Genomic DNA, 71,874 nt, shown 5'->3' on the forward strand with positions numbered 1-71,874 from the left:
ATCCAATTTTGTTGGACTCCATATGAGTAGATCTACATAGTTAACATATAATGTGGTATGCTTTAGTATAAAGGTTTTGCTGTACCTTTAGATTAATTGGAAAATCTAATTTTGTCTGTAATTAATTGGAATTTATCTATAACTAAGTTATACATGGTCCAATGAGTACGAAATTTTTACTATAGTTCAAGCATATAATAATTAGCCTACTATAAAAATTTCACCATAATTGGACCACAGAAGCTGCAGCTATGAATTGTTCCAATTAATTACAGACAAAATTAAATTTTCCAATTAATCTAAAACTACAGCAAAAATTTTATACTAAAACATATAATATTATATGTTCATTGTGTAGATCTACTCACGTGGAGTCCAACAAAATTAGATTTTTTATTTTATAATTTTTTTGTGATTTACTATGATTTTTTAAAGATTCAGCGAAAATAAATAAATAAAAGGAAAAGGTGAAACCACCGTTACTGCAGCAAACTATCGTTACTGTAGCAAAACCACCGTCGAAAACCGCCCGGGGGGTAAAATAGACGGTTTTGAAAAGTTCAGGGGATAAAATAGATGGTTTTATAGTTTAGGGAGTGAAGTAGACCATGGTTGATAGGTGGGGGAGTTAAGTAGACTTTTTTCTTAAAAAATCCAGTAATCCAAAAGAGCTCTAAAATTTATATGCATACTAGGTTTAGCGATGTTTCGGGACCTTTTGTTCATCAGGGAACAGGAAGAAAGAGCGGCGACGTCGGTGGTTGTTTAGTATCCCGATGAAAGAGGATTGCAGTGCGGAAGCGTTGTTTTTCAAGGCCTAATTTTGTCGGGGTCACAACAGGGAATACTCAATGACGACAAACCCCGTTCGCGTGCCCTTAAACCCGACTTGATCCACTTCTTTTTTTCATCCGGAGCAGTGTTTTCTCTCACAAATTCCTACAGCATTCTTCCAAACCATCCAAATTCCTCCAAACGAACAGGCCCAAATTCAGTTCTGAAGTTGTGTTGAGAGTAGTTGTATGTAATATGCACTAAACTGACCACTGACTCTGTTTTATGCATGTACTTTAAGGGCTTGGGCTCCTTAAGCCGCAAAGTTGCTAACCGACAAGGTAAGCATAGACGGTCTGCTGAGTTTAGAAGAGTTTTGCCGTTTTTTTATACTACTACATCATAAAAGTACGTGTACCTACTTAACGAAAAGAAAAGCCAGTTCTTGATAGCCAGTGTCAAAAGACGACGGAGTGGTCCGGTCCACTTGACCAGCGTTACGTCACGCGCATGGGGGCGCACGAGATCAGCAGACTAGCCACGCTGAACCGAAAACACGTTCAGGTGACAGAACACGGCCGGGTAACCGAAAACTTGCCGTTAATGCTGCCAGCCCAGCCACCACACCGGCCGTGCTCGTTTCTTCACGGCCAAGCCAGCCACAGCCAGCCCACGTCCTTCTCCGCCGTCTGGAAGCCTCCCTCTAAGGATGGCAACGGGGATATACCCGTCGAGTATCGTCAGAACGTTGTCTTTCCCGCTACGAAGAATTTATCCCGTCCCCATCCCGTTAACTGTCTCGGGTATAGATTCTTATCCATCCCCGTACTCGTCGGGTATCGGTCGGGTAACAAATACCCAACGGGTGCTGCATACTCGATAAACAAGGACACTTGGGGTCGCAACTTTGCAATCGGAGACGTTTCTTCTTGATCCGGGTACAAGTGTCGGAGTCTCGGAGATGCCAAAGAAAAGGAGCGAGGTTGCGAGGAGGACGAGCAAAGGTGGCAGAGAGACCGAACTGAGGAAGCGAGGGGCACGAGCGCTCGCGAGGTAGGCGTGCTTGTGCTACTAGCGGAGATAGTGAGAAAAAATTGAACTAGGGTTCCTAGAACACACAAACTATATATATGATTGTTCAGATTTAGACCAAAATACGTCTGTTGAGCTTCTTTGGACCTAATACTCGCATGACAGCTCAAATAGTCGGGTTCCCTAATGGGTAACGGGGACGGATAAACAGGGAACGTTTCCGTACCCGCTATACCCATCGAGGATGGATTCTTGCCCATTTAAATACCCACGGATAAAGATATGATCCCATTCCCGCCTCCTAATGGATCAAATATCCGTCAGGTATCGGGGTCCCGTTGCCATCTTTACTCCTTCCTGTGGTCCAGCCCCCGCCGCCCTTCTTTTATAATTCATCTTTTCCAGTATATTTTTTTAATCAGAACAGTATTTCAACGAATGAGCCAGAAACAATATTTTTCAGTGAAGCGAAGGGGCAGAAACGCACGCAGATCCGGGCCAGCCGCGTCCCGATCCGCCATGTCAGCCTCTGTGGCGATGCGAGCGACCTAGCGCTCCACCCCTTTCGTTGCATGCAGACCCTACCCCTCCACAATCCTGTTGCCGACAGCTGGGCCCACATCCCCTGGGGCCCAGAGGCTCAGTGATCGCAAGAAGGAGACGCTCGCTCCCCACGAGCCGGCCTAGTGGGTGGAGATGGAGAAGGCGTTGGTGGATCCACGCACGCGACGGCACCCTTGCAGCAGCGCCTCATCACTCGCGTCCTGCTCTTTTCCTCCTCTCCATTCCTTCTCGTGCACAGAAATTCCTTCCTCTGGCCTTTCGAAAGGGAAAAAAAAAGGCGACGGCAAGGAATCCCCCGATTAGGAAAGATTCTCCGCTCCCCGGCCTCAAACCCCCCAGCGCCCACCACTCGATTCGCCTACGCTTGGTGCTGGGAGCTGCCGAGGTCGGGATTGGTGCTGGAATTCGGTGCTCCGAGCTGTTCCTCCCTCAATTCGACCTCCCTCGCGCGATTCGGTTCCATTCGCTTCGGTTCGTTCCAATCGGGGTTTGCTGCTTCCGCCGCCTGCCACCGGTGCGCTCCGAGCTGCTCAAGCTGGGCCTGCGCGCCGGATACCCTCTCAGCTGCTCGATCTGATTCGGTCCCCAACACCAGCCCCCCTCCGCCGCTGCCGCTGCCGCTGCCCTCCCCGCTGACCCCGGCGCCATTTCGACCCGCGCGGCCGGATCCTTGGATGATTCCGATCGATCCGGGACCAAGAGACGCAAGGCTTCATCACCTCACCCGGGCCCCGGCGGTGGATCCATGGCCGGGGAGAAGGCGCCGCGCGCGTTCTCCATCGAGGAGCTCCCGGGCCACCTCATCGGGGAGGTCCTGACCTCGGGCGGCCTCGCGGCCGCCGACCTCGCCAGGCTCGAGGCCACCTGCCGCGCGCTCAGGCCGCTCGCCGAGTACGCCGCGTCCAAGCTCTGCGCCGCGCGGGCCGCGCTCGTGGCCTTGGGCCCCGCCGCCCGCGGGGAGCTGCTGGAGAGGTGCGGGGGAAGCTGGAAGAAGGTGCTCAGGTTCCTGCAGTCCGTCGAGCAGTCGTCAGGCACGGTCGAGACCTCATCGGGCAGCGTGAGCATGCTTTCCTTTCACTTCACTCTATGAGGCCTAATGAAAATTCCAATCTTCATATCTTGTATGTACGGCCATGAGATTATCTTGTGTTTTAGAAATAAATATTTACCTCACACTCTGGACTCTACCCACTTTGGAATACTATAATTACCACGACATGTTTACTGCATGGCTTATATGTGCTAAAGCTTTAAAAGAAGCTAATAATTTGAAGCTGATAAGAACACCCTTGTGTGGCTTAAATGGGATATTGAGCACATGTTAGTCATTATAAACAAATCTAAGACATTCTTTTCTAGGCAAATATAGATCAAATTTTCTTGTTTCGGAGTTGGAGGGGATTTTACAACTTATCTCAGATTGATTAACATGTTAATGTTCCTGTATTGACATGCTGATATGCATTTTCCTGTGTCAAACAATGCTAACTTCGTAATATACTGCACAATTACAATCTGAAACCGTTCGGAAGTGATTGTCTGTGATGTTGAAATCCTGGTAAATTGAGTTGCTATTGTGCTACAAATGTCCTAATTACTTTAAATATAAATTATGCCTTAATTTCTTACATTGTGATGCGATTATAACTTCTCATAGTAATGATAGTTGCCATATAATTCCTGCTAGTGGATTTTTTGTTCTGGACAGTGCATGGTGGCGTTTTGGACATACTATTTATCTTAATTATACTGAGTCTTGTGGCTTATTCAATATCGTTACAAGACTACAAGTTTACTAGTATTCGAGTTCACTACTAATTGTCACATTATATATTTTTTCCAGAAAGAAATAATAATATCAAATCAGAAAAATCTAGTTGTCTTCTTGTATTTGGACACAGGTTTCCCTGATGTTGGATGGCATTGAAACCGCTACAATTTTTTTGTTGTTTCCAAATTGTTTCCTTATACATGTGAACCTCCTGTATGTTTCCAGATGCAAGTAGCCACAGGAAGATATCACACACTTTTGGTCCATGACTCTTCTGTCTATTCTTGTGGGTCCAGCTTGTGTGGTGTGCTAGGTCATGGCCCAGATACTACACAGTGTGCGGCATTCAGTCGGGTTTCCTTCCCATCACTTTCTCGTGTTATAAACATCTCTGCTTCACACAACCATGCTGCTTTTGTTACGGAGTCTGGGGAGGTAATTGATGATCTCCTTAATTGAAGCCAGTTATGCCTATTGCTGTATTACTACTTTTCCTTGCCTTGGTGTTCTGAAGGGTTTTGTCTAAATAGGTTTTCACCTGTGGTGATAATTCATCATTATGCTGTGGTCATGGTGAAGTGGGGAGAACTATATTTCGACCAATGCAAGTAGAAGCGCTTAAAGGGATTCCCTGCAAGCAGGTGGGACCACAGATCTTTCTCATCCTTTTATGTTGTGTCTCTAATGATACTCCTGTACTTATTCTTAAGTCGATCACTTAAAATTTTCTAAATTGTAATATGTCCCGCCGCTTTCTTGTAATTTTTCTGTGAAATTGTAACTTAGTTCTGAAGATGCCCATTGATTTCTGGAGTATTGTATTTGCACATGTGTATTTCATCTCCATTTCTCTATTTCTTGTTGAAATCACGTTCTGTAGTTAATCAGTATGACTCACATGTTGAAGATTTTATCAATAAATGCCCCACATCGTGATGTTTTCTTTATATGTCAGTACTAAAAAATTGACTTGCTCCATGTTAATGATCCCTTCCCTGCTTAATCATGTGCATGTGCACATATCTTTGGGAACTATCTTACAGCTCAGGTCCTGAGGGCAAACCACCTAATTCTGTTTGTTTTTCTTTTTGGGACAAGTGATTCCTATCTTTTGATCGTTGCTGCTACTTCATTTTCATACTTCTATTACATATTAAATCAGCTCTCTATTGAACAATGAACACACTCATTCACCATTTTACATGTATCTATATGTTATTGGGAGAAGCTTTCTGAGGCTATTTATTTCTACACTTATCTATATTGCATTTTTCTATACTGTTTAGTCACTAGGCTGCCTAGATTTTGTTCTGAGCCATTAAGATCTTTCATTTTGCCTCTGTAATTCAGTATTCGTGATCTGATGCTATCACAGGTTGCTACTGGTCTAAGTTTTACTGTGATTCTTACAAGGGATGGACAAGTATATACTTGTGGAAGTAATACACATGGCCAACTTGGTCATGGTGACACCATAGACAGGGCCACTCCAAAGCTTATTGAATTGTTTGAAGGCCCCACTCAGGTGGTGCAGATTGCAGCCGGTGCAAGCTACACTTTTGCTGTAACAGATGATGGGACAGTTCATTCCTTTGGGTCTTGCACTAATTTCTGCCTTGGACATGGGGATCAGCATGACGAACTTCTTCCTCGTGCAATCCAATCATTTAAGAGGAGGAACATTCATGTAGTCCGTGTTTCTGCTGGAGATGAGCATGCTGTGGCTCTTGATGCACTAGGATACGTAAGTCTATATTGTCCTGTTCACATTCACATATATATATATATATATTGTTAATAATTGTTCTCCAGGCATAAGTATAAAGTCTGAATCTGAACTTTACAGGTTTATACTTGGGGCAGAGGATATTGTGGAGCCTTAGGTCATGGTGATGAAAATGATAAAACTAGCCCAGAAGTGATCGGCAGCTTGAAGGGCCAAGTTGCTGTGCAGGTCTGTTGCACATATTGGCAAGGAAGATATTTAGCAAGCACTTTGGAATATAGTTAAATAAAATTGGCATTGCAAATTATTTGTTTTTTAGAAGTTTATCAATTCTTCTATGCAGCAATATGAGATACTAATTTCTTGGTCTAATTAAAGTGCCCTTGCTATTCACACATGTGTTATCAGTTCCATGTCTGAAACCTTTTCTTAATTTTTTTTAGGTATGTGCAAGGAAGAGAAAGACGTTTGTTCTCACGGACGAGGGCTCAGTTGTTGCATTTGGATGGATGGGCTTTGGGAGTTTAGGGTTTCCTGACCGAGGATCATCAGACAAAGTAATGAGGCCCCGTGTTCTTGAGAGCCTGCAGGATCACTACGTCTCCCAAATAAGCACTGGACTGTATCACACTGTTGCAGTGACAAATAAGGGCATTGTATTCGGATTTGGGGACAATGAGCGAGCACAACTTGGGCAGGAGTACATTCGTGGGTGCTTAAAACCTACTGAGATAATGTTCCAAAAGAGCATGGAAGACATACCAATTGCGGCGCCTAGTGGTTGACTTCAAGGCCAAGAGCCCAAGACCACCATTTTGGACACTGTTGCCTGCATATATTGTATTTATATTGAAATTCTTCTTGGCAAGTGTATTTTACACTTTATGATTTGTGAGTAATTTGGGTGAACGGGGGAAGACGGAAGAGCAAAGTTGGAGGATAGTGTTGTGTAGCCAAAGAAGCATATAGTTTAGTAACGTGTGATGTATCGAATAATTCAACCCACCATTTTTCTTCTGTATAAAATTTATCGGTGTGTTTGTATTTTTTTTTGCCCCTCCATGTTTTCTTGGTTTTGTCCTAACAACTGTTGAGTAAATAGCATTTGCTCCCCTGGAACTTGTTATATTATTGCCTAAGTTTGCTAGTCTCTATCACCTTGATTATCGTCAAATCATCATCACTGTTTTCAATTATGCATATCATTTTATGTGCACCTCTTAGCTGACAAATGGTGCCATACTGTTGGAAATTGCTTGCGTTGGCAGCCGAAATTAAAGATATGTTATTATGCACTGTCTTATCTATCAAATGATATGCACGTCCTGTACATGCTGCAAGACTATTCTGGATGCGTAACTGTTGCATGAGAATGAGTTTTTTTACTAATAAGGTCGCATGAGAATGAGTTGGCATGACATTTGTTTGTCTGAATAGGCATGGCGTTTCGGTATAGTTGTCACAGAAGGACGTGGTTTGCTCAAACTGTGGAAGCGTTACGACTTCATGATCATGTGCAACCAGACCTAAAGATTTTTTTTAAAGAAAACAGGAGGAACACCGATACCATTACCATGCATGCCTCCATGGCATACAAGATATGTTATATTGGGTCTAATCTTCTTTCACATCTAGGATTCTATTTCTATCTTTATTTCTAATAAAGCTTGTATTCGATTCAGTTATCCCTAACCATACGTATCTTTACTTGTAACGCCATCTATTGGCCTATTTGCTCCAAGAGGGAAATGCACCTTTTTACATAGTCTCCCCTAAATCATGCTTTGACCCACCCCCGTTGAGCGAAGGCTTTTTTACTTGTAACCATACAATATATGCTTTTTACATATATTTGATGACAACGCGAAGGCTTCCCGGATGCTTGCTGATGGCCTCCTTGAGCGCAGCCTTCAGGCTTGTCTTGTCCCACCTCCGTTGCTCCTCCACTCGTGCACTCTTAAGGTCGGCGCAAAGCAACATCCAGGAAATGTAGCCCTCGCGCTCGTAAACATGTACCTTAAACTCCACGAGGCTACCAAGATGCTGGATGCCGTCAAGCACACCATCGGCTTGCCGCGCCCCTTTCGCGTAGCAATCTATAACCAGGCTCCGAAGCCTCGGCATGGTTCCCGCCTCGAACACAAGGCAAGGCTCCTCCCATCGGAACCACAACTCCCGGAGATTTGGGAACGCCACGCGGTGGAAAACCACGAAGCCTTCTCGGGGGACATGCTCCTTGACGTGAAGCTTGAGGTGCACCAGCAAGGTGAGCCTGGCGAGAACGACAATGCCATCGCTTGGCAGCGACCGGACCTCGATCTCCAAGCTGCTGAGGTTATGAAGGTGGGTGATCCAATCAGCTGGGATGGTGGAGAAGAGGCATTCCAGCACATGTAGACGGCGGAGATGGCGCGGAGGCGGCGACCAACGAGCCAAGACGTCTTCTTCGACGAGGGATCTGCGGATGACTATGGACCGAAGGCAGACGAGTTTGCAGAGGGAAGAGAGTAGAACTTCACTAGTGTCTCCCACACCATATGAACCCAACAGCTTTAGCTCCCTGAGATTAGTCAGCTCGCCGAGCTCCTTCATTCTCCCCACATCTCTGAGTTCTATTTCGAACTCACTTAATGTACGGAGGTTTGTCAAATGGCCGATCCCACCAGCTGCCAGCTTCACAACAGCCGGAAGATTCAGATGCCACAACGTCGAGGGTAACATCTGAGCATCCAGAACGAAATAACCATCTTCTCTGGCCACCTCCAGTGTCTTCAGTTGTTCTAGCTTGCGCAGTTGTGTTAGCAGTTTCTTATTACTGCCAATTCCGTTGGTTCTCAGATATCTCAGTTGGAACAAACTGTGTATACAGGACATGTCGTACCGCCTATCCATGGAACCATTGATATCAAGATTTAAAACTCGCAGAAGTCGAAATTTTGTCAGAGAAGGCAGCCATTGGGCAGGCCCGCAGAAGTTAAATGACCTAGCCTGGGTCAGAGCCATGTTCTCCAGAACGCCATTTCTTTCTGATGAGTGCTTGACATGAAGGGATAGCCGACGAACATCCAAAGGGCCTTTTGTGCTTTGTTGGTCATTAACTATAGTGACGAAGTTTTGGTCTGTGCACTTGATTATGATATAGTCAAGCAATAGATCATGCACTCGACAAGAAAATACTTCCCCGCAGTCATCGAACTCAGCTATTTGAATCATATTTCTGTTAATTAGTTCATTGAAGTAACTCTCTGCAATCTCCTCTTGGATGTCACCATGCTTTTCAGTAACAAAACCCTCAGCTATCCATCGCCTCAACAAATCATCCTTAACTATTTTGCAATCTTCTGGGAAAATTCCAAGATATAGCATGCATGTCTTGAGTTCTAGAGATAAATCATTGTAGCCAAGATTAAACACATGTCTCAGCCATTCAAAAGCCGGGCTTCTTTCCATCTGGAAACGAAAGGAATGCACTATCTTCTCCCAGATTTCCGTCGAACCAACATCCTGATGATTCGCCAAAATGCTGCCTATGGTAAGTATTGCTAGTGGCAACCCTCCACATTTCTTTAAAATTTCATTGGAAACACATTTTAGATGCTGCGGACAACCATCTTCTGAATGAAAAATCCTTTTGTGAAATAATATTCTTGAGTCAACATCATTAAGAGGTTCCATCCTGTAGACATACCCATGGAAGCTAGAACTGCATGACTTAGCTGTATCTTCAATACGTGTAGTTGTTATAACCCTACTACCACAATTATTCTCCACAAAACAGCTCTTGATAGTGTTCCATGCTCCTATTGTCCACATATCATCAATAACAATAAGGTACCTGCCAGGAAAAAAAATGAAATTCATCACACATATATTGCATAAAAATACAGCTCACAATTATCTAACAGTAAATGTTAATAAGAGCTTGATTAAACATTTGAAAGCAGCTAAAATCCCCAAATCAACAAATTTATACTACATTTAATTGGCTCGATTAGACAAAAGGGAAAAGTTTAAGTGCAATTTTGCCAACACATTATGGTTTAGAGAGAAATAAATACTGAATGCATAAATCTTCCCACAAGCAGAAATGTACAAAATCAAATGTATAATCTGTATCAAGACAGCATATTGTGCTAGTTCAATATGGACTGTGTACAGGTAAGTCCAAGAAATTTGAAAATTGTGCAAGCAGGTAACCAAACTTGGCTATTTCGGTCCATTTCTAGTCGATCCATCGCCATAATTTTTATTTTGAGCAACATTAACGCGCCATGGGGCTGGGGGCGCACATCAGGTATCAGGTATTAACGGTACAAATATGATTTTGTCATTTTAGTAGTAAAAAGAAATACAATGTGGTCATATAAATTACCATACTTTTTATTGCATTGGTTGTCTATTTTTAATATAATCCAGAGGCTCACAAACATGCACACAAAGTCTACCCTTATGACTATGATCATCCCCGAAAGACAAAGCCAATAAAAGTGCCTCTATGTCAATGGGCATGCCTAATACTACTCAAAGAATGGTGCTGCTAAGTCCTAGATTTTAATTAAAAATACAAGCACACGTGTCAAATCGAGAATTTAAGCACAAGTGGTCAATTTATATTACAAGTAACCTAACCGACTGAGCTTAGTGAAGGCCAAAAGAAAAATGCTACTCTTAGTTCATACTGTTTAGTGCATGTCAATCAACTCTTCCTATCACAGATGTAAGAAGTTTTGGTCATCTACATGGTCCATAAGTTGAGACTTTGACTCAACAACTATTTTGACAAGAAAATTTACATATTGACAGAAGTAAACTTCATCAGTGGTCCTTGACCTGTCCCGCATTCTTATTTAGGTCACGGTCTCTCAAAATGCATTTTCGCACCCTAAGATCGCTAACAATACCACATGAAGTCCAATTTTTTAAAATTTTTGACAAATTGCTCACTTGACATTCTGAATTATGAGATAGCGTGGCCCTAACATTTGAGGGGCCAACAGTGCTAGTCTAATATCTTCACTTAGGCTGTCTCTAACATGAGACCCATGAGGAACCCAAACCTAAAATGTGTCTCCAACAGAATACCTATAGGCTTGAACAGAGTACCTATATGGAAGACCAATTTTGGGTATCTGAAGAGATATAACCCAAATCTGATATCCTCTCTCCTAGAGACCTATTTGCAGAAAGTGTTCTCTTTTGGGTCTTATTGTTGGAGAAGACAAAAATAAGTATTAAACTCTTTACCTGTTGCGCTACACAAACATAGAATGAATCTTGTATTTTGGGCAACGGCTGTTGGCGACAGTCTTGTCCACCCTCTTCGTATCTGTCACCCCTTTCCCCACTAACAACGGCCCCGACCGGTGCATGCAGCTAGCCTACCGCGGTGCAGTATCAATACTGCCAAAATCCGGCCGGTAAGATCTGTCCTCGGCCATGTTTTAGTGCTGCCACTGCCACTGCATGCCCACTGCCACGCACCCGATCAGCAGTCACCCACCACGAATATGATCGATCGTCCAGCTGCATCGCGTGCGTGGGCCTGCCTGCCCGCCTGCCGCGTTTTTTTCCTGCCGCGAATGATGATACAGTCAAGATTCAACATCTTCACTATCACTCCGAGATCACGAAGATGCTAGGGGGCTACTGTCGGGTGTTACGATACCCGAGTATCTCAAAACACTGATTAGTTAGCCGCTCGGGCGGCTTGCACCGGCCCAACTAGCAGAGGCCTAGCAATCACAATTCACCTAAACCACAGAGACCCCAGGCCAAGCGCCGAGCCATACGGTCCAAGAGGGGCCTGAGATGGGGAAGGCACTGGAAGTGGGTACCATTGCATTGCCATTGTGACGGCGACATCATCATATGGTCAGCATGCCTCACAGGGGGTTTATCGCAAAATCTGAAGACTTGTGTGCTACAATTAGCGAGTTTAGCATGTCAAAATTGTATTTTGAGAGTATATCAAGACCAAAATGAGAATGCTAGATCGAGCTTCATACTCCAATTCTCCGTACTATACTTGCCTCGCATGAGACAGTAAGATCTTTCTTTTTCTTTGATTATTAAGTGTGATTTTTCTAAAATACTGTGATTAGTGTAGGTACAAAAACACTGTTGGGGGGAGGCCTCCCCGGCATCGCTCCTCCCCCGGCGCTCCGCCCTTCTTTTAGTCAGACTAAACCACCTCGCAGCGGGTGCTAACCCTCGCGGCGAGGGTTTCCAGTATACCATGTTTCATCCGTGTGTCCAGGTACCGTGCGTGAAGGCCCGCATCGTGGGAGGAGTACGGCGAAAGGAGAGCAAGCTGGCTAGGCCGAGTCGACCCTCGGCCAGAACGTGCGAAGGTCTAGTGCCCGCCGCAGGGTGAAACTGACTTGGCGGCGGCAGCGGTTCCATCAAGGTGGTTAAGGTAGAGAGTAGTTGGCCAAGGGAGGGAGATCACCGCCGTACCCTTGGCCGTTATGTAGTAGTCGCTCCGTCGGGCTTGGCCCTAATGTAAATTTATCGCGCCTCTGGGTATTACCTATAAATACCTGGGGTGCTCGTGTAAGAGCAGAGCCCGGTGATCCCGAGCAAATTAATGAGTATTTAATCCGCATTTTTCCATCGCTCTACGGACCATTACATTCGCTCACTCTCACACGTTTGCTTCAGCACACTCCTGGGAAACCCTCGGCCTCTCCCCGTGTGTTCAATTACGAGGGCTAGAGGCCAGGAGTGACCCCACAAACACACAAGGCAGAGGCAGATCTTTTGCTTTGTTGTTAAAAGAATAGCATAGCCGTATGAGCAACAGAGCGCAGTAGTACCTTACGTTTTGAAGACGTCGACGGAGCCGACTGATGATTTCGTTATCATCTTGGCTTATAGAATACCACCCAGACTGTTGGATTATATCTGAGAAGATTTTGGCGAAATCTGGGATTCGGGACACCGATACAAAAGCGGTGCAGTCAAACTTGCCTTGGATGGCAGTGTAAACCTGGTTGGCGAGAGTTGTCTTGCCAATCCCTCCGGTCCCCAGGATGGACACCACCTTCAGCTGGGGTGCACCATCCTGGAGCTCCTCCACGACCTTCTCCTTGTGGCCGCCGATGCCTTGAAGGCTGGCAGGGTCTTGGTACAGCGCCTGTATCCGAGGGTCGACGCACACAGCGCGAGGACGCTCGGGCAGCTGGAGGATCAGCTTGTGTCGATTGCCTAGTTGCGCCACTCGAGCCTTGAGCGCACTGATCAGCTTGGCGATCTCACAGCGCGCTCTGAGCGACTTGAGCTCGCGCAGAAACCCGGCCTTACTAGGGTCGCCGAGGCGGTGCATGGAGATGTCCAGGCAGTCCTCCATGTCGTAGGCCAGCTCACGCACCTTGGCACGCAGCTCCCTATGCAGATCGTCGATTGGTTCCTCCATCTGAGACAGCTCCATGAGGGAAGCGTTGATGGTGCTCATCTCGTCTCTCAGGGAGACGATGTCCTCCTTCACACCTCTAGCCAGCTTGAAGTCCTTCTCCAGCAAGCCGGCGAGCTTGGAGAGGACCGATCCCATTGCCCCTGAGAAGGCGCTCACCATTGCCGCCTCCATTGTTGCCTTGCTGGTGTGGCTGTATCAAGAGTTTAGTCTTGAGCTAGTATAGGCTCAAGTGATGCACACGGACGCAAGTGGGCTGTGGGCATTTGCACTTACCTGCTAATGACGTCCTTATATAGGAGTATTCTGGAAAACGAGGTTGCCACGTACTACTGCACTACCCGTGTGATCCTTTGTTGGCTTGTGGCTTGTGGCTTGTGGCAGACAATGACTTGACCTGTGCTTAGAACCAGTTTGGCACGACTCTGACTCTCCAGCTCTAGTTTCTGCGAAGAAGGCGGAGAGTCTTGTCAAACATCTTAGTTTCCCAAAAATTTTCAAGAGCATTAAATATAAATAAAAAATAAAACTAATTACACAGTTTAAACGAAATTCACGAGACGAATCTTTTAAGCCTAATTAGACTATGATTGGACACTAATTATTAAATAATAACAAAAGTGCTACAGTACTAGGCTGATTTTTTGTCTAACAAGTGTTTGGTGATTAGTGGGGTTCAAGTGATACACACCTGCTGTAAGTTACATTATTGCGCGAATTGAGCTAGCCACTAGGCTGACGTGACCCCGTACGGTGATTCTTTGTGTCAGACAACGACTTTATGCTTAGTCACATGGGTTCACACCTGTGCTTTGGGGTGTCATGGATGTGCCGCAGAGAACGCGATTCTCATATTTTATTTTCATCGCACGACCGAAAATTGTTGACTATTTTTGTTACAAAAGAAAAATATTATTGGTTGATTGATAAGCTCTTGCTGTAACAACAAGAGAACAGGCCGTAAGTCTCTTCTAGCTACTGATCTGAATCATATGCGTTCACACAATTGCTGGCTTTCGGTGCCACTGATCTGAATAAAGTTCTGGCTCACTGCTCCAGTGTACATGTCGCTTTGGCACCGAGAGGGATGCACAGATGCCCCATCAACGAAGATGCCCTGGCCCTGGTTCCCACACATGTACAGTCATAGGGACAGAACCCATAGCACGCAGCATGGGAGTCGTCAGTCGGCAAAAGGAAAAGCGAAAGAATCACCAGGCCAACCCACCCGTGACCGTGACTGTCTCGGCATCTGCCGGGAAGTTGCCTCGATCTTACCGATTAGCCGCGTGTATTCATGCGGGCTAGTTTTCACGAAGACAGCATATGTGGCGTTCGTTCCGGGAATTCAGATAGTATAAGCTCAAATGATACCGCAAATTCAGATTGGCAATCGTTCGTCCCGGAACGAAACGCTCCACTCGGCCTGGCGGTTTCCCACGTTACTACGTCATGCACTACTATCCTTTGCAGGGACGGCTCCGGGGGATTTGTAGAGGTGGTTTGGCCAGTCGCCTCTACCATATATTCTCTACAAATCATGTATTTATATGGACGGTTCTCAGACTATCCTTACAAATCGATTTGTAGATGCGACTGATGTTATTTTGTAGAGGCGGCTGGTGCCGTCTCTACAAAATAGATTTGTAGGAGCGGTTGTAGTACCCGCCGCCCCTATAATACCTTTTTGTAGGGACGGTTTAGTCTAGAACCGCCCCTATAGTACATTTTTCTGTCAAAATAATTCAAATTTACAATTCAAATCTGACCAAAACATATATAATTCAAATCTGACTATAAGCACAAGAGCACAAGGTGTTGGTCTTGGGGATTTCTACCTAAATGAACGTTACAAGTATGTATACAAATATATAAACTAATGAGGATTGTCGATATGTATACGTCTTGAGAATCGATATAAAGTAATTGGGCTCATGCACACTGGACAACTCATGCACACCTGCAAAAATATAATTAACTGATTAACTTTACTTGTTAGTAAGCACACCTCTAAAGTAACTGGGCTCGTAACACAAGTTAGTAAACTGTGGGCATATAACCGAAGAGAGCCTAAACAAAATCTTAAAAAAATAAATAAGATAGTAACATATGGAGCTAAAGTGTTGTTCCCAAATTCACAAAAACTTGGGCACTGTTAATGAGTTCCAAGTTATTTGAAGCCGTAATTGAGAAGAAACAGAAGTAAATAAAATGTGGGTATACAACTAAAGCCCTCAGTGTGTGCGCCTAGCTGCATCTAAAAAAATGTGGGGCTGAGCGCTAATTGAGAGAACAAATGGTCTAGTTATGGAACTGTAAAATTCAGCTCTGGATCATGTACCCCTAAATTCCTTGATCTACATCATTTTAGGATAGGAAGCAGAAATAGTGATCAGAATTATGAGGTATGCAAGCAAATAAAAGACCTCCAATTTTACAACCAAAGACACATATAATGAAGTAAATAAAAAACAGTAAAGAAAATTAACCTTTGGACAGTCGGTTACTAGGTGACATCTGCTATGAGCTGAAGAAAGCCTCAAGCCGTGTGCATCCTCCAATTTAGCAACCTTCATACATAAGACACATGCACGAGAGAAGTTAGTTGCCAAAAAAAAGAGCTCTTCCATAACTTCACAAAATCTACCTGCACAAACCTAGAGCAGTAGAGAAGAATGATAGATAAACTATTACACCTGTAAGTTACGTGAAAATCAACAAACTCATTTGTAACATAAGCAGGAATAAAACTAAGAAATGAAATTAATGCATGTAATTATTAATACAGAAAGTACAATCTTCAGTTGCTGAACCGCAGCATAACCAAAACCTACAAACGTCCTGGATAAATTTGACGACCACTGGACTGAGCGTCTAACAAATATCTGTCTGAACTTTCAGTACATATATGCACTATATGACATTTCATGCCACCGACTAGCATTATTAGTAGCCCATTTGGTAATGGTAAGCCTTAGATCTAGGTCCATCTTAGAGTTCAATGTTGCAATGCGCCATGGATGCAGCCTATTATTAGTAGCACATTTACAAAGACCAGTAAGAACTGCCTAGTTTCAGCTGAAATTTTCTATCAAAAATATCTCCAATAATATGGTATCTAAAAAATATGTGATATTCAAATGCACACATGAAGCACCCTTCATTTACACAATACTACTATAGATCTTTCTCTCCATACAAAGAAAAAAGAAGTTGCATGTGGTGTTCTAATCAATATTCCAAGTTAAACAAAGATAGCAGGTTGCAAATCCCAAAAATAATATAACCAGATTGCTTGCAATTTAATAGCGCAACAGTTTGCAGAAACATGAGTAAGATGAAGAGGGAAATTACTACTTACTTTCGTAGGCCTCTTTGTACATATCGACAACTTTTGATCCAAATTCTTTTCTGTAGTACTCCCAATCAATTGGCTGCGTTCCTACAAAATAATTGAAGAAATACTGAGAAGACCACCCCAAAAGGCCAAAAATTCATAAGAGATGGCACATGATTTCAATGTTGCCAAGAGCATACAAGTATCAACCAAACTCAATGCACAAGTACAATGAAGTAGGACTACGAGCATTTAACAAATAAGACAACTATCTACTTAATAAGGTCCATGCTACTTGTCTTCTTAAACTGGCAAGCAAATGCTGCTGCCAATGTGTAATATAAATCTCTGTAGTGCTGTTGATGGACATCAAAACAATATATAATCATTTATACCAATTGATTACATGCATCGATGGACATCAAAACAATATATAATCATTTATACCAATTGATTACATGCATCAAAAGCAAATCAGCCACTGACCTGTACCATTTTTTTTTCTGTTGGTACTTATAACAAGAATACTGAGATATAATTATTGAAAGCAAAACAGAATCAGAAGGTATTTGGGCAGCCTTAGTGTAAAATGGAAATTTTACCCAGAACATACTACATTCAGCACTGTCTAATTCAGCATTAGAATGTAGTACACATACCTGGGTTTTATCTTGCCTATAGAAATGCAGGTGAAAAGACCTGGGTTTTCATAGACCTATTGAAACGTGTTGCGGTCTACACACATATGTGAATACAAATGTTTTCCTTAAATCAAGCTTTGGAAGTCTATGAGTAACAAGCTGGCACAGCGAAACAACTAAAATTAGGACTACACACATAGGTGTTTATGCAGCAACCAGCTACAACAGTCATAAATACAGGGCGAAACACTTCAATGAGGTATATCCAATCCTAGTTTTTTTTCCACCAGTAGCTCTATTTTCAAATACTAACTAATAGAATATAAACTGACAATTTGGGTGGACTGTAAACATGAAAGTGTTATATCCTGTGTGCGATTAGATACTTTAAGCAAGAGCTCAAAAAATCCCTACAACAATGTTAAGGGTGTTGTCGGTGTTTCGAGTAAACACCAACGAGTAAATTTGTATTATTGCGTGTTCGGCCCGGTTGGTTTGCTAAAAAGACACAAGGTTTATACTGGTTCGGGCAAAATGTCCCTACGTCCAGTTTATGGCTGCTACTCGTGTTATTTGCACTGAAAAGTTCGTAGTAGGGGATACAAACTGGCGAGAGAGGGACGGGACCCGAGTCTCTGAAAGAAAGGTCGAATGGGTGCAGAGCTCTTTGGTTGCTGCTCTGCTATGTGTGATATGATCTGTGGAGTGTTGTATTGATCGCCCTTAGTGGGGTGTCCTGCCTCTCCTTTTATAGACCAAGGGGAAGCATGGATTACAGATGGGAGAAAGAAGAAAAACCAGAGACCAAGGAGGTCCTTCAAAGATGCCGGGTCCTCCTTTTCCTCTGAGCTAGCCCCGCTGACACGACAGATGGTGCCAGGGATAGCATGTTCGCTGATCCTGATAGGGCCGTGCTCTGGCTTCGTTCAGCAAGTGGTCACGTCCTATTCCGCCTCGGCGGGCGACACGATGCACCAGGGTGCCGAACCGCGACCCTATGGGGAGAAGACGGCGTAGAGACCCCACGTTCGTTACTGTAGATGACATGAGTTTCCTCCTATACTGTAGTGGTTGTCGTATGTTTTCGTTAGGATTCGTGTCCAAGGGCAAATGCCAGCGCCCATAACACTGTAAGACAAATGTCAGCGCCCACAACACTGTTTGGGCTCTGATATGTCTGAAAGGGCTTAAAGCGCCCATCTTGTCATATCCTGACGGTACTTTCCTACAGGTATGCAGGGTATGGTCCTCGGTATTGCGGTTGACTTGAGTGCCCCGCCTTATCTGCACGTGTAGTCATGAAGGAGCAGCGCACAGTCGTCGAGCGAGGCGAAGCCTGCCCCCGGACGTCGGGCGAGGCGGAGCCAGCCCCCAGACATCGGGCGAGGCAGAGTCTGCCCTCCGACGTCGGGCGAGGCGGAGTCTGCCCTCAGACATCGGGCGAGGCAGAGCTAGCCCCCGGACGTCGGGCGAGGCGGAGTCTGCCCTCATAGTCGGGGGGTCGGGCAAGGCAGAGCCAGCCCTCAGGGGTCGGGCGTGGCGGAGCCAACCTGTGGGGGTCGGATGAGACAGAGTTAACCCTCAGTCGTTGGATAAGTTGTGTAGTCACGCTCTTGTCTGTTTGGAAGCATCAACGTTTGATGGTTATTAGCTCCTCCTCTTTGGGTACCCCAGTAATTGGTCCCCGACAGGTGTTGTTCCACTTTTAAGAAATGGATTGCTGTGTTAGATCTATGAAAAAGAATTAGATAACATTTGCAAGGCTAACCTATTTTTTGAAAGAGAAATTACCATCTTGGCATGGATGTTTGGTAAGTGAGAATAAAATTCATCCCAAAACCAAATATCTTAATAGGCAAATATTCAATATCAGCTGAACACACACGGCAGCTGATGTGGAGCTGTTTTTATAAAAATGATGAAATCTCTTAATAGTAGCATGGAAAAGACGTGGGATCTAATTTGCTTGCTATGAGGACTTGGGAGTGATGCCATGATGCCTATGCTGACCAAGATGGCAACACCTAAGTTATATAGAGATAACTTAGACATTATCAATTTCAAAGCATGCTAAATTCAGCCTCAAACATAAAATTTGAACAAGCTGGTAGCAATAGTGACTACCTGCTTAGCCTGAAACAAATATGGTCCACCCAAAATAAAATACACTCAAGACAACCACCAAGTTGGATGAAGCAAATAGCTATGTGAGAACTAAGAGCTGTTCTAGATTTAAGCAGTAGCTAAGTAGACATTAACGGCATGCACAACAAGAAACACCAGGAAACCTGCAGCCAAATTTGTAGCGAGAAGATAAGGACAGGCAGCTAGGGTTTCCTATAGCACAGGCAGACAGTTAACAAGTCGGATGAAGCAAATAGCTAGTACGTATAGATCGACGTCCATAGCGAAGGGGAGCGAGCCTCCGCGAACGCTGGGAGAGGGAGATCCGGCAGGAAGAGGTAAGGAGAGAGAGGGGGGACCAAACTGAGGAGGGGACGATGCGACGAACGCCAGGAGCAGGCTACGCCAGGGGGCAGCCGCGCGCCGCGGCCAACGGCGGGGTTCACGGGCGCCGCGTCGTGCTAGGAGGCGACCACCACCAGGGCCGTGGGCGTGGTTGCAGCGCACACCGGCGGCGCCGCCGCCCAGGGCGTGCGTACGTGGAGGTGCCCGCGCCGGGTCGGGCCGGTGCGCCACCATGTCGAGAGAGAGAGGTAGAGGGAGAAGGATAGGGAGAGGGAGGGGAGGCGCGGGCGGGGGAGGAGACGGGGCACGAGCGGCGAAGGCGGCGCGCCGCGAGAGGAGCGTGAGGGAGGCCGGGCGTGGGAGGGAGCCGGGCTTTTTTTTCCGAGAAGGGAGGCATCAATTTATTTGGGATGAATTGGGGCGACGTGGCTCGCTGCTGGCCTAGAAAACCAATTCCGGGAGACTGGCTCGCTAGGTGAATTTGGGGTGACGTGGCCACTTCGAGAGATATAATGATATATTTTATTTTGTAAAATAAAAAAATATATTTAAAAAATTTAAAATTTAAATTTGTGAACTTCGAATTGAATTTTAAGATAAAAATGATCTAAAATGAAAATGTTGTAAACATCAAAGTTGTAGAACTCATCAAGATGTACAACTTATATTTTGATCATCTTTTCATTTGATAAAATTTGAAAAGTTCAAATTTTGAATTTCAATAAATGGCAACTTTAAACAAGATTTTGAAAACTTAAATGATTTGAAATAAGAAAGTCATGAACATAAAAGTTGTTGAACACATCACTATCTACAACTTTTATTCTGATCATCTTTTCATTTGACAAAATTTGAACAGTTCAAAATTTGAAATTCAATAAATGATAACTTCAATCAAGATTTTGAAACATTAAATGATTTCAAATAAGAAAGTCATGAACATAAAAGTTGTTGAACACATCACTATCTACAACTTTTATTTTGGTCATTTTTTTATTTGACAAAATTTGAACAGTTCAAATTTTGAATTTCAATAAATGACAACTTCAAACAAGATTTTGAAACCTTAAATGATTTCAACTACCAAAGTCGTGAACATAAAAGTTGTTGAACTCATCACTATCTATAACTTTTATTTTGGTTACTTCTTCATTTGACAACGTGTTAGTAAATATTGTTAATAAATTCACATATCACTCATAGTTTTATGAACTATATGAGAGACATGTTGATTTGTGAACAATGATTACTATCACTTTGTGAGATGAAGAAATAACCAAAATAAAAGTTGTAGATCTGGATGAGTTATACATCTTTGGTATTCATCACTTTTTTAGCTGAAATCATTTGTTATTTTAAAATCTTGTTAGAACTTGTTTTTTGTTTAAATTTGAAAATTTTAATTGCTCAAACTTTGTCAAACAAAAAGAATGATAAAATCAACACAGTAACTTGATAGAGCATGATTTTAGAAAATTTTAGAAAAAAATCATCACATTTAGAGTTAGTATGAGGGAGAAAGACTAGTTATAAATTTTACCCAGAGATTAAAAAGAAAAATCATAACTGTTCACGATGATCAAAGATGAACAAGTGTGATTTCTCTTTTTAATCTGTGGCTAAAAATTGTAACTAGTTTTTCTCTCTCATACTAACTCCAAATATGATGATTTTTTTCTAAAATCATTCTCTATCATTTTAGTCTAGTCATCTATCTTTGTCACTAATTGTGGACAATTTAAATTTTGAATTTCAGAAAATGACAACTTCAAACCTGATTTTCAGCCAATAAATTATTTTAGCTGTAAAGGTGATGAATATAAAAGTTGTTGAACACATCACTATCGACAACTTTTATTTTGGTTATCTTTTTATTTGATAAAATTTGAACAGTTCAAAATTTGAATTTCATTAAATGGTAACTTCAAACAAGATTTTGAAACCTTAAATGATTTCAACTACAAAAGTCGTGAACATAAAAGTTGTTGAACTCATCACTATCTACAACTTTTATTTTGATCACTTCATCATTTAACAAAGTGTTAGTAAACATTGTTCATAAATTCACATATCACTCATAGTTTCATGAACTATATAAGAGACATGTTGATTTGTGAATAATGTTTACTATCACTTTGTCAGATAAAAAAATAATTAAAATAAAAATTGTAGATCTTGATGAGTTATACATCTTTGGTATTCATCACTTTTCAGCTGAAATCATTTGGTGTTTCAAAATCTTGTTAGAACTTGTAATTTTTTTAAATTTAAAATTTTGAATTGCTCAAACTTTGTCAAACGAAAAATGACCAAATCAACACAGTAACTTGATAGGGCATGATTTTAGAAAAATTTAAGAAAGAAATCATTACATTTGGAGTTAGTATGAGGGAGAAAGACTAGTTACAAATTTTACCCAGAGATTAAAAAGAAAAATAACAACTGTTTATGATGATCAATGATAAACAAGTGTGATTTGTAGGGGGACTACTGATTGAGCCGCCCCTACAAATCGCAACACTGGGGGCGGCTGATGAGTGAGCCGCCTCTACAAATCGACTCATTTGTAGGGGCGGCTCATATCATCAGTCGCCTCTACTGTGCCATTTGTAGGAGCGGCTGACCTCGTGGATCTCGAGCATGTCCACTATTGGACCGGCTACATCACCGGCCGCCCCTAAAAAAAAATTATCCCGTTACTATAAACGTTTTTTTAGTCGTGATAGGGTGTACTTTCTTTCTTTTTTTCCCCTATATGCAGCGTTGTACCCGGTTTGAAGCAAACGACGATCGTTGTGTATATCCATGAAGTTTTCACATTTTCTCCTTTTATTTTTATCTTCTTTTTTCTCTCTTTATTTTTCATATTGACCTACCGATTTTTCTTCAGTCATAAAAAAGTTATCATGATATAAAATTGTGCCAAACACTGTATCAAAAACGTTATAATAAAAAGTTATAGTTATAAGTTTCATCCTGTAAAATGCATTACACAAAAGTTATGAATATAACTTTATAATTTTTTTAAAAGAAATCATGAAAGTAATCTTTTTCAAAAAAGTAAAGTCATGTCTCATCTAATCATTCGCTGATTTTTTGTCTAACAAGTGTTTGGTGATTAGTGGGGTTCAAGTGATACACACCTGCTGTAAGTTAGGGCGTGTTTAGTTCTGAAAATTTTTGGCTTTTGGCTACTGTAGCACTTTCGTTTGTTTTTGGCAAAAATTGTCCAATTATAGACTATTTAGGCTTAAAAGATTCGTCTCACGATTTCTCGACTAACTGTGTAATTAGTTTTTTTTTCGTCTACATTTAGTACTCCATGCATGTACCGCAAGATTCGATGTGACGGTTACTATGCAAAAATTTTTAGTTTTTGGATGAAACTAAACGGGGCCTTACATTATTGCGCGAATTGAGCTAGCCACTAGGCTGACGTGACCCCGTACGGTGATTCTTTGTGTCAGACAACGACTTTATGCTTAGGGGTTGTTTGGTTCTCTAGGCGCTTCTAAAATTTATGTCACATCGAATGTTTAGAGGCTAATAAAGAGTATTAAATATAAATTAATTATAAAACTAATTATATAGATGGAGGCTAATTTCCGAGACGAATTTTTTAAGCCTAATTAATCTATCATTAGCATATGTTTACTGTAGCACCACGTTGTCAAATCATGGACTAATTAGGTTTAAAAGATTCGTCTCGTAAATTAGTCGCAAGTTATGCAATTAGTTTCGTAATTAGTCTATATTTAATACTCCATGCATGTGTCCAAACATTCGATGTGACAGAAATTTTAGGAGGTGAGGAAGGAACCAAACAGCCCCTTAGTCACATGGGTTCACACCTGTGCTTTGGGGTGTCATGGATGTGCCGCAGAGAACGCGATTCTCATATTTTATTTTCATCGCACGACCGAAAATTGTTGACTATTTTTGTTACAAAAGAAAAATATATTATTGGTTGATTGATAAGCTCTTGCTGTAACAACAAGAGAACAGGCCGTAAGTCTCTTCTAGCTACTGATCTGAATCATATGCGTTCACACAATTGCTGGCTTTCGGTGCCACTGATCTGAATAAAGTTCTGGCTCACTGCTCCAGTGTACATGTCGCTTTGGCACCGAGAGGGATGCACAGATGCCCCATCAACGAAGATGCCCTGGCCCTGGTTCCCACACATGTACAGTCATAGGGACAGAACCCATAGCACGCAGCATGGGAGTCGTCAGTCGGCAAAAGGAAAAGCGAAAGAATCACCAGGCCAACCCACCCGTGACCGTGACTGTCTCGGCATCTGCCGGGAAGTTGCCTCGATCTTACCGATTAGCCGCGTGTATTCATGCGGGCTAGTTTTCACGAAGACAGCATATGTGGCGTTCGTTCCGGGAATTCAGATAGTATAAGCTCAAATGATACCGCAAATTCAGATTGGCAATCGTTCGTCCCGGAACGAAACGCTCCACTCGGCCTGGCGGTTTCCCACGTTATTACCCGGTTTGAAGCAAACGACGATCGTTGTGTATATCCATGAAGTTTTCACATTTTTCTCCTTTTATTTTTATCTTCTTTTTTCTCTCTTTATTTTTCATATTGACCTACAGATTTTTCTTCAATCATAAAAAAGTTATCATGATATAAAATTATGCCAAACACTGTATCAAAAACGTTATAATAAAAAGTTATAGTTATAAGTTTCGTCCTGTAAAATGCATTACACAAAAGTTATGAACATAACTTTGTAATTTTTTTTTTAAAAATCATGAAAGTAATCTTTTTCAAAAAAGTAAAGTCATGTCTCATCCAATCATTCGCTGATTTTTTGTCTAACAAGTGTTTGGTGATTAGTGGGGTTCAAGTGATACACACCTGCGGTAAGTTACATTATTGCGCGAATTGAGCTAGCCACTACCCTGACGTGACCCCGTACGGTGATTCTTTGTGTCAAACAATGACTTTATGCTTAGTCACATGGGTTCCCACCTGTGCTTTGGGGCGTCATGGATGTGCCGCAGAGAATGCGATTCTTGGCTGATAAGTCATGGCTGTTGGCTGGCTTATTGTGAGAGAAAAATATTATTGACTGGTTGATAAGCCCTGACTAAAACCAACCAGAGAACATGATGTAAGGCCCTGTTTTGTTACCCCTCCTAAAAATTTTAGGAGTTAAAATCTAGATAGAATTTGTCTAAAGAACCAAATACTTTCTCCTAAAACCTACTAAAAACTTTAGGAGGGGACAAAAACTTTAGGAGCTCCACCCCCTCCTAAAACCTCTTAAAGTCCATCTGGACCCCCACTACCTCCCCTCTCTCTCTCTCCCACCCTCCCTCCCCCCGCTGCCGCCGCACGGGCCCGCCCCCGCACCGCCCCCGCTCCCTCCCGAACCCCGCCGCCGCTCCCTCCCTCCTAAAACCACCCGAAACCGCGTTCTGGAGGAGAGCATTGGTTTCCATCGGCACTTGGGATCTCATGCGTGAAGCCGTCTTCTCGCTCGGTGGACATCGCTCGCCGCCGATGGTACCTTGCGCGGCGGATCTCGCTCGCCGCCGGTGTGACCTTGCGCTCCGGGCAGGTCCGAGGCACTGCGTGACCTCGCGTGCCGGGGCAGGCGCGGGCCGCTCCTCCTCCACCGTCGCCGCTTGCGCCACGGGAGCGCTGCTGTCCGGGCAGGCGCGGGTCGCTCCTCCTCCGCCGTCACATCTTGCGCTCTGGAATCACCTCGCGCTCCTGTGTTGGCTTGGTGCTCCGGCGCCAGCGGAGCTCTTTAGCAGCCTCGCAGTGGAGCTAGCGCGCAGGCTCGCCGCCGTGGAGCTCGCGCCCAGGCTCGCCGTGGCGCTCGTGGGCAGCCTCGCCGCGGAGCTCGCGGGAAGGCTCGCCGCCGTTGAGCTCGCGCCCAGCCTCGCCGCGGAGCTCGCGGGCAGGCTGGTGGTGCGACGGGTGGAGGGGCGCGCGCCTGCGGTGGAGCCGGCCTCACCGGAGCGGGAGGCGGCGGGTGCAGGGGTAGCAGGGGTAGGAGGAGGCAGGGCAAAAGTGTCTTTGTTCAACAGTACTTATTGCTTTTAGTCACCTTTAGAAGGTGGAACCAAACATATTTTTAGGAGGTTTTAGATGGCTGCTAAAAGCTCCTAAATCTTTTAGCTCCTAAAAAATTTAGGAGGTGGGAACCAAACAGGGCCTAAGTCTCTTCTAGCTACTATTGGCTTTCGGTGCCGCTGATCTGAATAAAGTGCCGCTGATCTGAATAAAGTCCTGGCTCACTGCTCCACTGCACATGTCGCTTTGGCACCGAGAGGGATGCACAGATGCCCCATCAACGAAGCTGCCCTGGCCCTGGTTCCCACCCATGTACAGTCATAGGGACAGAACCCATAGCACGCAGCATGGGAGTCGTCAGTCGGCAAAAGGAAAAGCGAAAGAATCACCAGGCCACCCGTGACCGTGACTGTCTCGGCATCTGCCGGGAAGTTGCCTCGATCTTACTGATTAGCCGCGTGTATTCATGCGGGCTAGTTTTCACGAAGACAGCATATGTGGCGTTCGTTCCGGAAATTCAGATAGTATAAGCTCAATGAAGGTAACTCAGTGAACAGTTAAAATGAGATAGGCACCTCACTTTTTTTATTTTCATGTGTAACTAAAGTTATTGCATCCACAAAAACTCTATATAGTATTTTTATCATGCATGTATATGACACTTCTTTTTAGAACACTGTGCCTACAGTTAAAGATTGTAGGTGCTAGAGTTATATTCTTTTTAAGACAATGTTTAAGACATGTTTGGATCCCATGGCTAAAAATTAGCCCATCTTGTGAAAAATGGATTAAACATAAGGTAATTATGGGCTAATAAGGGCTAATGGACTCTAACCACCAATTAACCCTCATTAGTTCTTATTAGCCTAGAGTTAGCCTACATTTAGGCTTTCTAATCGGTATCCAAGAACATGGGCTAATTATTAGCTCTCTAATCCAAACACCCCCTGTCGGGTTCATAAACTCGGGGTCCCCAATGGGCCCGCTCACCAGCAAAAACTCGGCCCAGCAGACGGCATAGCGGCAAAGTGTGCCTCCCGGGCTAGCCCAGTTAACTAACGACCGGCCAGAAGAACGGTCCGGTCTCCGACCGAAAGGCCTGGCCAAGGAGGGGACATAGTCCGACTCCGACCTCCTTTTCCGACCGGGGATACGCCGGACCTCCGCTCGTGATTCTTCCCCAACCGACGCGGTCAGAGCCGACTAGGAACGACCGACCGGGGACGTCTGCTTGGTGAGGACCCAAGGATCAGGCGGAGCAGATAAGGTAAGGCACTCAAGTCAACCGCAATTCTGAGGACCGTACCCTGCTATACCCTGCACACCTGCATGGCAGTACCACCAGGTCATGCCAGACGGGTACTATGCAACCTTTCAGGCGTGTCAGAACCTAAACAATGTTGTGGGCGCCGACATTTGTCTTAAGGTATTGTAGGCGCCGACATTTACCATACCAGACGAACATGGTAAAACCTGCTAGACGCGTTTGGGCATGAACAGTATTGTGGGGGCCGCTAATCGTCTCGTACCCGATGGCGTGAGCAACAAGACTAGGTAGCATATGTACACACACTCTCTCTTTCTCTCTAACTTGTAAGGCCATCCCCTCATCTATAAAAGGGGATGCGCTCTCTCCCAACAGGGACGGTCATTCAAACCCTCTCTGGCTGGCCCTAGACAATTTGGGCATTCGAACAGCTCTAGAACTCTGAAGCTACACAGAGTACACGCCTCAGTACTTAGCGCGTGTTAGAGCCCCTGTCGCTCTCAGCCCTTCGGTTCAGAGTCCGACCGGGCCTTTAACACCCCCTTCTCTTTCCATACCTGTTTGTAACCCCACAACAAACTTTGAGCACCTGGGCTCAGGAATAAAGTCATCGATCGACCGAAATTGGACGTAGGGCACGTTGCTTGAACCAGTATAAATCCTGTGTCATTGAGTGCTAGGCCACATCCGATCACAACGCACGGCAAAACTACAAATATTTACTTGTTGGTCACTTTTCGCACCGATAGTTGGCGCCGTCTATGGGGAAGACGCCGTGCGTTCACGCTTTTGGTCATCAGATGGCCCACTTTTCCACCATTTTTGGCATAACGGGCTCGAGCGATACGATTCGCTTCGGCTCGCTGGAGTTTCCTACGCTCTCACCTATTGGGATGGTGGTTCCTCCTGTCTTCGAGCCGCTCTAGACCTTCCTCTTTGGAAGTCTAGACTTCATCGCCGACCAGCTCGGCGTACTCCGCCTCCGTGAGGAGGCACTTATCCTGGCATGCACTAGAGGAGGAGCGCCCTCCATCGGCCCCGGGCCGCTCGGCGACCTCAACGTCGAGACACTCGCGCTTTGCCTCAAGCCCATGCTGGGCTCGAACCCCATGGTGAGTAATGTACATATTGTTCTTTATTCACTATTTAACACCTTCCGCTGACTCTCTGGAGGGACCCCGTTGTCCCCACCACGACCACCATGCGACTGGTTCCCCTACGACTTCACGTCCCCTACGGACGCATACGCACGGGGGCTCCGAAGGATGCTGACGCCGCCCCCACTTACATCCGAATTCATGGGGATGGCAGGCTACGCTCCCGCCTCCTTTCACGCCCTCATGGATGACGAGGTTGAAAGTGATGGCTCCAGCATCGGCGACATCGCGACACCTGGCCACCCTTTGTCCCGGGAGTGCGCTATGGCGGACGCTCCGGGACAGCCACCGGTGGTAGCGGGGTCTCTATAGACTCACACCCCTCCAGACCCTCGTGCGGAGGCCCTCACGCATGTGTAGGAGCACGGCGACAAGTTAAGACAAAGGCGACAGAGACAACCGCCGCCTACGCTGGCGCGCTCGGCGCAGCACGCTGCGCCACATGCGCGTAACCCGGTGAGCGGCGCCTAGGGTTACGCCCGTTAGGTCCAGCGTAATATCCTGGATGGGGGGAACGACCCCCCTCAGTTTGCTTGAGTTGGCCAGAACATCGCTGCTGTGACAATGCTTCTGCGTGGCTTTCTCGAGCCGACCGACCCCTAGGAGCAAGCAATCCACCGGATCCTCCGGGCGCTAGTGGAGACCACCGCCGTTCAATAGGTGGAGAGCTCCTCGTTGTGACATCGGCTCACGGCCTCTTGCCCCACCGAGGGACAGGGGCCGCACCAGTCGAATCGCTCTGTCCACTCGCCACTACAGTTGTTGGGAGTGGGGCAGGATGGCGCAACTGCACCATAGCCCAACCCGGCACCCACTCCACACCGACCACCTGTGCCCAAACATCTCGGGCTGAACCGTGACGCTTGCTGCGTCATCAACAATCGAGGCCATGCCCGGCACGATGATGACGTCTATCGAGTGACGGCCAGAGCAAGCGGCGCGGATCTTGGCCTAACCATCGAGGAGTGCAGGGACACGCACCGTAGGCATGGTCGCCGACCTGACGACCGAAGTCCCAGCCCAGACGGCCCGGGACCACGGGCCTTTGGTCGTCGCATCCAGAGAGCGCAGTTCCCACAGCGCTTCCGACCACCCACCAACATCACCAGATACACTAGGGAGACGAACCCTGGTATATGGCTCAAAGATTTCTGGCTTGCCTACCGAGCTGGAGGAGTGAATGATGACCACTTCATCATTCAGTATCTCCCCATCTGTATGGGGGAGCATGTTCGAGCATGGCTCGAATTCCTCCCGCCCGACAGCATCCACGACTGGGCGGATCTCAAGAGGGTCTTTGTCGGAAATTTCTAGAGGACATATTGTAATACCCTAGGTGTTAGGCTTGCATAATTACACTTGCATTGCATAAGCATAAGCATTTTTCATATGAAACATTGCTATGAAACATGTGAAACATACTATTGTTCTTCTATGTTTCATTGTATGTATGCTTTATAATCATGTGTGATTAAGTGCAAGTGGTTGATGTTGGTCACTAAAACACCTTAGCTACACTTAGGATGCTTAATGGAACAATGTTCATGTAGATCACTTTACCTAATTAAGCTCCTGATGACATGCTTGGTTGACCTAGGAAGTATTTGTGTGTAACCAATGTGAAATGCTTGTGGGACCTTAGGGGTACCCTAAACATGTTTAGAATGTCACTGGGAGCAACTTTGGTATTCATGACTAAGGCTAGTTTGGTCTCTAAGTCATACCTATAGTGTAAAGTACCATTTTCATGATGTATGTTTGACAGAGTTGAACAGCACTTTAGAAACTTTGCATGGCTGTGCACCCTAAAACAAAGTTGTAGAATTCACATAGTGTAATAACTTTTATTTTTGGGTCACAGGCTAGTTCAGCTCCTAACATGCTTGAATTTGGATCACAAAAATTAATGCAATGCTGTTTTTCTAACTTAGGAAATTTTCTAAGTCTAACTGGGTTTCAAAGTTTGATGTAGCCTACTTTGCGTTGATATAACTCTTAAACCTTTGCAAATTAGCAAATGTTTTCTAAAGCAATTTTGTAGCCCTCACATAGATCTCCAACTTTTATTAAGGTTATTTGTGCTAACTCGCCATGGATTTAGAGTTTGGAAGGGGAGAAAACACGCTGACAGTCGACCGACGCTGAGTCTGATGGCCTTCGTGTTCAGGCCGTCATGGCCGACCGCCGTTAGTCCGAGCACGACCACCTCAACGCCCTGCGCCTACTGCTTCACCTTGCCGGCCTCCTTCGCTTCGCTTTGCCGCATTCGAGCCACGCAAAAGTGTAGAACTAAACTTGCCCTCGCCGTCGAGAGCCCGCCGCCGCGTAGCTCCTCCGCCGGCCAGCCATTGCACAATTTCTCATGCACGTAGATGTGCCTTGTGCTGCTCTACTCTCTCGACCCATTTGCAGTCTCGTTTGTGACCAGGTGAGGGCCTATTGGCCATTTCTACCACCACCGCCAAGAATGGACCCTTGCCAGACTTTGAGCTCGTCGTGGCCTGAGCTAACCACCGTGCCTCCGTGCTTCTTTTCCTTCGCCTCATCTTCCCCATGCCTCGTAGTTGCTCTAACCCTACCTCGCCAAACCTCTACCCCTCTGACATCGCTGGCGTGTGAGTCTTGCTGGAGTGAGCTCCGCCGCTGCGCAGACATGCCCGCGGGCAGGCTTCCCTAGAGCACTCACTAACCCTAGTTAGCATTGATAGCTTCGCCTGAGCACCGTGATGCTGAGGCACCTCTCGCCTGGACCTGCCGTGGCCGATCGACGCACCTCCACACAGCGCCGCCATGCCGCCATGGTCGGCGATGAACTATCTCCAGTGCGCCTCCGTGCTAACCACCTACACGTATAGATGCGGGAGAGGGTGAGGATCATCACGGTGGTGTTTGTTTCACCGGAGAGTTCACCGTCGGTGAGCTAGCACCGATCAAACCACCGCCCCTGCCTCTGTTTGACTGACCTATGGGGTCCACCGACTTGTGGGTCCCTCGTGTCAGTGACTGCAGTATTAGGTTTTGTGTATTTCTTTTCCAGATTTTTGTGCTAACTTTGGAAAATGATATCTAGGGCTAGGAGTGTCCTAATGGGGTGAACCAAATTTTGTTGGATTCATCATGAAGTGTAGTATTTGATAAAAATATGAAATGCACTATTTCTTGTATTTTTCTAGGAGAATAAAATAGATCTAGATAAATGCTTTTAAATGGTTTCAATCTTGTAAAATGTATAACTTGAGCTAGGAAAGCGCTAAAAATGTGATTCCAATTTTGTTAGTCTTGTATTGTCGTCTACTACCTGGGAAAAATATTGGTTGCACAGTGATCTTGCTAGAAATAGGAGTTTGCTGTTTATCTTAAATAAATGCTAGATTCTTGTGCTATTTTTCATGGTAAGAATATATATCCATTGAGCATGAAACTTTTGTACAGTGTTTTTGTATTGTGATGAAGCTAATAAAAATATGAATACTGTTGTTTGACACTTTTTAATAGGATTTCCTATTTATGCTATTTTAAGCCCTGCTGGCTTGTCATTTTTGTATAGGATGTTATACTTGTTCAAATGCGGTGAAATTTATACAGTAGCCTATTGGGGACATGTATAAGCTACTGTAATTTTTGTGGAATTGTATGTACACTTTTTCTATGTGTTTATTATTTCACCTAATTATATAAATAAATTAATAAAGGCATGAAAATAATTTATTTAGGAATGTCCACGATGTTTTCTAGTGCTCATTTGATGTATGTTAACTGTTGGTAACATTGGTAGTGCTCAAAGTACCATTCTTGTATGTAGTGAAATATTATTTTCCCTAAAGTTCACTTATAGTGATTTTCTCGACAAATTCTAGTGTTAAGCAAATTACATGGTGAAGATGATATTTTCTATAAATCTTGTCTATAATAAAGTTGTATATAACTTATTTATCTAGCTTGTGTTAAATTTTCATGGCATTTGTCCAAATAGTTTGTGAGTTATGACTGTTCAAAGTTGGTCTTTAGAACTTGTAGTTCTCTGGAATTTCAGGACCAGATTTGATAAATGTGCATGTTTGACCTTGTTAACTTGGGAATCATGCTGAGATGTTTAAATATGAATTGTAGACAATTTCATAAGATTTCCAGATTGTCTTATTGCATGTCTTTTGGGTCAGTGCAACTCCAGTTATGAGTTAAACTAGCAGCTGTTGTCTGCAGCCCTAAATCTGTGAATGCAGTGAATAACTTGATTGCTTTATATGAGTTGATGTGATGATTTAGATGCTTAGGCTAATTAAAATAAATTGTTAGTTGCAGGTGCTAGACCTCTTACTGAAGATGAACAACTTTATCTTATGTTGTTAGAGCTTGGTGAGTGTGTAGTTCTTGCTTTCATGAAGAGATATGCATCTACTCAGTAAAATAAATGTTAATCTTGAATCATCATGTCATTCATGTGTCCGTCTATACATGGCTGTACATTTTATCATCACCTTCCATCTCTTTTGCATGCATGACTCTTATGCGGTGCATATGCATGCAATAGGTGTTCTGGAGGGAGTCACGCTTCTAGAATTCGAACAAGGACTTCCGGAGGAGCAGCAGCAAGTCCAGGAGCAAGAGGTGCAGGCCCCAGAAGGAGGAGCCAACGAAGAAGAAGTTCTTGAGTGTCCCGATCACCGACCATTCTCTTTTCTAAAAGGCAAGCCCCAGAGCATTCTAAGACTCCTATGTTTTAAAAATGTTACTTTGAGTATCTCTACATGTTTGATGCATTAACTTATAGGCGTTGGATGCAACACTTGTTGCATATTTACCTATTCCTTGTCCAGTAAACGTACCCTGAATCATATTTAGGTCTAGGAGCGAATCAAAGCTTAGCCATGCTTAGACCGGTAAAGTCATGTGATTTCCTGTCACCTGCAAGATAGGATGATGTCTGGTCACGATTGGCTATATTTGCTATCGTGGAAATAACCATGTGTTAATAATGAATGGAGACCAGGCGGGATGTCGATAGAGAAGCAACAAGGCAAGGAGGTCTTAGGTGTGGATCTATCCCCGTCTGTGTCGGTTAAGGACCGATTCATTGTACGTCCTCATATCATGTTGAACGCATGCCTATCACTTAGTTGGCCGGATAACTCGTTCTGACCGCGAAGCCGAGTAGCTCAACTCAGGCCAGAAGCCGGGAAGTGAAAGTGCACACTCTGGCGGTAGTAAGGATGTGCGGGGAGCCATTAGCGTAAGTCCAAAGGGCAAATTGACGTCCTGGCAGAGTGGATTCCCTGAGAGTGCGGCGTTGCTCGAACTCGTGAATTGTTCCTAAGCTGTACCAAAGGTGACCCGAGGCAACCACTGATCAGGTTGATTGGGTGTGTGTTAGGAATAATTCCCCAGCTGGGTAGGAATCGATTCGAGTCACCGTCTCTCTCGGACAGTGAGAACTTGACTGAGCAGCGGCAATGTAGAGACACTTAATTGAACTTGATGGTTATAATGATGATGATGATGTTACAACATTATACCAGATATGGTTACTAATGTTTGGAGTCTAATCAAGTGTTTGCTCTAGTACAGGGGCTAATCTAGATGATAGGTTAATATTGATAACATGCTGCTTAACTAATAATTTAAATTATGCTCTTGTATCATTAAAGCTTTTATGCAAAATGGTTGTCAAGCAAGATCCACCGATAAAGCCATGCATACTCCTTGGTGTCATTTATTTTTGGTTTACGACGGGTAAGTCTTGCTGAGTATATTCTCGTACTCAGGGTTTATTCCCTCTTGTTGCAGATGACGTGCTTTATAACGGCTACTGCAAGTATTGTCTCCACCCTGCTGGGGATGAAGACTAGATCATGGGCATGATCTTCTATGTTATCTTATCATGATGCTTTTGCTGGATATGACTACGAAACTGGCTTGTATTTGAACTAAGTGTGTGTGATGGTTTCCAACTACTTTGCTTCCGCTATTTGTGAACTCGTGTTGTAATAACTATGTGAACTCCGATGTATGAGAAACTTGTGAACTACTTGTGAAATGGATGTAACATGTGGCTTGTTATGTTGAATCATTACGATCTTGGTTGTATGCAAGTTGGTTTGAAATCCTTCGTGATTTTAGTTGACTATCGGGTTTATATGGGTTCAAGTATGATGGTTTGATCACTCCGGTGATTGCTTTCGTACTTGTGCTCTTATAAATTGGTCAGTTCTGTTACACATATGTCCATCCTGGGAATTCCTGGGACCTCAAGAGCTGCCAGTAGAAGCCCAACGAGTCCCTACGGGATTACATCCGTAGGTTCTCAAAGCGGTGCAACTCCCTTCCTGATGTCGTAGACGTAGACGTCATCAACGTGTTACTCTCTAGGACAACTTGTGAGTCCTTGATCCACAAGCTCGGCAGTCTGAAGCCCCGTACCACCCGTGACCTGCTCAACGTCACCACAAACTACGCCTCTGGTGAGGAGGCGGTCAGAGCGGTCTTTAGGGGTGGCTAGGATAGGGGCAAGGCCAAGCACGAGGACCAAGGCGGAGGCCCCTCCACACAAAGGGGCAAGAAGAACAAGAAAGATCAGCACCGATCGGCCAACCTAGCTTTGGTCAATCGTGCGGGCAAGCAGCCCCAGTAGGGCCAATCTGACCACTTCGACAAGCTCATGGAGAGTCCATGCACCAACCATGCCTACCCCATCAAGCATCTCTACAAGGACTGTGAGCTCCTTAAGCGCTTTCTGCGGTAGGCCGGCAAGCCAAAGAAGGGAAAGGCAAGGAGGCGGCAGCCAACAAAGGAGGCCTGGTGGGCAGGGATGACGATGGCTTCCCTGACCTCGAGGAATGCCTCATGATCTTTGGGGGATCTGACACCATCCACTCTAAGCGCCAGCACAAGGTGCGCTACAGAGAGGCATGTACCACTGAGATGGCCATCCCCACTTTCCTTAGCTAGTCGGACTCTTTGATTACTTTTGATCGGAGAGACCATCATTCCCACATCGCCCGACTAGGTCGCTACCCGCTCATCGTTGACCCCATCGTCCGCAAGAAGCACCTTACTAAGGTGTTGATGGATGGAGGCAGCAGCCTCAACATTCTCTACGTCGACACCCTCATTGTCATGCGCATCACCTAGTCGGAGCTCCACCCAGTGAGCTCTCCCTTCCACGGTGTGATCCTAGGGACATAGGCGTACCCGCTTGGGTAGATCGAATTGCCTGTCACATTTGGTGATAGAGACAACTTCCGCTCAGAGGTCCTCACCTTTGAGGTGGTGGACTGTCTAGGGTCCTACCATGCCATCTTGGGGTGCCCATGCTACGCCAAGTTCATGGCGATCCTTAACTACACTTACCTCAAGTTGAAGATGCCGGTTCCGAATGGCATCATCACTGTGGGTAGCACCTTTTCACATGCCTACACGTGCGACCGTGAGCATTACGAGCTCACCACTGCCATCATCAACTCCACCAAGCTCTCGGAGCTTGGGAATTCATCGACTCTAGCAGTCCTAGACTGCAACAAGCCAACCTCGTCGAGTGCCTTCCACCCGACCGAGGAAACCATGGCAGTGGGGATCAACCCCGCTGACCTGACCAAGATGGTGCGGATCAGGACTAAGCTCCTGGCCAAATAGGAGAGCGAGCTTGCTGACTTCCTACACGCTAATCATGATGTCTTAACGTGGAAACCTTCTGACATGCCGGGCATACCAAGGAAGGTCACCGAGCACACATTGCGCCTCGTCTTGGGCTCAAAGCCTGCCAAGCAATATCTGCGTCGCTTTGACAACGAGAGGCGTAGGGCCATAGGCGAAGAGATCACAAAACTCCTGGTAGCCGAATTCATCAAAGAGGTATACCACTCTGACTGGCTGGCTAATCCAGTTCTTGTGAAAAAGAAGACCAGGAAATGGAGAATGTGTGCTGATTATACTGGCCTCAACAAGGCATGTCCAAAGGACCATTTTCCTTTGCCACGCATAGATCAGATAGTCGACTTCACCTCAGGATGCGAAATCCTCTCCTTTCTGGATGCCTATTCAGGCTACCACTAGATCCCGATGAAAGAGTCTGACTAGGTCACGACTTCATTCATCACCCCGTATGGTTCGTACTGCTATGTAACCACGCCTTTCGGTCTAAAGAACGCTAGCACGACCTATCAACGGTGCATGCAACGATGCTTTGCCGCCCAAATCGACCCGCCCAACCAGCCTGACCAAGTCGAGCGACCGAAACCAACAATCACCGTCTATTAGATGACATAGTGGTCAAAACGGCTCATGCTAGCGATCTGATCGCAAACTTGGCCGCAACATTCACGAACCTCCAAAGGTTCAGCATTAAATTGAATCCCAAAAATGTGTTTTCGGGGTTCCGAAGGGGAAGCTACTCGAATACATCGTGTTCGAGCGAGGCATCAAAGCCTACCCCGATAAAATCATGGCCATCTCCAACATGGGCCCTATACGCAACGTCAAGGGCGTACAGAGGCTCACCAGCTATTTGGCCACCCTGAGCTGGTTCATCTCCCGACTAGGCGAGCGGGGGATGCCTCTCTACAAACTTCTCAAGAGGATAGACACATTCATCTGGACAGAGGAGGCACAACAGGCTTTGGAAAGCCTCAAAGCATTACTGACGTCGGCCCCAATCCTCATCGCTCCCGAACGGGGAGAACCCCTCCTCTACATCGTGGCAAACAACCACGTGGTGAGCGCCGCCCTAGTCATCAAAAGGGAGGAGCCAGGACACCCCCTGAAGGTTCAATGGCCGATGTACTTCATCGGTGAGGTGCTTACTGATGCCAAGCTTCGATACCCTCATGTTCAAAAGCTTCTATATGCCGTACTGATGGTGACCCGGAAGCTCTTACACTACTTCACCGACCACGTAGTTGTGGTTGTCACTTCATACCCGCTAGGAGACATCATCCGCAACCGCGATGCCATGGGATGGATCTCCAAGTGGGCACTCGAGCTCATGGGTTATGACATCAGGTATGTCCCCCGTACTGCTATTAAGTCTTAGGCTCTCACCGACTTTATCGTCGAATGGACAGAGGTCCAGCTCCTGACCCCAGACATCACCCACAAGTACTAGATGATGTACTTCAACGGGTCGGTGATGGCGCCCGGCTCAGGGGCTAGAGTGGTTCTGATCTCCCCAAATGGGAGTAGGCTCCGCTATGCGATCCATCTTCATTTTTTGGCCTCAAACAACGTCGTGGAGTATGAGGCCCTCATCAACGGACTCTGCATCACCATCGAGCTCAGCGCCACACGGCTGTATGTCCGTGGTGACTCAGAGTTGGTCGTCGACCAAGTCACAAAGGAGTCCTCTTGCAAGAGCCCTCTCATGGCGGCATACTGCCAGGAGGTGCACAAGCTCAAGGACAAGTTCCATGGGATCAAACTGCATCATGTCCCCCGAAAGGACAATGATGCCGTCGATTTTCTCGCAAAATTGGCTGCCAGGTGGGTTCTGTCTCCAGATGGGGTCTTCATCAATGACCTCCACGAGCCGTCTGCCCGCATTCTAGAGGATCCGATCCAGATACACTCTAACACCAATCTGGTGCTCGGGGGCTCTGACCTCCCGACGTGTCCCGACCCTGACCAAGTGTTCGGGGGCTCCGACCTTGGTGCCTCCATGGCAACATCGCCCGCTGACATCGCCGTGGTGGCACTCGATCAGGCCAATTAGAGAGCACCACTACTCGCCTACCTCCTCAAGGAGGTTCTCCCACTGGAAAGGACTGAAGCACGACGAATTGCTTGACACATCAAGAAGTTCATCGCCCTTGGTGATGAACTTTACAAGCAAAGTCCATCGGGAGTACTCATGAAGTGCATCCCGACCGACCAGGGGAAACAGCTCCTCCTCAACATCCATGCCAGAATCTACGGACATCACATGGCCCTGAGGTCGCTGGTCAGAAAAGCCTTTTGCCAATTTTTTACTGGCCCACTACGCTGCGAGACATAGAGGAGATCATTGGTAGGTGTGAGGGATGCCAGTTCTATGCTCGACAAACTCATTTGCCGGTGCAGGAGCTTCAAACCATCCCTATCACCTGGCCATTCATGATCTAGGGCCTCGACATGGTTGGACCCCTCAAAAAGGCCCCGAGCAGCTTCACTCACCTGCTCGTAGCGGTGGACAAATTCACCAAGTGGATAGAGGTGAAGCCCATCACCAACATCCGCTCGGAAGAGGCGGTCAAGTTCTTCCTCGACATCATCTATTGTTTTGGTGTTCCTAACTGTATCATCACCGACCACGGAACAGACTTCATTAGGAAGAACTTGCTAGACTTCTATGATGGATAGGGCATTAGGATCGACTGGGCCTCAGTCGGACATCCCCGTACTAACGGTCAGGTCAAGCGGGCCAACGGCATGGTCCTCCAAGGACTCAAGCCCCCCATCTTTGACCAACTCAATAGGTATGCCGAGCGATGGGTTGCAAAGGTCCCAGTGATCCTTTAGAGCCTGAGAACAACCCCGAGCCGATCCATGGGGTTCACACGTTTCTTCCTGGCCTACGGGGCTGATGTAGTGTTGCCCTCCGACCTCGACCACGGTGCCCCAAGAGTGAAGGCCTTCGACCAAGACCGAGCCATGGAGGCTCAGTAGGACGTGGTTGACCTACTAGAGGAGGCTCGTGAGACAACCGTCATCCACTTTGCTCGCTACTAGTAAAATCTCCATAGGTACAATGAAAGAAAAATCAGGGGGAGGATCCTCGAGGTCGGTGATCTCGTGCTCCGGAGAACCCAGTCGACCAAGGAGAAGCATAAACTCTCTCCACCATGGGAAAGACCCTACACGGTGACCAAGGTGACCCAGTTGAGTGCCTACTAGCTGAAGGACAACAATGGCAACGTTCTCACCAACACATGGAACATCGAATAGTTACATCGTTTCTTCCCCTAAAGCTCGGTCTTACCATTTTCTTTCCATTCAACGTTTGCTCCTACAGCACCCCAGCCCGAGCACTCTCGGCCTGGGTCACTCAAGGGCTCCATAGGGGTGCAATACCACCCTCCTTTTTTACTATCATATCATAATACTTTTTGCCCAAACGAAAGGGCATCACCCAAGCGAAAGGGCATTACGTTCCTTTGATTACCATATGTAACTTGTGTTTTAAACTCCCGACCGATCACACCCCGCCATGACCTATGGTTACGAGCAGCTGAGCCTCGTGGGCCACGCACGGGTTCTTAAGGTTGCAGCCTATGGGTCAACAGGCAAGTGCAAAAAAGAAAGGATAAAAAATAAAGCTACGCTAGGGTAAAAACAAGGGCAGATGGGACAAGCTTCCCCTCACGAGTGATTTCATCACCAAAAGAACTCAAAATAGTCACAAGTGTAAAACTGTTCACATAGGGCTTCCCCATGAACTCGTTCTTTACATCTACTGACTGTTTCTACTCTAAAACTCTATTATGGCCGCCCGGCGGCATCAGCTGATGGCACAGTCGACGAGGACGAAGGTAGCTCGCTCTCGGTCGGGACAGCGTTTGGCTCAGTTGGGGGTGAGACGATGCTCGGCTCCGACCTAGCCTCTGCTCCTTCCACATGTAGGATGACATCTTCCTGGCACGCGTCTCCAGCCATGATTGAATGGTGAGCCTCCATCACCCACTGCACGGTGACCTGCTCGATGACCATCTGTGTGTATGGCACCAAGCTCTCCCCCATCGCATGGATTTCATCTGAGCTCCACCCTTTGGCATAACTTCTACAGATGGCCATGAAGTCCAAATTGGGGTGATGGGTCGCCACCGAGGTCAACACCCTCGATCTCCCATAGAACATGCTATCGGAGATGAGCGCCCAAACTTCATTCGGGACCTCCGCTAGCTACACGGTGGGCGTACTGGTGCTCGGTCTCGGCCCAAACACCTCAGAGACGACCACCTGAGCAACATTATGAATCTGGTCAAGCTCTCCCTCGAGAGCATGTCGCTCCTCAAGGGACTTGGCTAGCACCTCCGTGCACCGACCGACCGCCGCCTTGGCCGTCTCCAGCTCTTGCTCCAGAGAGCCGATTTTTCCACCTAGTTCTAGAAGAAGTCGAAAAGTTTAGAAGTAAAGGAAAGGAAAAACTGAGGCATCAACCGAATGCAGAACAAATACATACCAAGGTGGGCGCTTTTGAGGATGGAGAGTCCTTCCTCTTGCCGGGTCACTTTCTCGAGGAGTCGATCGTTCGACTCCTCTGCCCCGAGCACCTACTCTCGGAGCGTGACCATTTTTTGTTCAGCATCCAACCAGCCCTTTCGCTCTGCCTTTAGAGCCTCTAAGGACTTCTAAAGCACTGCCTCGGTCTTCGCCAAGTGGACCTTCATCACATCGAGTTCCCGCTCAGCAGCAGTCGCCCGCTCGACCGTATGTTCTTCTGCCGCCCATGCTCCCATCACCTCGGTCGCCTAGTCTTGGGACTCACCATGGGTGGACTCTAGCTGGTGCCTGAGCTCGTCGACCTACCGCAATGCCATTGCTTCCTACCCCATCTGACCGTGCTCCTCCTGAAGGAATCAGGACTTACAGATCGACATCACCTCCAGATCCTATGACACAAGAAGTAGGCATACTGAGACAACCATTGAAAGACTATCGATGTTTGACCACCGATAGCCTGCCACAGGGATACCCAGGTCAATATTGTTTGGGCTTTAGCGTATGTGGAACTCGATGGTTAACACAAGAGATAGTCGATTTATCCTAGTTTGGACCCTCGATCGATGATCGAGTAATAGCCCTACGTCCAGTCGACGTCTTAGCCTTTGCGTTGGATTGATTGTCAAGTGTTATGTTGTGTACAATTGTTCTCTTCAACTCCCTAATCCAAGGTGCCCTGCCCTCCTTTATATAGTCTGGAGGCCAGAGTCCTAGTCGGTTTACAATGAGAGTTCCTAGTAGGATTACAGAGTAATACTGCTACTAAGATTACATGGGAAGAATCCTAATTAGACTAGGTCTTCTCCCTTCCATGCGGGGTATCCCATGGATCCCACACTGACAAGCCCTCGAGCACTTCATGGTTGAGTTCTAAAAGCCTCGTCTTATTCCTTCAAGTCTCGTCGAGCAGGAACAAGCGTCGTCCGAGTGCTTTCTTGAGCGAAACCGTGTAGCGCTTCATGAGATCTTTGCATGGTGTGTACTTTGAAGAAAAAAGTACTCCTATTTGGATGTAGCCCCCGAGCCTCTTGCTATTTGGCACAAGGAGCTTGAGGGTCTTTTCTTGAAATCATCCTGATTCTTCGTCGAAAGGCTCCCGAGCATATACCCGGGTTTTTTTTGTCGAAAAGAGCTCGGATATAGTTATATCCAGGTTCTTTTTGTCATGTGGTATTGAAGTTATCTGTCTTGAAGAAGTCTTCTGAGTGATGTGCGCTTTTTGAAGGAAAAAGTGCACTCACTGAGTGTAGCCCCCGAGCCTCTTGCTGTTTGGAACAAAAAGTTAGAGGGTCTTGAATCTTTATGCTGTTTGAAAATTCCTGTTTTGAAGAAGTCTTCTGAGTGATGTGCGCTTTTTGAAGAAAAAAGTGCACTCACTAAGTGTAGCCCTTGAGCCTCTTGCTATTTGGAACAAAAAAGTTGGAGGGTCTTGAATTTGAGTTGTTTTAATGAATTGAAAACTTTCCCTGTTGCAGCCCCCGAGCTTTGTTCACAAAGAACTCGGATATAGAATCTTGGCAGTCTGCTGTTGTTAGGTGTAGTTGCCCGGTGGTGGTTGAGTGTAAATGCTCTTTGTTCACGAGTTATACTGTGTTGGTATATTCTCCCGAATATGCTTATTGTTGAGTACTGTTCCTTCACGCCTGAGTTCCCCTTCTTTATTGAGTTCTATCTTTTCACCGTGTCCTTTGCTAGGCTTGTTCTGTTGGTGCTCTTGGTCCATGTGCACTGTCCCTTCGGTCTATAAATAGCCCCTTGGAGTGTTGTTTTGATTCATTGAGCATTCTGTTGCTTGTTCTGAAGTCTTTGTAGTCATGAATATGGTAGTTTGTGAAGTAGAGCAGCCTCCGGGCGCATTTTGTAGTTCTCGTATATCTTGTCATGGCTAGAGGAAGTCTTGTGATAGGGATTAGAGGTAGACTAATCCCACAGCAGCAATGTACTAGGAAGTACATGGTGGTAGTTGGAGGAAGTCTTGTGATGTGGGCTTCGTTCCTTCATCTGGCAGTTCTGGGTTGATCCTCGCCGCTTGTCTTGAGACTGTCCGGTACAGATCAATACCATATCCAGCATTACATCGGACTTGGGTAGTTAGATGCCTGTCGGCCTTCTCTGCTCCATGTTGTCCTGCCGTTCTGCTGAATTCTGCCTTGGGTGCACTGCGTCCGTCCTTTGAAGAAAACAGTGTAGCCGAGTGCGGTTTGTTCTACCGAGTAGCGATTTGGGACACATAGTCGTTCTAGAGCCTAGCCGTGTTCGGGTTCCTCTTTGCTACTTTGCTTTTCGTGGTACCGTGTTCGTTGGGTCTTGTAAGGTTTGTAATCTTCTATTTTTGAAGTCGCTTGTAATGGAAAGAATCTTGTCTTCTGAGTTGTCATTTATTTTTCTGCTATAGTCCTGGTTGTTCATGAGATTCCTGAGTTCTTTCCATAAGGACTGAGTTCTTATGTTCCTTGTAAGGTAGCCCTTCTTTTCTTCATGGTTGACGGGTTGTTTTTGCAGTAATCTGATAACCCCATCGTAGTGCTAGATGGATAAGTCTGAAATCTGCCCGTTGAATTGTACCGTTGTGTGGATTTGTGCCCTTCGTCATTTTAGCTGTGTCAGTAAATGGACCATTGCGTTCTCACATGGTGCTTTAACGGGCCTGTTGGGCTGTTTTTATCGCTGTAAAATCTATTTAAAGACCTTTTGTCTTCCTTTTCTTTACTGCCCTACTCTTGCCTTGAAACCCTAGCTTTCAGAAATCCGCCGCCACCATTGTTGCCGTCACCCGAGCGCCGCTGTCCTAGCTTCGTCTTTCCCTAGTGCCTTTTCACTTCTGCTAGTTCATGGGTAGGAAGAAAACCGCAAACAAGTCCTAGGGAACCTTTGTGGACGAGGAGTCATCCCTTTCTTTGATCGAGAACCAAGAGTTCGTAGCCATGAGGGCTGCCCAAAAGGTTTGGCCGGCTCCAACAACAACCGAAGAGCAGCTTCGCGAGCTTGTCAGCGATGGCTTGATCTAGAGCAAGGACTTTGCTGAATGGAGAGCTCCAGGAGAGCACTAGGTCCCTGCTCTAGGTCCTGGTGAGATCAGCCTCTTCGTCTCCTTTGTCCATGCTGGACTTTGCCTTCCCACTTCTGCCTTCCTCCATCGATTCCTTAATTATTTTGTGGTTACTTTGAACCATCTTACCCCCAATGTTGTCCTCCATCTTTCTGTCTTTGTTCATCTTTGCGAAACCTTTCTTGGAATTCCTCCTTCTCTTTCCCTCTTCCGTTTCTTCTTTTGTCTGAAGCCACAACCCCGCCGTGATGACACTTCTGTTCTTGGTGGGTGTGGGATTCAGTTCCGTCAGGGTCTCAAAATTAAGTTCTTTGATTATGACTTAGTTAACTCTGTGAAGGATTGGCGTTCTGAGTGGTTTTATTCTGCCAACATGATTTCTCCTCTTTCCGTTCATTCTTCTTCTGGTCCCACGGTTAACGATCGATGGGAAAAGAAACTCTTGACAAAGGATGAGAACCAGGCGATCAAGCCGCTTGTTGAGAGGATAAGTACTCTGAAACAGCAAGGTTTGACCAGCCTTGGTATTATTTCTAGTTTTCTTCGCCGTCGAGTCCAACCTCTTAAGGAGTGAGAAAACTTTGGTTTTGAGTACTCTGGGGTAGAGGATCCTTCTCGTATGGTCCCTGCCCTTGAGTTGACCGATGAGGAGGTGCTCGAGCATCTTCGGAAGATGCTAAAAGGAGTGAACGTTGTTCCTTACGCTGTTGTTGAGTATTGCGCTAAGAACCCTCCTCCTGCTGTGAGTTGTTTTTCTTTATTTGAGTACTTTTTGAATTTCCTTTGTTGTCTCCACCTTTGTTTAATCTTTCTCATCTGGTTGTTTTACTCTTCTTTGTAGGAATTGGGGCGCAACTTTGTTGACCCAATCCCTCTTGACGTCCTCCCTGTTGTGGTGAATACTAGGGAGGATCTTGCTGGGGCTTCTGTAATTAGTAAGTTCCAAATCACCACATCGTTTCCTAGAGTTTCTTCCGAAGTTGTTGATGTATATGAAGAATATGTTTCTCGTCTAGTCCCCCGAGGTCCTCGTAGCATCTCGAAGAGGGGGCGGGGGGATGGCTCTTCATCTGGTTTACCTGTTTCCAAGAAGTCTCGCCAGCCGAGTACTCATCTAGGTACTCTAGTTATAGGTAGCGTGCTCCTAGGTGAGCATATTAATATGTTCGGTCTCTCTGTTATTTATTTGTGCCTTTGACCGAGTTCTTCTCTCTCTGTTTTCAGATGGTGCTGTAGCTATCTTGCTGGAGACTGAGGAAGATGAGGACAATGATGTGCCCCTCATTACGCGTCGTTGAGTTGTTTACTTGTCTTTGTTTTGTTGAGCGCTTTTTTCTTGTTCTTATTTCATCTTTGCTCTTTTGTAGCAAACTGTCATTGGGCTCGAGTTCCTCTAGGGCTCCGGCGCCAAGTTCTTCTGGGGCTCTGGTACTGGGTTCCTCTGGGGCTCCAGTACCAGCCGCGCCGCTCCTATCGTAGGGTAGCGGTAATGTTTTTGCTACCGTGGTTCCTCCTGTGAGGTCTTCTTTTTGTTTTACGAAGAAGAAGATAGCTGGGTGAGTGGATTCTGGTTTTGTCTCATTGCTTTTGTTCTACTTTTCTCTTGTTCTCATTGGTGAGTTCTCTTATCAACTTTCAGGCCTTCGTCTTCTCTCGTCTCCCCGTCGACTTCTTCTCAACCCTCTGTTGTGCCACCGAGTACTGAGCCTCAGGACTCGCAGCGCACTATCGGTGAAGTGGCTGTGGGGGCGACGAAGCTTTCTAGCAACGATGCCACTGCTGACTTGGTTGCCTCGGAGGTGACCATGGCCATTGCGGTGGGTCCTTCTGAGGGATTGGCCTTGGCTTCCTAGGAGATTGCTCTGGTCGTGCCTTCTTCGCCTTGATCAGCTTCTTGTTCTCCTTCTCTTGCCTCTAGTGGTCCTCCTTTTGCTAATGATGTGGTGCAGTAGTTTGATGCCACTCATCGACTATCGGAGTTAACTACTACCTGGGGAAGCTTGTCGACCTTTGTGACTTCTTTTAGATCTTTGATACTTCAAGGAGGGCCCATCTCTATTATGGCTCAAATTTGCTTGGCACTTGCTTCGATTCTGCAATGACTGACCAAGAATCCGAGTAGTTGTCCTGAAGGAACTCCGAATACACACTTGTTCGGGTTCAATTTCTGCCTCCACCTTTTCAGATTTTTGAATGTTTGCTTTAGGTCTTTAGCTGTTGATGTTTGACCACCGATAGCCTACCACGGGGGTACCTAGGGCTGTATTGTTCGGGCTTCAGCATATGCAGAACTCGATGGTTAATGCAAGAGATAGTCGATTTATCCTTGTTTGGACCCTCGATCGATGATCGAGTAATAGCCCTACGTCCAATCGGTGTCTTAGCCTTTGTGTTGGATTGATTGTCAAGTGTTATGTTGTGTACAATTGTTCTCTTCAACTCCCCGATCCAAGGAGCCCTGCCCTCCTTTATATAGTCAGGAGGCCAGATTCCTAGTCGGTTTACAATGAGAGTTCCTAGTAGGATTACAGAGTAATACTGCTACTAAGATTACATGGGAAGAATCCTAATTAGACTAGGTCTTCTCCCTTCCTTGCGGGGTATCCCATGGATCCCGCACCGACAAAGACCAAGAAGTCATGGACAACAACAAAAACACAGAGAACTTACCTCTACAACATGTGGTAGGTCGACTGTCACCGCTTGATGGATGAGCTCAACCCTTTCTAAGGCCTCCTTGAGCCTCGCCTTGGTAAGGGCGAGATCAGACTCCATCGATAGTCCTTTCTCCCCGAGCAGATGCCAGAGCCTCACTTCCTCCTCATCGTGAAGGACGAACCAGGCCTTTCCCAGCTCACTGGGGCAAGGCCACACTAGCTAGCGAGTCGCCCCCGACCCACTAGAAGATCCAGCCATCGTAGTGTCATGTGATGGCCAGATCATCACCAACTTCCGCGACAACGAGATGGCTGGCAGCTCCACCCCACCGCTTGGACTCTGCTGCATGCCGGCAGATGTCCTACCTATGGCCTAGCCACATCTCCTCCCGATCCCTCCAGCTCTGACCAAGAGGGTGAACCATGCGCTCCACCACCAGGCGAGGCAGGGAGCCTGGTTTCCCTCGTCTCCTCCTCCGCAGCTATTGGGGGAGGGATCGCGAGGGTCACCTTAGACCCAACCTCCACCATCACCACAGGGATCATCGCCATCATCGCCGCTGTCACTGCCGTCATGCTCGCAACTGGCCAGGAAGACACAACCACCAGTAAGGAAGGTTGCACCACCGCCAGCCTGCTTCCTTCGCCGCTCGTCCCGACCCTCTGTAGGCTGAGTCTCCACTCTTCTCTCATAGGAGGTGGGGAGACTCCCAGTCCCACTAGCCCTTGGCTGCTGTCAAACAAACATGGGTTAGTCACACTCAAAAAGCTCTACAATGAGAATAGGAGGGAGCATAAATGCTTACCTAGATGAAAACAATAGAGCCCTAATGCCCCGACCAGCTAATGGTGGGCCGACCGGATGAGGACCACCCATGGGTCACAACCCACGTCCCCTCGCATTGACTGAGGCAGGAGCTGACCCGGCCGATCCCCAGTCAGGCCGCGACCACCAGCTTGTGGCGGAACCACCGGAGCCACTGGCGAAACATCCCCTGTTGGGGGTCACGCACACGCACTAACCCCGAAGATGTAGAGGAACAAACACGTTCCTCCGACTGGCCGGCATGCTTCGCCACACTCGAACCAGGGGGGTGTGGAGCCAACGATGCCTCCGAAGGACGTGGTGACCGCACCCGCTTCGCCTCTCATTCGACGGTGGTGTCTTCGCTCATGGCGTGCTTCCTTGACTCAGGAACATAACTGCACATCTCTGTGGCACATCCGCCGCCGACGAATGTGGACGCATGCTCATGATGCTCCACTAAGGTCACGACAGCGCCCCTATATCCTTTGTCCTTGGAGGCACTTGCATCGGTGCCCAACTCCATGGACTCCTCTGACTCGAGCTTCGACTCCATGTCACTCCAGCTCTCGCCCCTCTAGACCCGCTGACTGATTTCCTTCTCCTTCTCAAACCTCCTCTGGGCCTTCTCAGCTCTCTTCTTATTCTTGGCAAGTGCCACCTCCTTCTGGGTAGCTTGCCGAGCTGCACCCTTTGGCCCCGTCAGAAGGTGCAGCCGGGATTTGTAACCCACGAGTCCCTATGAAATGGGCAACTCGAAATCAAAACAAAGAAGAGCAAGAAGGAAAAGATCACGGGGAAAAAAGAAGGGGGTATACCAGATTAGATAGCTTCGCGGCATGAAGATGTCCAGGCGTCCCTTCAAGAGAGTCTTTATCCCTCAGCTACAGCACCTGATCGAGTCGACTCCAGACTTCATCCTTTGGCAACTCCTGAGATGACGCACAGTCGGGATCCATCGGGCTAATGTATTCCCATAATGGCCTCGTTCTTTCCGCTAGCGGGGTGACCCAATGGTGAAAGAAGGTGTGGAAGACCCGCAACCCATCGAGGCCATGTTGCACAAGCTTCTGAAGCTCTGCCTCGATAATTTCCAACTTGTTCTACCAACCGATAGGACCCCATGACCAGCTTTCCCTCCTCTCTGGCCTTCTTTCGGTGAACGATAGGAATAGCGCCTCCATTGGGTTCCTGATGTAGAACCACTCGCCGTGCCACCCTCGATTAGAGTCATAGGGGGAGTACGTAGGGTAGGGGGTTGATGGCTTTAGCTTCTTCTGTAAGGCAAACCCCCCAACCGACATGGTTCTAGGCAGCTTCCCCTCGGATAGGGCTCGCCCTCTGAAAATCTACCGGAAGAGTTCCACGTGCGGCTCCATCCCATGGAAGGCCTCACAGATGGTGACGAAGCTGGTGATGTGCAGCACCCTAGTCGGGTTGAGGTGCTGCAGCTCTAGGCCCCACTCATTGAGGAGCCTACGCAAGAACCAATGCATGGGATACCTAAGCCCATGCTTGTGGAAGGCAAGGAAGGTCACGACCTCATCAGCACAGGGTCATAGAACAACCTCTCCCGGTGCATGAGCCCTCCAATGCGCCACCTCCTTCAACGGGAGCAGACCCTTCTCAGCGAAGGCAGCTATCACCTCCTCATCCATGGTGGAAGGCCTCTAGTTCGACATCACGCCTCGGATTCATGAATAGATCTATAAGTTCTCCTCTCCCTCGCTTTACCCTCTCTCCTAGAAACTGCCATGGTGCATGAACGAGCTTGGTGAAAAGGAAGAAGGAGAAGAGGCAGTAGTTGGAGAGAGGCGAAGGAATGGGAGGAAAACCCTCTCCCTTCCCCCTATTTAATACGGGGAGGCATGCGGTGTGACGCGTCCTGGCTGATGGGACACGCCCTACCCAATGAAATGTCACCTGGTTAAACGGGATGTGGCCTAGGTAGGGCCCACCACTACCACAACCCGAGCATAGGAAACAAGGCGCAACCACCCACACACGACCCTCCGCCTTCCTAGGCAGGGTTTGGAAGGGCCCACCAATGGGATCTCCATCGAGGAGAGACCAACGGATCATCCGAGTTGACCGAATGGCTTGGGCAGCTGTAGGGAGGCAGGTAAGGAGCAATGGGATGTCCCATGCATGCTATGCTGACTCCATCACGAACGATGGGCCTGGGTTCCATTTGGACATATCTGATAAAGAGCTCCCCGAACCCGTCACTCGAGCTATCGAGGTAACTTTACCAAACCTTTTTTATTTATTTTACTCTCTGGTGCATGATCATTCATTCATCCATTTTCATGCATGCATTCATACATTCATCCCATACATCCAAGCATTGTATATGCAATTGTTGAATCACAACACTTCGCGTTGCGTTACGAAGCGGTAGTCGCCTCATTTGATATGAGCGATGACCGACCGGGGTTCGAAGGCCAGCCCATGAAGGGCTCGAGGTCACCTTGCGTCAAATAGAGCCAGGGGAGAAAACATAGATAAACCCTAGTGGCCCTCGCCTGATCTGCTCAGGAGCAGACATGGTCATCTCGACCTTCTCGTTCGATCCTAACCTCGAGCCATGCCCACAGGATCTCCATCGAGGGGAGGCCAGTGGGCCACCTGAGTCGGTCTCCAAAATGGCTCAAGCATCTATTGGGAGGTGGGTTAAGGAGCAGTGGAATGCCACATGAGGGCTATGCCAACCCCATTACGAAGGACGGACCCAGATTCCACTTGGACATACCCGCTAGTGAGCTCACCTAGTGCGTTACTTGAGCCATCGAGGCAAGCGACGTTAGCTCAGCCCCTTCGGTTGGGGAAACCACGGATGGGGTAACACACGAAACTAGGCCATGCCCAACGCCTAGGTTGGCGCTCCATCTTGCTCGACCCCTTGGCCGCGCCTAACGCCTGGGTTGGCGCTCCGTCTTGCCCAACTCCTCGGACGCGCCCGATGCCTGGGTTGGCGCTCTATCTCGCCTGACTCCTCGACTGCACCCAATGCCTGGGTTGGTGCTCCATCTAGCCTGACCCCTTGGCCGCACCCGACGTCTGGGTAGGCGCTCCGTCTCGCTCGATAGTGACTCATGATCTTACACCCACCGGGTGCTCTCGTACAACAAATATAAACATCCCTTTTATGACTTCACAGAAGTCCCAAAAGGGCTCGGGGGCTCCTGTCGGGTTCATAAACCTAGGGTCCCCAATGGGCCCACTCCCCAGCAAAAACTCAGCCCAGCAGATGGTGTAGCGGCAATGCGCGCCTCCCGGGCCAGCCTAGTTAACTAATGACCGGCTAGAAGAATGGTCTGGTCTCCAACCGAAAGGCTTGGCCAAGGAGGGGACATAGTTCGACTCTGACCTCCTTTTCCGATCGGGGATACGTCGAACCTTTGCTCGTGTTTCTTCCCCGACCAACGTGGTCGGAGCTGACTAGGAATGACCGACCGAGGATGCCCGCTCGGTGAGGACCCAAGGATCAGGTGGAGCAGATAAGGTAAGGTGCTCAAGTCAACCACAATTCCAAGGACCGTACCCAGCCATACCCTGCACACCTACAGGGCAGAACCACCAGGCCATGCCAGACGGGTACTATACAACCTTCTAGGCATGTCAGAATCCAAATAGTACTGTGGGCGCCGACATTTGTCTTAAGGTATTGTAGGCGCTGACATGTACCATACCAGACAAACATGGTAAAACCTGCCAGACACGTCTGGGCATGAACAGTATTATGGGAGCCGATAATCGTCTCGTACCCGATGGCGTGAGCAACAAGACTAGGTAGCATATGTACACACTCTCTCTCTTTCTCTCTAACTTGTAAGGCCACCCCTTCATCTATAAAAGGGGATACACTCTCTCTAAATAGGGAGTCATTCAGACCCTCTCTGGCTGGCCCTAGACAATCTGAGCATTCGAACAGCTCCATAGCTCTAGAACTCTGAAGCTACACAGAGTACACATCTCAGTACTTAGCGTGAGTTAAAGCCCCCGTCGCTCTCAGCCCTTCGGTTCAGAGTCCGACCGAGCCTTTAACACCCTCCTCTTTCCATCCTTTTTGTAACCCCACAGCAAACTTTGAGTACCTGGGCTTAGGAATAAAATCACTGACCGACCGAAACTGGACGTAGGGCACGTTGCCTAAATCAGTATAAATCCTGTGTCATTGAGTGCTAGGCCACATCCGATCACAACGTATGAAAAAACTACAAATATTTACTTATTGGTCACCTTTCGCACCGATACCCCGTTAAATGCTAGAAGTTTATTTTTCTCAGGATATAGGAGTAATTTGAAGATGCCCTTACTATCAGTAACATCATCAAATAAAGTCTTGGATTCATTGGTCTCCACTACGAGATCGCGGCCATCATGGCTAATATAACAACTGTCTCAACCAAAAGCTATGTTTCATGTAGATGTGATACACATAAATTTATATTTTGGACTATAAATATCAAACAATAAAAATAATTTAATGGTTTTTTCTTAAATTATCAAACTTTAGTTAGTTTTTTTATCAATTTATTTAAAAATGGTTTTACAAAATTTTGTAAGTTAATATTTTGTAGGGTTGTTGCATTCATGTTGGTTGCATAATTTTTCTTATGTAGAAAATGAATTTGGAAAATTTGATTAAGCCTTGGATAGGTTTTTGCTCGATTTTCTAAAAGAGTTAAATACACTAACGACCCTTAAACTTGTAGCTCTATGTCACTTAGGTCCACGAACTCTTAAACTAAAAATCCAGCTCCCCAAACTTGTTGAGTCATGCATCGTAGGTCCATGCCCCTACATGTAGCTACTGACTAAGATACATTTTATAAAAAACATGTCCCTCTTCTTCCCCTTCCGAAAGCGCGCAGCGGCGCACCGCAGCACCGTGTTCCACACCAACATCCCACCCACCTTCCCTTTCTTTGTCAGCATCGACCCGCACGTGGTCACCATCGTCGACGCCGTCGCCTTCACCGTGCTCTTCGACCCTGACCTCATCGATTTCCAACCCGGGCACCGGCTTCACCGGCGGACACCCGCATCGGCGTCTCCCTCGACACCGAGGAGGCTGAGCATGGGCGCATCAAGACCTTTGCCATGGACCTCCTCCACCATAGTGCCCGCAGTTGGCCCATCGATTTCCATGCCGGCGTCGGCGCCATTCTCAACACCGTGGCTAGCACTGCAGATCCTGCCCACCCAGAAGGTCAGCCTCGTCTAGCCACTAGAGGAGCTGCTCATCCACTCCTTCCTGCTATCGTCCTTCCTCATCTGGCTAGGATAGTACCTGCTCTACCGCTTCATCAAGAAGCACGGTGCCAAGGCCATTGCCTATGCTGAGACGCAGCACGACATCGGTAAGAAGGACGCCATCAACAACATCCTCTTTGTGCTCGGCTTCAACGCCTTCAGCGGCTTCTCCGTCTTCTTGCCGTTCCTCGTCGCCAAGGTCAACGCCGCTGCCGCCGCCACGTGGCTAGCAATGTCGTAGTAATGCCCCTACCCTAGCCCCTTAATCCCCACTACACTCCTCTGCCCCTTCAAGCTCTGTCCGCCTAACCCCTCATCCTCTCCATCTGTACCATATATAAGTGTGCCACATCTTTTGCCACCAGCTAGGCCCTCTACACGCATCCCTGCCTCTTCACCAATCCTCACCGCCGACCCCTCCTCTACTGCTCTACCCTGTATAAGCAGTCCAAGGGCATCACTCACATTTTTTGCCACAACCTAGTTCCTCCCCACACCTTCCCACCTCCTCACCAAGCCACAACATCACTGCTATAACACCCTTGGTGTTACACTGTACAATCTTTTGCTAAAACACTGCATGTGCATCATGTTTATGTGATAGTGTATGAAATATAATGTGCAAATCAATTTCTGTTACTCGAAACGTTTATCGGAAACGTGAAACAAATGTTATATTTTATGTCGCGTTATATCGCTTAGAGTTCTAAATGAATTTTTATTGAACGAAAATGCTATAGAACACATACCCGGCACTTTAATAAAGTTTGTAGCACAAACTTAATAGGTGGCGGTGAAATACTTGCGGTCATGAACGGGATTCGCTATATAGCTTACTTAATAGCTTGGAAATCGCATTCGACGCGGAACCGTTAAGACTTAGCCGAAATTCCTAAGTCGGACAACGCTTTGATGAAGCTAGGTTTGGGAATTTTTGTAGGCGAATTAGATTAAGAAGTAGTGTGATTTCATGGTTGGTTTTAGTAGTTTGACATACTATCGCGACCATAAAATAGGTGGTGTAGTTAATAGATCATCGAGTTGGGTTTTTAACTAGCTTTAAAAAGCATGCAAGACACGTTTTTGAATGGTGCCAGCGTCTGGCCACGGTCACCGTGACTTGGCCGGCGTTGCCGCCAGCAACACACACGCGCCAACGCGCACCGCCGCCTAGGCCGTACCACCGTTGTCGCACCCTGGCACGTGACTCTCGCGCACACGTGCACGCTGGGGCCCAGCAAGCCTGGCCACTCTACCCGCCTGTAACACCCCTGGTGTTACGATCTCATTTAGCATAGTGATTTAGGCCTAAGAAAAATTTCCTAAACAAGTTTTTCGTGTTTTAAAAATTTAAATATTGAGCTTATGTTTAAAATGCCATTTTTAGCAAACGATAGTGAGCAAAGTAATTAAATAGCGCTTAAATATTTTTGTCTCTATGGGTTAGTGCGAAGTATGAACTTTTATGGGAAATAATTATTGGCGGAAGTTAGTCGGGTTAAAAACTTAAAAATGAAATAGAAATAAAAATGTGAGTGCCGCTGGCCACTCGTCCCACCTGCCTCGCCAAAACGACGGTGTTGTTTTCCCGGCGCTGAATCGGTCACCCGAATTACTCGCGTCACGCTGCGCTGTCCCGGCATTGATGGTGTTGGCTAAACCCTCACGTTGTTTGCTTGCTCTGTCTCTGATCGTCCTTGATTGTCGCTGTATGTCTATGTGCCGAGGTCAACTTACTGCTGCTGTCTCTGGCCCCTGCTTGGCCGCTAGCACATTCTGAGGAACTAGTATTTTGATGAAGCAAGAACCACTGCAAGCTTACAAATTACGTGAAGCAAGCTTGAATGCAGCAGTCATGTTATTGCAGCCCGTTCCTGTCTGTGCTCTATGCGCAAGACTGTACCAGTTGACCTCCCCTCTTGCTTGTTTCTTGTTCTTTCCTCCGGTCATATGCCTCAGCTGCCTTGCTCGACTTGCATGCCTCTATGGCTTGTCTTGCCTACCGTGGCATGTCGCGCGTCCTGTCTCTGTCTATCTCCTGCTCGCGTTGCTTCTCTGTCTCTCTCCCTGAGGCGCTTCTGCTCTGGTCCGCCATAGCAGCCCGTTTCCACCGCGCACGAGCACACGCGCCTGGCTGTTTCGCCGTGCCGCCGAGATCTGCACGCCTTCCACCGTAGCAGCGCAGCCACCGTGCTAGAGCCTCCAACGCCAACTATCGTCATCGGTTTTTCCCATCTCGCGCATGCACGAGCCCACGGTCGCGCTGCTTCCTCGTGCGGCTCCTCCCTAGCACCTTCTCCGCATGACGCGGCTCCACGGCGTCCGCATGTGTCTCCACTTCCGCTGCAAACCATGTCGCCCGCTGTCGTCCGCCGGTGCCGAAGGAGCCTGCCCTTGCGTGCTGTCGCGCCGTAGCCTCATCGTCGCGTCGTCACCGCCGCGAGACGCCGCCACCACCGAGCCGCGTTGCTGAGCCGCTCCGCCTGTGCCATAGTGCTGCACTGCTGCGCCATTCCTATAGCTCACCGCACCTCCTGCGCCATCCGCACCAGAGCTGTCGGTGTCCCGTGCCTTTCCTCACCGTCGCCATGACCGCATCCCTTGCGGTCCAAAATTCGTCGTACACAAGGTATCAACCTCCAATTCCTTGAATCCCTAGCACTGTGAGGAGGATATAGAGAGCTTTGACATGGATCGGACGCCATTAGTTCATCAGAGCGCACGTGCGTGCTGTTTTCGTCGCCGGCCTCAGCGCGCGTCACCCGCCCGTCTGGGCTGCTCGCGCCCGTTCCCGAGTTGGGCCGCATGTCGCGTTCGCTGGGCCAGCCTACGTGGCCGGCTTGTGTCTGCATGCCTAAGCCGCTCGAGCGCCACGCTGGGCGGGTCGGATGCCGCCTTGCTGGGCCGGCCGTTTGCCTTCTTGCTGGGCCGGCCGAGTGCCACTCTCGCTTGGGCTGCCGCGCGTCTTGCTGGGCCGACCGAGCGCCACTCTCGCCTGGGCCGCGCGCGTGTCTACGGGCCGAGCCAAGCGTTGGTCCTTTTAGTTTTCCAAAATATTTGTTAATTAGTTTCAGAAATAAACTTGCAAGATCAATATGAAATTGTGTAGTTGTCCAAAAATGATGAAACCAATTTTGTTAAGTTTCTAAAATCATGATCTACTTGCTAGTATAATTTGTTCACATAGTTGGGTAATAGTCTTAGGAGCTATATAATTAATTTAAGGCACTTAATATTGTAAAGTATAAATTTGTAGGAATTTTCATGATAAATTGGTAATATTGTTGAATCTGAAATTTATACATTAGGCTCCTAGCAATATTAGGTACTCACTATAAATTTTGTAGCTCCAGAATAGTTGATTGCTAGATAGATAATGATGCTCTATTTCAAATAATGGTTGAATTGATAGGATAAAATAAAGAAACACCTTGGGTTATATAACTAAAATAATCGTTGGGAAATAACACCTTATCCGACAACGTGTATATGTAGCCTAAGTACGGTTGTCGTCAGAACTAGCCCATTAGCTTGAGTGGCGTACGTCGTATTTTGTGAGTTACGATTGCAGTTGATTAATTATGTCTTTGCATTGCATCGCATTGCACATCACATAGGTACGATGATGGATCAACGGATCAATTGAAGAATGATTGGGAATCCGAAGATGGTGTAATGGTATTCTCTCCAGGAGATGATGCGATGGGCTTGTTATTCAGTTGCTGGTGGATGATCTGAAGATGCAGATACTAACTTTTAATATATATCTTACCCAGGCAAGCCCCGGTGCATAACCCCTACTTTTCTGCAGTTTAAATTATGTTTGTGCATTAAGTTTTGAGGAGTTGAATGAAACCCACTTGCACATATATCTTTATCCTATGAGTCTTACTAGTATGACAGGATCATGTAGATTGCTATGCTACAGGACTACAGTAGAAGTCGAGTGATTGTCTGTCACTCGCGAGAGATAGGAAATATATTATTGGATTATTATCAGTTGGAAAAATATAAATGGTGGAAATGATAAATGGTGACCGGGCGGGGATATGGTTTGGGTATTGGTGGGTGTAAGAGGTTGTGTCACCGTGGGTGTGGGGCATGGCTTGGTTACACTGCTTTCCCTGTCTGGTCGGTTATGGACTGATCGTTACATAAGCCATCGAGGCAAGTCATTGATTTATTATCCCAAGAACATACTTGGGTATGGGCGCTTGGAAGACTTGTTGCTCTCTTGTCATGGATCCAGCTCTTTCTGGACCGACTATCAGGGTTTTATTTTGGTGGAGGAGGTCCTTGCACCGCACTGAGTCCGGGCCTCAGGGGTGGGGGCTTGGAGTCCCAGTTTGGACGGGGACCTGGACACCCGGGACAGGAGAGTGATGGGTTGGTCCTACTTGTGTCTTGGGTACAAGCGGAGCATGTATTTTCAGGGTACCTAGCTAGGGGCATTGATTCACGAATCGCCGGGCGATCCGGTACGGCTTGTTTCGTGCCTAGCACCGTAGTAAGAACTGAAGATGAAAGATGGAAAGAGGAAATCTGATTTCTTATCACCTGCTTGAAAGTAGTACAGGTACTTACATAGAATGGTTAGTTAATGAACCAATGCGGCTATTAATAAAAATCGAATATAAGGACGCACACTTAGTAATGCTTCCTGCAAATGCAATAAACCCACAAGCCAGATAGCCTTGCATATCCTTAGAGTCTTTTCTTTTCTCCTATCGGGTAAGTCTTGCTGAGTATAATTGAGTACTCAAGGTTTTATTCCCCCTGTTGTAGGTGACAGGTGGAGGCTAGAGCTGACCCTTGTGCGTGGATTCCTCCTGGTGGGCTCAGCGAGGATTCCTTTACGCTGCGATCGTAGTTGTTATTTGTAACTATCACCAAATGCTTTTATAAAGGAAAGTTTCATAATCTATTGTTATATCAATACTTCATCATGCCATGAATAGATAATTATTTTTGCTGTAATTCTGATCACATATTTATATTCCGCTGTTACATTAAATTGTTCATAACTCTAATAATATGATTACATTCCGTTGTTATAATAATAAATATTATACTCTGATGTTGTATTAAAAGTGATGTAAGAAATGGTTAAGAATGATGTAACCTTTATTCTCTCATTTGTGATCCTGATGGCAAAAAATGTGGATTTTCGGGTTCTCTCCTAGGGTGTGCTCGATGGAATCGAGTAATTTAGTGTTCTCCCTTGAGTGCTTAGTGTCTAATGGAAGACAAGCACTCCTGTGAGGCATTAGATTAGGCGGTTCTACCACTGGTGGTATCAGAGCGCAAATGAGGAAATACAGCTTCAAAAACCTTCTCTAAACTAAAATTTGGCAACAAATTCTTTCAAAAAGTTAGGACATTTTTATGCGAAGTTATATTAGGAAGCCCTATTACTATGGTTATGTATCCAGAATAGATGGCACCTTGCTGACTTAGATAGGATTAATCAAGTTTCTGTAGGTACACTGACTCGAGCATAGTCCGATAGTATCGACTTATTACAGGGAGAGAACGATGTGCCAAAAATCTGAGAACAGTTGTCCTATATGTGGCAACAGTGCAAGGACGTATAGGTCGTGCATTCATGCATATCCTGATTATGCATTATAGTGCCGTATTGCTGGTAGATACGCCATCCATAGGTGTCACGCGTGTCGTATTATGCACGAATGACTCATTCCTGTCCTAGAGTTAGGTCTGTACTATGGCTTCGTGCTCCACATTCGCCCATAGTTCACGCCTATCGTGACCCACGTCTCTCCATACCCCTTTTCTGCACTCTTGTCGGACCCTTGCCCTACAGTCATACTAGTCAGTAATGGCATCGCACGTCGCTTGCCTCAAACGTGCGGAATTTGGTCGATTCGTCGTAGCGATCCCACGCGGGAAACCCCGGTGAACCACGCCATGACCACTGAATGCTTCGCCTTTATAAGTAGAGCCTGACTTAGCCATTGGTATCACCACTCGGCGCATTTTAACTCGCTTAGCTTTTCCTTTGAGCCAGCTTTTCACTCAGCCTTCCTTGCAACTACCGCCAGAGATGGCAGGAGCCTGGGTTAGTACCTATTGTCTGAATGTTGAGGGTTTTCCCAGCATCCTGCATGCCACCGTGCAAAAGCTCAGAGTTAGAGATCGTCCTGAGTATGAGGGCTGAAAGTGCATTTGCCCCCTATGTGGGTTTTGGTGTATTGATGACATCCAAATTAGGGACTAATGTGATCTTAATGAGATATGTTGTAGCTATTAGTCCCATGAAAGATTCAAAGAGTTGATAAAGATGAAATGGTATCCCTCAATTCTTGAAGTTGTAAAGGCAGACGAACTCAAAACGATCTCCAAAGGTTTTAATTTTGTTTTTGAGTTTAGGATCCGCCGCACTATAAAGAGGGATACAAGTTTAGTTGGTCTGAGGAAGATAGAGTGCTCAAGCATTTAAATAAAATCAAAAGAGAGTCACTCTGGCACTTCACGAGCACATAGAGTTATTTTCTATGACTTTCAGTGTCGAAAGTCCCGACATAAGTCAGAACTCCCGACAATCGGAAGTCCCGACCTAAGCCAGGAGTCCTGGCACCTGTGCTTCTGACTGCTCGCTGTCTGTGCACGTTGGAAGTCCCGACGTTCGCCGGGAGTTCTGACCATCGGAAGTCCCGATGTTCGCTGGGAGTTCCGACACTGACCTGACCCATGCCGAGAGTCCCGACATCAGCGGTGCTGGCTATTTGTTTAACTGAGCACGTCGGAAGTCCCGACGAACGTCGGGAGTTTAGACCGTCGGAAGTCCCGACGTTTGCTGAGAGTTCCGACACTGACTTTCACCCGTGGACTTCTGACCCATTGTGAACAATGTTTTCTGTTGATGTTGGAAGTCCTGGGGTCTGCGTCGGGACTTTCGACGTAGATCTGAACGGTTGGATTTTTACTTGGAGTATAAATACTCCTCTCTTCACTTCTAACCGTTACGGACTCATTTCACAGTTGACTCACTTCGTGCTGAACAGCTCCCAAGCAACTAAAGCACCCCTCTCCTTCCTCCTTTGCTCCAATCTTCGATTTCCTTAGTTTTTGAGTGAAAGGAGAGTGAATTAAGTGAGAGCATCACTTTGGAAAGCTTGAGCACTTGATTTCTTCGTCAAGCCGGTTGTCTTTGCGTCTATTACTCTTGGGGCTTTGCCCCTAGCTGGCTAGGCATTGCCCAAGAGCTTCCATCTTGTGGAAGAGCCTTAGGAAGTTTGTATCACCCTTCGATTTCTTAGTGAAAAGCTCAAGTGACCTTTGTGGTCGCTTTGAGAGAGGCAAGGAGGTGGAAAAGACTCCAACCTTAGTGGTCACCTCAACAACGAGGACGTAGGAGCTCCTTTGTGGGGTTGCCGAACCTTGGGATAAATCCTTGTGTCCCGCGTGCTTGTTGTTGTTGTGATTGCTTGAGATTACTTGTATGTGTTTGTCTCTTTGTCTCCAAAATTTCCATTTTAGGGTTTGGACTCGATCTACGGTTTGGAGGCATTAAGGCGTCAAGGGAGTGACCCAACATCTTCACCAAACCACTAGGAAGTGAGGTTGTAAGATTATTTATCCGCAAAGTTAAATTTGGCACTGCTTTTGTAGTTCACTTAGGCGTCGGGACTGCTGACGTTTGCGTCAGAACTTCTGACAACGTCAGGAGTTTCGGCCTAAACGTCGGGACTTCTGACTGTGGCTGACAGAATTGAACTTAGCATTTGCAGTAAATTTTTAGATACGCCTATTCACCCCCCCTCTAGGCATTGTTAGATCCTTTCAATTAGTATCAGAGAGAGGTCTTCTCTTTGCGTTTCACCACATGAGAAGAAACAATGTCAGAGACCGACAAGATGCAAGCCGTTGCCGTCGAAATGGCCAAGAAAATAGCTGAAGAGTTGATGAGTACTCAAGTCAAGCTCTTTCAAGATGAAATGAGAAAGATGCAAGATGAGATGAGCAAGTTGAAGGAAGAATTGAGCAAGAAGGTTGATGATGCAATAAGTGCCAAGAATGATATTAGTGACAAGAATGAAGCAAACAAAGATGCCACTGGTGATATTGGAGCCGGTGAGCATGCTCATGGAAAAGGAATATATTCACACATGAGTTTTGACTATGGACAAATCATGAAAGGTTCAACACTACATACTCCGTCCATCAATATTGGCAAGCCACCTCACTTTGATGGAACAAGATACACCGATTGGTCTTACAAGATGAAGATGCATCTAATAGCCGCAAGACTTTGGGAAGTTGTGGATGTTGGTGTGATGATTCCTACCGATGAAGATAGAGAGATAACTCCGGAAGAAGTGCACAACCTCCATCAAAATGCACAGCCATAGCATTGCTTGTGTCAAGCCTAGCTCCAGATGAGTTTAGAAAAGTGAATGGAATGGAAAGTGAAAGCAAATTTGGGATACTTTGAAAGTATAATTTGAAGGAGATAAAAGTGTGAGAAAAGGCAACATAGAGTTACTTCATGGTGAATTGGAAAGATTTGTATTCTTGCAAAATGAAACAACACAATCCATGTTTGATAGGCTCATGGCATTGGTCAACCGCATAAGAGCTCTTGGTAGCAACGAATGGGATGACAACAAAGTTGCTAGAAAGATGTTGAGAACCTATAGAGCCAAGAACAACATGCTAGCGTCCATGATCATGGAAAGGCCCGGTTATGATGAGATGACACCTCAAGAAGTTCTTTCAAAGCTCAAGCATCATGAGTGTCTAGATGAAGATGCAATCAATGCTCACAATCAAAATCCTAATGCAATGGGATTCAACAAGAGTGCCGCCCTTAAAGCAACTCAACAACATGAAGGTCAAGTTTCAAGTCAAGAAAAGAAGAAGAAAGTGAAGGGATGATTCCTCAAGTGGAGAAGAAGTTTCCGATGCAGAGGTTGCATTTGTGATTAGAAATCTTAGAAAGTTTATGAAGAAGAAAAGCAACCGCAAGACCTATGGTGATGGTAAGAGAAGGTTCAAAAAGAGATTTTGCTATGGATGTGGTCAAGTTGGTCACTTCATAGCCGATTGTCCTAATGAGAAAAAGAAGCACAAGCTTGACAAGGATGAAGATAAGAAGAACAAAGGCAAGAAGAGAGGTGAAGCTCATCTTGGGGAAGAATGGGAGTCAAGTGATAGTAACTCAAGTGATGATGAGAAGAAGAAGAAGGGAGCCGCAAACATCGCCATCCACCACTCTTCTTCTTCGACCATGATCTTCCCCGACTCAACTTCATCACCAAAGCTCTTCTCCAACAAATCTTCACCACCGAGGATCTTCTCCAACCTCATCAACAATGACTACTACACCCCAACTTGTCTCATGGCAAAAGGGGAGAAGGTACATACTACACCCGTTTCCTCTAGTGATGAGTATGATAGTTGTGATGATAACATAGAAGAAATTGAAGCAACCATGATAAAGAAATTTGGTAAAAAGGCCTTCACTAAAATAAAAATGCTAATGAAGAAACTAGAGAAGAGGGATAGATGCTTAGAGTTGCAAGGAGATATAATTACTCAAGAGAGAGAGAAAAACCTTGCACTTGAAGCATCTATCGCCGAGGAAAAGATGAAGGTTGAGAAGTTAACCATTGAATTGTCTTTAGCCAATGACTCAATTGGGAAATTGACTAAGGAACATTCCTCAGTTAATGATCAAATAGCTAGCCTTAAGAATGAAAAGAGTATAGCTCAAGAAAGCCTCACAAGCTTGAAAGAAAAATATCAAAATCTTGAGCTAAACTATAGTACTCTTTGGGCTAGCACTTCAACTTCTCCTAAGGCAACCGAAGTCTCTAATGTCTCCACTAGTGATGGTTGTAAAAGATGCTATAAAATTGATGTAAATGCATATGCAACTAACCTTGTTGAGATAGAGAAGAAAAACAAGGAGATTCATAGGTTGGAAATGATATTGAAGAATGGGTGTAAGTGTCAAGAGCAACCTAACAAGACTATATACAAGTCATCAAGGCACCCATCAATCAAGGAAGGCATTGGCTACAATAGGTATGATGGAAAGGCAAATGGAAGGAATATAATAAATGGTGTGCCTTGTGTGAAGTTCAACAAGGGGGTTGCTCTTGATGAGCTTATATGCAAGGCCAACAACAAGGTATACATTCCAAAGATCCAACCTACAAATACCAAGACAATCAAGACAAAGCAATCCAACGTCCTCAAGCCACAAGCACCACTTCCACGGTGCTATGCTAGTGACTATATGTGTTGTTGGGGCAAGGATGGCAAGATTGTGGTTAAGTATGTTGGTGCCCAAAAGAGAAAGGAAATTATGAGGAGTGTTTGGGTGCCCAAGTTTTATGTGACTAACCCCCTAGGACCCAAATCTCTTTGGGTACCTAAAACAAAAGCTTAATTCATTTTTGTAGGAATATTCCTCTGGTGGAACAAGTTGGGTGTTGGATAGTGGATGCACCAATCATATGACCAGAGAGAAGGACATGTTCACATCATTCCAACCAAGTCATGATCAAAGTGGAAATATTGTGTTTGGTGACAATGAAAAAGGTGAAGTACTCAGTTTGGGTAAGATTGCAATATCAAATGATAATTCCATTTCCAATGTCTTACTTGTGAATTTGTTGAGATATAATTTGTTGTCTGTTTCACAACTTTGTGAGATGGGTTACAATTGTCTCTTTACGGATAAGGGTGTGGAAGTCTATAGAAGGGAGGATTCCTCTATTGCATTTACGGGTCATTTAAAGGGGAAACTCTATCTAGTTGATTTCACATCAAATAGAGTAAATCCCGAGACTTGTTTAATGGCAAAATCTAGCATGGGTTGGCTATGGCATCGCCGACTTGCCCATGTTGGGATGAGGAACTTGGCCAAACTTCAAAAAGGCGAACACATCCTTGGACTAACAAATGTTTCTTTTGAGAAAGATAGGATTTGTAGCGCATGCCAAGCGGGAAAACAAGTTGGAGCTAAACATCCCGTCAAGAATGTTGTGACAACCGAAAGGCCATTGGAGTTGCTTCACATGGACATATTTGGACCCGTCGCTTATATAAGCATTGGTGGTAACAAATATGGCTTTGTAATTGTTGATGATTATTCTCGTTTCACTTGGGTATTCTTTTTGCGTGAAAAGAGTGAAGTCCAAGGAATCTTCAAGAAGTTTGCGAAAAGAGCCCAAAATGAGTTTGATGTCAAAATCAAAAGAGTTAGAAGTGACAACGGGACAGAGTTCAAGAACACCAACATTGAAGAATTTCTTGATGAAGAAGGAATCAAGCATGAGTTTTCGGTTCCATACACTCCACAACAAAATGGTGTTGTGGAGAGGAAGAACCGAACGCTCATAGAAGCCGCAAGAGCAATGTTGGATGAGTACAAGACTCCAACCAACTATTGGGCGGAAGCGGTTAACACAGCATGTCATGCCATCAACCGCTTATATCTTCACAAGATAAGAGAAAAGACCGCCTACAAATTTCTAACCGGTAAAAAGCCTAAGGTGCACTACTTTAGAGTTTTTGGATCCAAGTGTTTCATACTTAACAAGAAATCCAAAAGTTCTAAGTTTGCACCAAAGGTTGATGAAGGTTCCATGCTTGGTTATGGTACTAACGAACATGGATATCGTGTTTTCAATAAAACCACCGGTTTGATTGAAATTGCGGTAGATGTGACTTTTGATGAAACCGACGGCTCTCAAAAAGAGCAAGTCAATGTTGAGAATGTAGGTAATGAGGAAGCCCAACATGAAGCAATCAAGAAGCTTGCTATTGGTGAAGTAAAGCCCGTTGAAGACAAAGATGAAGACCATGTTGTGCATGATGATCTTGATCCAACCATTCATCATGTTTCATCAAATGAACATGGTGAAGCTTTCGCAACAAGAGATAGTCAAGATGGGAGATCAAAAGAAGCACAAGGTCATTCCCATGAAGATGGTGTCAACAATGGAGAAAGTAGTGAGGTCAACCTTCCACAAGCTCATGATTGTGATCTTCCAACTGATCATGACCATGATGATGATGATGATGATGGCCCTATCCAAAGATCAACTCAAGTGCCACATCCTAGAGTGCATCAATCCATTCAACGGGATCATCCCGTTGATAACATATTGGGGAGCATTCGACGAGGGGTAACTACACATTCCCGTTTAGCAAGTTTTTGTGAATATTACTCGTTTGTTTCTCCTTTAGAACCTCATAGGGTGGAAGGGGCACTTGATGATCCGGATTGGATGATAGCCATGCAAGAGGAGTTGAATAACTTCACTCAGAATGAAGTCTGGTCCTTGGTGGAAAGACCCAAGCAAAATGTGATTGGAACCAAGTGGGTTTTCCGCAACAAGCAAGATGAGCATGGCGTGGTAACAAGGAACAAGGCAAGGTTGGTGGCACAAGGATTCACTCAAATTGAAGGCTTGGATTTTGGGGAGACCTATGCACCGGTGGCTAGGCTAGAATCAATTCATATTCTACTTGCCTATGCCGCCCATCATGATTTCAAGTTATATCAAATGGACATGAAGAGTGCATTTCTCAATGGCCCCCTATCCAAGTTGGTGTATGTAGAGCAACCACCGGGCTTTGAAGACCCCAAGTATTCAAACCACGTCTATAAGCTCGACAAGGCGCTCTATGGGCTCAAACAAGCCCCTAGAGCTTGGTATGATTGTTTAAAGGATTTCCTACTCAAACAAGGTTTTGAGATAGGAAAGGCCGATGCTACTTTGTTTACTCACAAAGTCAATAATGATATCTTTGTTTGCCAAATATATGTCGATGACATAATATTTGGTAGTACTAATGTGGCTTTTTGTGAGGAATTTAGTAGGATTATGACAAATAGGTTCAAGATGTCCATGATGGGAGAGTTGAAGTTCTTTCTTAGATTTCAAATCAAGCAACTCAAGGATGGCACATTCATAAGTCAAACCAAGTACACCAATGACATGTTAAACAAGTTTAACTTGGACAAGGCCAAGCCCATCAAGACACCCATGCCAACCAATGGACATCTTGATCTTGATCAAGGAGGAAAGGACGTCGATCAAAAGGTATATCGCTCCATGATTGGATCACTCCTTTACCTTTGTGCATCTAGGCTCGATATTATGCTTAGTGTGTGCATGTGTGCAAGATTTCAAGCTAATCCAAAAGAATGTCATTTGATGGCCGTTAATAGAATTTTTCGGTATTTAGTGCACACTCCTAATCTTGGCTTGTGGTATCCTAAGGGCTCCACTTTTGAATTACTTGGCTATTCCGATTCGGATTATGCCGGTTGCAAAGTAACCCGAAAGAGTACTACCAGAACTTGCCAATTTATTGGTTGTTCCTTGGTGTCTTGGAGCTCTAAGAAGCAAAATTCCGTTGCTTTATCCACCGCCGAAGCCGAGTATGTGGTGGCCAGCGCTTGTTGTGCCCAACTACTTTGGATGAAGCAAACACTAAAGGACTTTGGATGTGAGTTAACCAAGATTCCACTTTTGTGTGACAACGAGAGTGCCATTAAGTTGGCAAACAACCCCGTAAACCACTCTCGAACAAAGCACATAGACATCCGGCATCATTTTTTGAGAGACCACGAAGCCAAAGGAGATATCGTCATTCATCATGTGAGCACCGAAAAACAATTAGCCGATATCTTCACAAAGCCCCTAGATGAGTCAAGATTTTTTGCTTTGAGGAGTGAACTAAATATCATTGATTCTCGTAATGTGGCTTGATTCCTTGCACACACATTTTGTTTGATCTAGTTAGGAGAAAAGAATTGTGAAAACATTGTGTGTCACTTTCAAAATCTATTTTATAATTTTCATGAGTGACTATTGTTTTGTATTGGATGAATGAAATCTAGTCACCTGTGAAAATATTAGTGTCCATCATATTTTTGCCCCACATGGTAGAGCCAGTGCAGGTTAAGGTGTTTTTCTGTTTCCCTGCGTCGGAAGTCCCAACCGTCGGAAGTCCCGGTGTACGCCGGGAGTTCCGACACAGATCTGACTGCGCCGATCCATTACCCGACTCCCTTATAACCGGCCCCGTACTATTTTTTTACTGTGGTTTCTCTTCCTCTCCCGACGCTGATGCCGCCTTGGCTCCTCCTCATGCCCTCCTCTCCCACCGCCGCCCTACCTCGTGCTCCGGCCTCCTTTCTCCTTCCACCACCGCCGGAGGTCTTGCCGGTAGTGCCGACCGCCCTCTCTCCCTTCCACCGCCCGTGCCCTCGTTTTCTTTGGATTGTGGTGGTCTTGTCGTTGGTGTGGAGGGGATTCCATTGGTGGAGGAGATTGTGCCCGTGGATTTATTCGTCGACGACTGTGATTCGTTTCTTTTCATCTCTTCCATTCTCGTTTCAAGGTACTACCATGGTGTTCTAACCCTAAATCCAATGTACCTTATGTTTTGCCTCTATTCTTTCTTCCTCTCTGCTCCTCTATATCCCTTGTTTGGATGTGTGTCGTGATTTGAAGCCCCATGAATGGGATTGTCGCCGTATGCGCCGGAAGTCCCGACTTCTGCCGGGACTACCAACCCTATGGTGACCACTCCATTCCCGTTTCTTCATTTCTCGATGTTCGTTCACCTCTCCTTGTATTGTTTCTTAGTTCCTTTTTGTGTTCTACGCAGTCATGGATGGTGGTAGCAGTCCCTCGCGCCATCGGGAAAAGTGTTCCAAGAAGACTCAAGATCGTGCCGCTGTTCTCAAGCCGCCTGGCCGCACCAAGGCGTCTTACTCACATGGTGGTGCTGGTGGTTCCCGTGGCTGTGGCCGTGGTGACCAGGGGTCATCCGCTGCTGCCCCTCCTCCTGTTGGGGCTAAGCCGATGGTTGATGAAGAAGAGGAAGCGCTGGACCGTGCTGGACGCACCCTTGCTGTTCCACCGCTTCGCACCCCGACTCGTGGTCCGCCGGGGACATTTCAGCTTGTTCCATTCACCGGTGTGTCGCCGATCATGAGGGAGCCCTCCATGGCTCCGAATCTGGCTGGTGGATGGACTCCTCCCCTTCTAGTGAATTATTGTCACCGAGTCAAGGACATCCGGTACAACAGAGGAAGGAACCTGTATGCAGAGGATGCGAAAGATCTCCGCCTTGAGTATCGTTTCTGGCACCCCTTCCATTATGATTTCTATGATTCCATTCTTTATCGGAAGTTTTTGACAAAGAAGGAGCCACCGGTCCTTCAGATGAAGTGCATTGATGCATATTCTCTTGGCAAGTACAAGGAACCCGAGCTGGTGCAGATGGTTCGGGATATACAATCAATGGGGTTGTCCTACCTGCTAGAGTTTCAGAAGAATTGGAACAACGAGCTCATTTGTCAGTTTTATGCTTCTTATCATCATGAAAGAGACTAGACCAGTGCTGTGGACATTATTCATTGGACCATTGAAGGCAAGCACTATAAGGTGGACTTCGTTAATTTCTCTCGCCTTCTTGGTTTGGGTCACAGCGACCAGAATGCAAATGAGTTGATGGAGTATGAGGATCTTGCTTTGGAGGAATATCAACACATGTATCTTGAGGGTCACAGAGCTGATGGACAGACCACATTTCTGAAGCCATACTATTATGTTCTGAACAACATCCTGAGACAGATATTGTATCCGAAGGTAGGTGACTCCACCTTCCTTCGTGATGATTCACAGAAGGTGCTTCAGAGATTTGGAGATGAGTTTGAGAAGTTCTCCATCAGTCGCTATATATGGAATAAGATTCATGATGCCACTGAGGATTCGGTAAAGCATCTTCCCTATGCACCGTACATCATGCATATCATAGAGCATGTATCCAGCATCCATTTTCCCTATGACTCTGAGCATAAGGTCCTCAAGATATCCAACAAGACCTCTATCATTGCTGCTAGAGAACTCAAAGAACAAGCTGAGGCAGCCTAAGCTAGAGGGAAAGGTCCTTCGGCTTCTCGCTCTCGCCGTGGTGCTACCACCACTACTGCTGTTGCTGCTCGCTCATCCAGTGACAAGCCCCTTTCTTCATCCTCCTCTGGAAAGAAGCCTAGCAAGTTCAAGTTTCTAATGACCTACATGTTTGGATAGTGTTGTGCTAGTGCTCAGCGTGAGCACGACATGCAAGAAAGGCTATATCGGTTGGAACAGCAAGCAGGCATTGTATCTTCTCCTCCGCCGCCATTTGTGCCTCCTCGTGATCCGTTGGCTTTATATGATGAGGCTTGTACGGCGTACGACGATGATGCTTCTTCTCGCCTGCATGGCAAGGGGAAAGCAACTGAAGACGATGAGGAATATCAAGAGGAAGAAGATGATGAAGATGACGACGATGGTGAGGAAGGTGACCAAGGCGCTGATGATGACTCCGATGATGAGTAGTTGGTTTCTCATGCGGCCTACCCCTTTTGGCACTTGTTGACAAAGGGGGAGTGTTAGGCTTTGATTTATTGTAATAAGTTAGTTGGTCTTTATGTTTTGGAACTTTAAAACCTTTAGCATGTATGAACTATGTCGTGTGATGGCAACCGTGTGATGGACAACTATCTATTTATATGTGTGTGATGGATGATTGTAGGATAAGTTATGTTTTAATCAATCTTATTTGCTTGTGCTTATCTCTACTTGTCATGATGAATGTTTTTTGTATGGACATATGTTACTTCAAGTTTCTACTTTGAAATCTTGGCCATCATACTTCTTTTTACTTGTTGTGTGAAATAACATGTCATATTGCATCTCTTTTCACCGATACTTATTTGTTCACACATACTTGTTGCACCCCACAGATTGCAAAATTTAGGGGGAGCTTTTGTCTTGGTGTATGCAATCATGTATACATGATTCCAATTAAAATTAAAATTCATGCATACATCAAGGGGGAGCTCTCCATAAATTTTGGGGTTCAAAAGTTTCAAAATCTTTCATTCTTATAAAAGCCTAAATTGGTTGTCATCAATTACCAAAAAGAGGGAGATTGAAAGTGCATTTGCCCCCTATGTGGGTTTTGGTGTATTGATGACATCCAAATTAGGGACTAATGTGATCTTAATGAGATATGTTGCAGCTATTAGTCCCATGAAAGATTCAAAGAGTTGATAAAGATGAAATGGTATCCCTCAATTCTTGAAGTTGTAAAGGTAGATGAACTCAAAATGATCTCCAAAGGTTTTAATTTTGTTTTTGAGTTTAGGATCCGCCGTACTATAAAGAGGGATGCAAGTTTAGTTGGTCTGAGGAAGATAGAGTGCTCAAGCATTTAAATAAAATCAAAAGAGAGTCACTTTGGCACTTCATGAGCACATAGAGTAATTTTCTATGACTTTCGATGTTGGAAGTCCCGACGTAAGTCAGAACTCCCGACAGTCAGAAGTCCCGACCTAAGCCAGGAGTCCCGGCACCTGTGCTTCTAACTGCTCGCTATCTATGCACGTCAGAAGTCCCGACGTTCGCCGGGAGTTCCGACCGTCGGAAGTCCCGATGTTCGCTGGGAGTTCCGACACTGACCTGACCCATGCCGGGAGTCCTGGCATCAGCGGTGCTGGCTATTTATTTAACTGGGCACGTCGGAAGTCCCGACGAACGTCGGGAGTTCCGACCGTTGGAAGTCCCGACGTTTGCCGAGAGTTCCGATACTGACTTTCACCCGTGGACTTCTGACTCGTTGTGAACAGTGTTTTCTGTTGAAGTCAGAAGTCCTGGGGTCTGCGTCGGGACTTCCGATGTAGATCTGAACGGTTGGATTTTCACTTGGAGTATAAATACTCCTCTCTTCACTTCTAACCGTTACGGACTCATTTCATAGTTGACTCACTTCGTGCTGAATAGCTCCCAAGCAACTAAAGCACCCCTCTCCTTCCTCCTTTGCTCCAATCTTCGATTTCCTTAGTTTTTGAGTGAAAGGAGAGTGAATTAAGTGAAAGCATCACTTTGGAAAGCTTGAGCACTTGATTTCTTTATCAAGCCGGTTGTCTCTGTGTCTATTACTCTTGGGGCTTTGCCCCTAGCCGGCTAGGCGTTGCCCAAGAGCTTCCATCTTGTGGAAGAGCCTTGGGAAGTTTGTATCACCCTTTGATTTCTTAGTGGAAAGCTCAAGTGACCTTTGTGGTCGCTTTGAGAGAGGCAAGGAGGTGGAAAAGACTCCGACCTTAGTGGTCACCTCAACAACGAGGACGTAGGAGCTCCTTTGTGGGGTTGCCAAACCTCGGGATAAATCCTTGTGTCCCGCGTGCTTGTTGTTGTTGTGATTGCTTGAGATTACTTGTATGTGTTTGTCTCTTTGTCTCCAAAATTTCCATTTTAGGGTTTGGACTCGATCTACGGTTTGGAGGCATTAAGGCGTCAAGGGAGTGACCCAACATCTTCACCAAACCACTAGGAAGTGAGGTTGTAAGATTATGTATCCGCAAAGTTAAATTTGGCACCGTTTTTGTAGTTCACTTAGGCGTTGGGACTGCTGACGTTTGTGTCGGAACTTCTAACAACGTCGGGAGTTCCGGCCCAACTGTCGGGACTTCCGACAGTGGCTGACAGAATTGAACTTAGCATTTGTAGTAAATTTTTAGATACGCCTATTCACCCCCCTCTAGGCATTGTTAGATCCTTTCAAGGGCCATGAGTATGAGGAGCATGGCACCGAGTGGTGTGAGGTTACTATCTACATCGGGAAGAGTGAGGAGTTCCCCGACCTCACTGAAGCCTAGAGTGTGATCGCAACCGGGTTTCGCTTCATCGACACCTACCAGGTTGTGGCCCACAAAGCCTTGCGGTACCTCTGCCAGATCTATGAGGAGCCCATTACCCGTACCCCCATGCGGTTCTTTCCACCGTTGGATAAGAATCGGCGGGCATGGAAGGCTTGCATGGAGGCTCTGCTAGGGCAGGATGCGCAAGAGGACAGTCCCACCATGGTGCACTTGACCACATATCTGCTCGCTCTGGATGAGCAGTACGACCATCAAGCCTTGGAACTAAGGAGCTGCCTCCATCGAGCCGAGGAAGCCGAGATCTTCAACCAGATGCTCTAGGTGCAGCTCGCCAAAGCGCATGCCAGTGCTGCAGCTGCTGAGAGCCAGGAGACTACCATGTCAGAAGCCCTGAAGGAGGCTAAAGATCGGCATGTCCATCAGCTGCGAGTGGCCTATCTTGTCACCAGGGCCGAACGAAGGACATTGGCTGCTGAAAGGCAGGATACCCCGATCTTGGAAGGGATCCCTACCCACCCACCAGGAAGAAGAACTGGTGTTGCCGCACTGCCAACACCTCCACCCTCAGAGGTGTCAGAAGAAGAGCTCTTGGTTCCTCTCACTCAGCCATTGCCCCACAAAGATGTAGATTAGTTGCTGTGGGATGCTATACCCATAGTAGTAGTGCTTGTTGTCGCTGTCCTTTGGTATTGTACTCTTGTCATAGTTGTCGTCCATAGTTGTTGAGCTCGTTTGGCTGTAGGGAATGTTGTATCATGAATGGGAGCCTAAATGCCTATATGATGTACCCGTATAAGGCCATTGGAACATGCATTTTATTTAGTTCGCTGTGTTTATTGCGTTCATCTACCTTAAGTTCGTTAGGTGTGCTTAAGAGTTTCATGGGTGATATCAAGTGGGTTACAAGAGAAGTTGCCATTCAGATACCAGCAGATCAGCCATGATTGGGTGTTATTGGACACTGTATCGACTAATTGTGGATGTCCCAACAGAACACTTGAATCTCTTTAAAGCAAATCCGTCGTTG

General features: G+C 46.2%; 3 protein-coding genes across 3 annotated transcripts; 2 read left to right on the forward strand and 1 right to left on the reverse strand.

The window, feature by feature from the left end:
* The first annotated feature begins 2,512 nt into the window (after window positions 1–2,512).
* LOC136549638 (ultraviolet-B receptor UVR8-like) lies at window positions 2,513–6,999 on the forward strand. The gene is made up of 6 exons (XM_066541000.1): window positions 2,513–3,427; window positions 4,367–4,576; window positions 4,672–4,782; window positions 5,517–5,885; window positions 5,988–6,095; window positions 6,311–6,999. Exons 1-6 carry the CDS (start codon window positions 3,116–3,118, stop codon window positions 6,650–6,652), a joined length of 1,452 nt encoding a protein of 483 aa, XP_066397097.1. The 5' UTR covers window positions 2,513–3,115; the 3' UTR covers window positions 6,653–6,999.
* A 401-nt stretch (window positions 7,000–7,400) lies between these two features.
* On the reverse strand, window positions 7,401–13,529 carry LOC136549639 (disease resistance protein RGA5-like). The gene is made up of 2 exons (XM_066541001.1): window positions 12,683–13,529; window positions 7,401–9,702 (listed from the first exon to the last, which is right to left on the reverse strand). The coding sequence occupies exons 1-2, from the start codon at window positions 13,450–13,452 to the stop codon at window positions 7,710–7,712; spliced, it is 2,763 nt and encodes a 920-aa protein (XP_066397098.1). The 5' UTR covers window positions 13,453–13,529; the 3' UTR covers window positions 7,401–7,709.
* A 38,199-nt stretch (window positions 13,530–51,728) lies between these two features.
* Window positions 51,729–52,385, forward strand: LOC136548432 (linolenate hydroperoxide lyase, chloroplastic-like). The gene is made up of 2 exons (XM_066539962.1): window positions 51,729–52,100; window positions 52,179–52,385. The coding sequence occupies exons 1-2, from the start codon at window positions 51,729–51,731 to the stop codon at window positions 52,383–52,385; spliced, it is 579 nt and encodes a 192-aa protein (XP_066396059.1).
* The last annotated feature ends 19,489 nt before the right edge of the window (window positions 52,386–71,874 follow it).

The sequence above is a fragment of the Miscanthus floridulus genome, chromosome 4, assembly GCF_019320115.1.
Source record: "Miscanthus floridulus cultivar M001 chromosome 4, ASM1932011v1, whole genome shotgun sequence".
NCBI classification, from domain to species: Eukaryota; Viridiplantae; Streptophyta; class Magnoliopsida; order Poales; family Poaceae; genus Miscanthus; species Miscanthus floridulus.

Bases quoted from the DNA above. Each gene is read 5' to 3' on its own strand.
- LOC136548432 (XM_066539962.1), top strand. From the start codon at position 51,729: ATGTCCCTCTTCTTCCCCTTCCGAAAGCGCGCAGCGGCGCACCGCAGC. The intron at 52,101-52,178 runs GTCAGCCTCGTC...TGGCTAGGATAG, and splicing joins AGATCCTGCCCACCCAGAAG to TACCTGCTCTACCGCTTCAT.
- LOC136549639 (XM_066541001.1), bottom strand. From the start codon at position 13,452: ATGGAGGCGGCAATGGTGAGCGCCTTCTCAGGGGCAATGGGATCGGTC. The intron at 9,703-12,682 runs GTACTACTGCGC...TTTTCCTGGCAG, and splicing joins CGACGTCTTCAAAACGTAAG to GTACCTTATTGTTATTGATG.
- LOC136549638 (XM_066541000.1), top strand. From the start codon at position 3,116: ATGGCCGGGGAGAAGGCGCCGCGCGCGTTCTCCATCGAGGAGCTCCCG. The intron at 3,428-4,366 runs GTGAGCATGCTT...GTATGTTTCCAG, and splicing joins TCGAGACCTCATCGGGCAGC to ATGCAAGTAGCCACAGGAAG. The intron at 5,886-5,987 runs GTAAGTCTATAT...TGAACTTTACAG, and splicing joins CTCTTGATGCACTAGGATAC to GTTTATACTTGGGGCAGAGG.